Here is a 72,089-nt window from a genome sequence, read left to right on the forward strand (position 1 = left end):
TCATGGTGTGGCATCAAAACCACAAGGTTACAAAGATCATGCCAGCGCTGCCCATGAGAAATGTGCATTTGTACCAGGTATAGTTTATTTGAAAAGGCTTAGATTCATAAACATGTCATCGTAAAAAATCTCCATATATGCCTAGGATCTAAGGCACACAATGATATTTCAAATAGTGGCGGCATCATTTTGGGGTTACAATCTACCTTGATATAGCTCCATCGGTCCTTGAAGCCTGTCGGCATCTCCCATTACTGCATAGTCTCGGAGAAGATATGCTTGACAAGAAAAAATCCTCAAAGATGCCCCATTGAATCACTTCGCTCTGACTTTGCCATGAGATGTCGCTTCTATATCATAGAGAATCACTATCTATCAGGTCATGTGACAACTCAACAAGATGTCATTTTGGAGCTAGAATAGCTACAATGAGAAATGATAACGTGACAGAGCTTGTAGAATGATGGCAATTTGTTGTACCGTTTGCCCCCGAGGATCTCTATATCCGTGTCTTTGTGTTCGAAGGCGGTCCCATTAGCCTTACCTTCAATAGAATGTGTATGGGTCCCTTACCTCAACTCCTCAAACTTGTCAATGAGATCTTTCTTGAGATGGGTCTGGTCGCCACTGATTGTAATGAGACAGACTGGATCGGCTCGGTCATCTCGACTGTTGTGGCCAATGAATATTCTGCCGACCTCATTTTGGGGTTACAATCTACACAATGAGATTTCAAATAGTGGCAACATCATTTTGGGGTTACAATCTACACTGATATAGCTCCACCGGTCCTTGAAGCCTGTCGACATCTCCCATTACTACATAGTCTCGGAGAAGATATGCTTGATAAGAAAAAATCCTCAAAGACGCCCCATTGAATCACTTCGCTCTGACTTTGCCACAAGATGTTGCTTCTATATCATAGAGAATCACTGTCTATCAGGCCATGTGACAACTCAACAAGATGACCACACACAACTTCATTATGGGCATCGAAAATAATATCAAAATATGAAATACAAAACAAAACATTTATACAAAAGAAAACAAAAAATAATTTACCTGGGTCAACATAAAAATGGCAGGAAAGGAGGTGCAAAAATGGTGGACGAGCAGTTGAAGAGGGATATTTTAAAGAAGACCAACACTAGCCTTGTTGTCGCCCGCTACCGTATCTGCTTTCAGATTTTCGAAATGAAAAAAATAAAATGAAAATAGTAAGAAGGATATTTGAAATGTATTGAGTGGGAGGAATTTTAAAATGTGTTGGGTGGGAGGAAGATTTTAAAATTCAAAACAAACTGTAGCTGTGCCTATGACCATGAGAGTGACCGACAAATGTTAGCCGCGTACAAATGCTTTTCGTCAACCGCAAAACAACAACATCCCTCCTACGTCAGAGATGATGGGTCCCAAAACGTCTCTCATGGCATCATAAGAGGGCATGCGATTTTGGAGCGGGCATCATGGCAGGGCATGCCGTTTTGGAGCTAGAATAGCTACAGCCGAATCTAAAGACGTTAAAAGTTGTTAAAAAGGAATACAAAAATGTAGAAGTATAGACCGAGCATGCCAAAATGTCTCACATAAAATGGTTAGTCAAAATTAGTATTCATTATAAATCAAAACCATTTAAAACGAGATATTAACAAAGATTTGAAATGAAATCATAATGAAAGACATCAATGAATAAAGTAACTAAACTCCCTCACGACGCTCTCATTGCCGTATATCTTTCTTGTCCTCCTTGTCTCCATGAACTTTGCTAGCTCCAAAGTTGACTAATGGAGAGTGGGAGAGAGAGAGATGGAGTTGTGTGGAATGATCTCAAACTAGCATAACAACATGATGATAGATGAATGATAAGTGGATATGCAACCAAAAGAGTAGAATAAGTCTATGATATAAAGTGGATTTTAGAATCAAATTGGCATTATGATAGTGCAATGATAAGTGGATGATTTGGTGTGAGTAGAGGCTTCAATTTATAGAGTTTGAGGCTTGACAATGAACGGTTAAGATCAAAAGTGGGATGAAGGGCTTAGATTGAAAGGAAGTGTGGTCCCATATTTGGAGGTCTAGCCTTGTGATGTGTCACAAGGGGAAGAGGGGTGCAAGGGTAAGTGTTCTCACACATGTGTGAGCACATCTTGGGAAGAACAATGGTCATAGGGGAAAGGGGAAGGTGTGCTCACACATGTGTGAGCTCAACCTTTGGGAAGTCCAAAAGGTTGACAAGTGGAACACTTGTGGCAAAGGTGTAAGGGCTAAGAAAAGGGGGGATATGACATATGAGCCAAAAGAGGAAAGTGTATGGTGGCTACATTGGGAAGAGCAATTCTCACACATGTGTGAGTACCCCTTGGTCAAAGATGATGTGGATGGGTGAGATGACTTGGGTAGATGTGTAGTATTTTAAATTTGAATAAATACTATCAGGGTTTAGGAATTGGGTTAATTAGATTAATTTGGGGATTAGAAGATAGGTTTGTAGGAATCACATAATTAGCTTAATTAATTATGAATTAATTTAGCTAATTAGGATTAGGAATAAAGTTGGAATATTCATAAAGGTGAGTTTGATTTATTAAAATAAATCAACTTTAGGATAAATGAGACATGCATAATTAATTAATAAATTAATTATATACGTGGAAGAGGATAATCAATTAAATGTAATTTAATTAATTTAGGGGAATAATAGGACAAAACATTTGATTAATTAAATTAGTCAAGGGATAATTAATTAAATATTGATTTAATCAATTTTATGTGTCTACACTAACCACAAAAACTAACAAGTTATGAAAATGAGTCCTAATACACTTAACAAAGGAATGCAAGACTAAACATCAAAAGAAAGTTCAAACCAAAACGCAAATGTTTTCTCCATTGACCTCCATTGACATTCTTTCTCCTTCAAATGGATGCATGTGGATCTCACCTACAAAATGCAAGTGTATTGAAAGCAATTGGATAGCAAAATGAGATGAAATTGACAAGCATAAGGGTACTCGAATTGTGGTTCAAAACGATGAAGAAAAGGACTCAATTAATAGGACAGAAGTCTCCAAAATTGATGAGCAATTGAAAAGGGCAACAAATTCGAAAAAATGGCATGATTATGACATGATCGAATGACAAATTGCTATGTCAAAATATGACAAATTGAGAGCAAATTGTGTTCATCAATTATGACACGATTGAGAGGAAAAGATAACCATTTAGCTATGACAAATTTTCCGCAAAGTTAGCTTCATGAATGAATGACAAATCAAGCACAAAAATAGCCTTCAACTTATGACAAATTAGCCCCCAAAAGAGGAGACATAATAGATCAGAAATTAGTGGAGAATGTTAGGAGAAAATTAGGTGGAAAAGGAAAATTAGAAAATTAGGAAATTAGGTGACATCAATCAATAAATCTCATTTACTAATTAGTTCACAAAAGAGGAAACAAAATTAGCCGATTTAATGATTTATTTAATTGTGACACAAAAAGGACATTTAGGATAAATGAATAAATTCATTTAACCTAAAGGGAAGAAATGTTAATAGGATCAAATGAATTAATCATAAAACCCTAGAAGAAAAGGACTTAAAAATGAATTAGGGTCTTGACACAATTAAAGCCAATAAATGATAAGGATCGCAATTGAAAGGAAAAATGACAAAGATTTGATAATGACATGACATTGACTGATAAAGACCAATGACAAATTGGTTAAAGATGATAAAATAATTGATTTGATAGATGACAATTGACGAGGACCAATGACTAATTGATCAAAGATTGACAAAAAGGTTGATTTGATGAAAGATTGACTTGATAAAGACCGATGAGAAATTAATTGAAATTGATAGGGAGACTGATAATTGATGATTGAGAAATGATTCAAATCAATTGATAACTGATCAGAGATGATTGAAAATGATAAAGATCTAGGACAAAACCCTAATTTGACACCGACTAGGATTGGCGATGTCCAATTGACATGATAAATTGATCACTATCAATGATTGCAATTCAAAAATGATATCGACAAGAGCTAATTGAAAATGCGAGAGAATTGGAATTGAGCAAGGAAGAATGCAGAAGAAGGACACAATATCGACAAATGATAAAGTTTGAATGTGCAACATAGAAGAAATGTTAATAAGATGTGAAAACCCTAAAAGAAGGTCAAGCAGACATGCTAAAGTATGATGCCGCAAGCGTTGACCATTTTTAGATGCCTACAAAAGAAACAAGTCCAATTTATATATATGTATTTTGAATTTTAAAAGAGAAAGGATTGATTTTATATTGCAAAATTGCACCGAGTTTACTTTTGCACCTCAATTTTGATCTAAGATAGATATCAGGAAATCTAAAAGTTCTTGACATATAAGAAACTAAGATCAATCAAAACTCATGTAATTTACCAAATTTTATGTATAAATATACCACTTATATACTTAATTATGATATAAAAACTAACATATCAAAACGAATAAAATGAAAGAAAAATATATGAAATAGATAATACTCATCATTAAAAAAAGTTAATCATAGAAAACATCTCTTATGAAAGACCAACTTCTTACAGTTTTCTTAAGTAAAAGATTTAAAAAACATAAACAAGTTTTTATGCATAAGTGATATGACTTATTATTATTATTAATTAATATAATAGAAACAAAGTTAAAATTTTAAAAAAATAGAAAATAACTTAATTAATTAGGAAAAACTTTCCCTTTCCCAAAAAATAAATAAATAAAAATATATAGAGTCGATGAGTCGATACTCTGCCCGGTGCCGTGTTTTTCTTCGTACTCCCTCATTTTTTATGAGAAAAGCGCGGCCGTTGACCCGACATACCCGCGAATCGCGATTATAATTTTGCGGACTTTTTGCCCACGTTCCATTTGACATTAATTTGGATTGCATTTCGTTTGGTTTTCCATGTCATCTCATTTCCCTCTCCTCTGCTCCAAATCTCAGAGCATCCTATTGTTTGAATTCTTTGATTTGCTTCTTTTGACCCGTAACACGTAGAAAGATGCAGTTTCTTAAAGGCGAGGGCGAGGGCGAGGGCGAGGGGCAGAGCCGCAGCAGCTCTAGTAGCATGTCAAGTTGGCATCCTCGCGCAGATGGAGATGGAGATGGAGACGGACATCACTTCAATATCAATATCAATATCAATATCGATGACAATGGCAATGACACGGCAGAGGCAGAGACAAAAGCAGGATGCACTGATTTCTCCCATGTTGGAGACGATTCGGGTAAGTCCTGTGATCAAATGCTTTGTTTTCATGGGGTAAAGCAGGGAATTCCCATTAGTAGGAACGGGGAACAGGTGAGAGAAGAAATGAATGGGGGTTTTCCCAAGGAGTGGAGGAATGTCAGCCAAACGGAGGTGGGCGTTTTCTCAATGAAAAAGAGGAACAACTGTGAGGCATTTGGGGATGACTCGAACAATTATGACTTGGGTTCCCAATTAAAAACTAGTAGAGAATTAGATGGTAGAAACGTGATAGAGAAATTGGAGTTCGTTCCCGATAGGTTTAACACTTTGAAATCGGGTCATATTGTTGATCTGTTTGAAGAAACGGAAATGGTGAAAAGAGATAGCTTGAGAAGTGGGCCAAGTTCAGAGAGGAAGGAAATCGATCTAGAGTTGGCGGACGGTGATTGTCCGGAAACTGCGAAGGAGATGGGGAGCGAAGAGTTGACATTGAGTTATATGTGCGATAAGTCAAAATCCTCATTCAAGGCAAATTCACAAGCTGCACTCAGAGGTAGTTTTATTGGGCCCGAGCTCAAAGATAAAGGCAAACAATCGGCTCTTTCTATGTCCAACGGTACAGAGCCTGCAGACTACAGTGGCAGGTGGCTTGAAAGGGACTTTTTACATTTGAGGACAAGTTGGGAAGAACAGAGGTCTTGTAGAATAGAAAAGGGGTTAAGCAGCAGGCATCTTCCTAGAGGAGAGCAGGCTCCCCAACTGGAATTGTGTGCAGAAGAACAAAGACAAAAGAAGCCTAAAACCGAGTGCTTTCAACTTTCTTTGGGCTTGCCAGACGTCTCAATGACTTTAGCATCACCAGACCTAAATGTGCCTCCTGCTCTACCTACTCAGACAAGAAGTATCCAATCACTGGGTCATACAAACCACACAAGGACAAGTTCATTGGGTCATACAAACCATACAAGGACAAGCTCAGATGGATTTACTACGTCTCTTGAATATTCACAGTCACATACTTTTGTTCATAATCCCAGCTGCTCTCTCACACAAAACTCTTTGGAAAATTATGAATACTCTGTTGGTAGTCACCCAGTATCTCAAGGGAATGATCAGATATCTTATGGAAATTGGCAAACCCCAAATGTAAGTGAGCAGGTTTCTCATAGGAACCATGAATCAATAGGCCAGGCACAAGAGAGGTCAAAATCTGGAAGGGACATTTCATTGTATCAGAAAGTTTTTTTGCAGAATGGAAACACGCAAGGCCAGCAAGCCTCTCAAGGTTCTTTTGGTGGGAATGACAGGGATAGGAACTTTGTTGGAAATGAAAGGATTGGGGCCGATTCTCATTCTCAGGGCAGTTATCAAAAGGCAGTACGGCAGCAAGCAAGGACCTTGGATGGGGGTCCGGGTGAAAATGATAGCAACGAAAGGCAGTTTAGTTTCCCCAGAGAAATACCTGAACAATCTAGACGAGATGCTTGGTCTTCACCATCACGGAGTGTGAGTTCCCAAGAGACAAGGTCTACACAGCAAAAGCGAATTGAGAAAGGCATGCCAAAACCAGAAGCAAACAGAGATATTTTATTTCCAAAGAACAAGCAAGTAACAGATGGAGAACAACCTGCGATGAGAGACATTTTAACAGCTGATAGGATTATTCGTGAGATTGTTTTAGAACCAATTAATATTATGGCTCAAAAACTTCAAGAACTGCCAGACAACATCCTTGATGATGCGAGGGAGTATTTACAAGATCTCATTGGGAATAATGAAAAGAGAGAGCATTTTGCTAATTTTCAGAAAATCCTTCAGAGAAGAAGCGACTTAACTTCAGATATGCTAATAAAATCTCACAGGTTTCAGTTGGAGATCTTAGTTACCCTGAAAACAGGAATTAAAACATTTTTAAGGTGTAATCATATTCCAATCTCTGAGCTAGTTGATGTCTTCCTAGATTTCAGGTGCAGAAACTTGGCCTGTAAGAGTCAATTGCCAGTGGATGACTGTGAATGTAAAGTCTGTTCTCAGAGGAGTGGGTTTTGCAGCTCATGCATGTGTCTTATTTGCTCGGAGTTTGATTGTGCATTCAATACATGTAGCTGGGTTGGCTGTGATATGTGTTTACATTGGTGTCATACTGATTGTGGTATTCGTAAATCATATATCAAACCTAGTCCCAGCTTAAAAGGAGCACCTGGGACCACTGAGATGCAGTTTCACTGCATTGCTTGTGATCATTATTCTGAGATGTTTGGGTTTGTGAAGGACGTTTTTAAGAGGTTTGCCAAGGAATGGGTAGGTGAGACTCTTGTAAAAGAGCTTGATTTTGTAAGGAGGATATTCCAAGAAAGTGAGGACCCAAGAGGAAAACAATTGCAAAGCAAGGCTGAGGAGATGCTGGTTAAACTTCAAAGTAAAAATTATGGTTCTTCAGAGGTCTGTAATTTTCTTTTGTCATTTTTTACTGGTAAGCTTCTTAAGCCTTCTCCCAAGCTTTTGAATTGCTGCTCCGATTTTATTTCAAGGCATCTAGAAGCAGTAGGAAAAAATGACGATCAAAGTAAAAGATTGTTTTTTTTTTCTCCTTCCGGTTTATTTGATGAAAACTATGTTATGTTCTTGAACCTGCTGTTGTTGCTGGAAAAAATATGCACATAAAATCTTAAAATTTGAATTCTGAGCTTAAATTCTGAAACAAAATCTAAAATTCAGTTATTTTTATTTTTCTTTTTAGGACTGAAGTCAGAAATTTCTTAAAAAGGATCTATAGTAGATGAAGAACTCCAAAATCCAAAATGGGAACCTGAATGGCACTTCATTGTAATCTGAATAGCATTTTGATTTATTATTTCTGGACGGTACATATGATAAACAAAGAAATATTCCTACAAAGGCACGAATGGCAAGCTCATGCAGAGTATCCTATAAAGACAGCATGTGCACTGCGTTTGGCCAAGTACTGTTCATTCACCAACTATTCATGTCCAACCATTCCAAGATATCCAATAGATCCCCTTCCTCTAAGGCATAAGGACTTTTTGAATAAGTTGTTTCCTTTGCATCCAGGATAATGTATGCTTCAAACACCCTTATTATGGCAAGATCCTCTGCAATTCCTGATGATGAATGTATTGCATTGCTATTTATTAATATTTGTAACTCTATATGATACTTATGATTTTTTGTAACTCAAAACTCTTTACTCTGTGTAACTATAACAAAATAACTTAAAAACTCCTATAAGAAGATAATTTGTAACTCCTTTCTTATGATGTCTACAGCAAGATTCTTTCTTATTCCTATGACTTGCATGTTGGAATGCTCTATATAATACAAGCAAAAATTAAAGTCTATTTTCACCCTAAATATATCTAAGATGACAATAAAATGCTTTTGAAACAAAAATGGGCATATATAATAAGAATAAAATTTAAACCACCAAGTCCAAACAGTCACAATGTAATGGTAAAGAGGGGAAAACTCTTTGAGATTAATCTAGTTTCTAATTCCTATTATGCAATAAGTTAACCCATATTTTGGAGGATATTTCATAGAGGTTGCAGATAGCCATATGAATGTTTGGGGTGCTTGGAGACCGGGGTGAAACGTTCCTGTATAGTCCTCCAGAAAAGCAGAAAATGGGATGTCCAGAGGCACCCACTGAATTTGAGCAATGTTACCCTTTTTATGAAAGTCCAAGGGGACATCAGGCAGTTCAGAAAACAGAAAAAAAACAAAAAACCAATGTCATTGAGAACAAGACCTTTAGCGGGGTTTGCCTTATAGTAGAATTCCTAAATTATGTGTGTTTTTGGTTCTTTAAAATACAACAAATGGAGATCTATCTTAATTAGCTGCAAAACCATCTGTCTTGCTCTTGCATTCACACTATATTTTTATTTTTTGCTTGCCCTCCTTGCTTAAGTGTTTGTTTATAGCATGTCTTCTGTGTTGGGACTAAATCACTATTTTAAGGAAGGGTAGTAACAAGTTTCAGAAATTGGCAGTTAATGCATCTGACAAGTGGGTGATTGATAATTGAGTGTTTGATTACATTATTTTTATGTTTTAATATGTATTGTAATTTATAAATTTAAATATAAAATTTTAAATGTAAGTTTAATAGCTGCCTTTGTTCTCCCCTTGCTGTCTTTAAAATCCAGATTTTATGTGCCATCCCCAAAACTACATCCCCTTGCTCCATTGTTCTCAAAACTTGGAGAAACGTTGGTTGCATAGTTTTTAAATATCAACAACCAAGGTTGTGATGAATTGAAACTAGTGTACATTTAACCTAAGGAAAAAACCATAAAATTTAGTCCTTAAATATCTACATTTGTAGAAACATATTAATATAGACACTAGATGCATTTCAAGGGGGATATCATCTTGTTATTTGTTGTTATCAATATAGGAGACAATTATCACAGTCCGAGATTTTATTCACATTAAATTTGATGAATGCGTTCCACATATTGATATAGTAGTCAAAGTGATACAACATGCTTTATTTAAGAGTTTTCTTATTTTGTAAAGTCATTAATTTCCTCGTAAACATTATTGATTTATTCGCTATTAGTAGAAAGAGATTGAAACCCTTTTAACAAATGACACTTATCCATTGTTTACAACCTATCTCAATGTTATTTGTCATATTAGTACAAAACTCAGTTGTATTTTATTCTTCTGATATGTAATAAGGAAGAATGTTAAGGTTTGATATTTATAATAATTAGCAAAGGTTAGGTATATTTTAGTGAGTGATAGGAATTACGCAACATCTAATTTGTGTCATATTTCAAAAATAATAGTTCAAAGGTTCTATATGATAGATTCAAAGTTACACATGCAGAGCCATATTCAGTCATCAAGATATTCATTCATTGTGAATAACTCCACAAACTAGTCTGAAAATTAGAATTTCACATTCATCTTGCCAGTGGCAACAAGGCAGCTCATTTAAATAAAAAGTGTCACAGAGACAATTTTCCACATGAAAGAACGCTTAAAATCAAAATATTTCAAAACAGTATCCCTGTAAGAAACACACATAACAAAGAGGGACTCAGTGCAGGCAGGCAAAATGCAATCTCAGGATAACAGCACATGCATCTGCAGCCTCAATTTTAGACAAGTAATCACAATTTACAGCCTTCTTAAAGTTAGTTCTAAGATCATAGCCATATGTTGATTTGAAAAGTTCAAAGCAATCTCTTAGATATACTGAATAAACCACAAGAAACTTGTTCAAAATTTCTTTTATCACAGCTGACTACCATACAAAAAGTCAGTTCTACCTCTAGTTCACAGAATCATAATCCTTGATGTAAGAACATCCTAGGGGTTGAGCAATATTGCATCATTGAATAAGAATATGCACTGTTTTGGTTAGTCTGCACAGTGGATTAATAGGAGTCTTTTGGTTTGAAATGCGCATTGTGCGTTTTGGTGCACAGTTTTGGTTGTGTGTGTTTAGAAGCTTGCTGCTTGAGTAATCTACAACGTTACTGTGAAAGCCATTGGTTGCGACTTCCACACGGGGCATAAAGGCTGAAGCGGGCTTTTGCCTTTGTAAATATAGAGTGAACTCTCATGGAACTGGACAGAATGGATTGTGTCATCAAGGTGTTGTGTGTTAGTGCACAAGCTTAGGGAAGCCATATAGATCTAGTTACACATTGGAGGTTGGATATATTGAAAAGCTATTCATTGGCTGATATAGAGAAAATGACAAGCACTCTTTTCTTGATAAGTCAGATTCTCTAGAATGGTTATAAGTATTTGAATGTCATTCTGAAGTGTACAGAAACATGAAGGAATTTGAAGAATCACAGGATGGAAGCAAAATGTCAAGTTTCTTGAAGCTTTGATTACATATGTGTGGTGTGGGAAGGACCTTTCAATTCCCACATTTGTGGGAAAATTCCTTTTGTAGAGGTTACTGAAGTTGGGCTGAAGTCTTAAGCCAAGTGCAAGAAACTGAACTGCTCCGAATGCATTGTTGGAGTTGGAGCTCGGGGCGAGAATGTAGTGATTCATAGGCATGGTTAGTCGTGTAAAAGGGTTTAGATTGTATCATAGAAAGTCTTTGTGAGTAGGCTGAATATTCATTGGGATAGGTAGCATATGTTGGCTAGGTTCCTTACAATTTTGGAGTGGCCCATAAGATGTGTAAATCTTTTGCAAACAATAGAGAGTATTTTCTTGATTGTTCATTGTTCTTCCTTGTTCTTGTGCTTTCACTATGTAAGTTTGAGCAACTATTAGCCAATTGCTTATTTGACCTGCTTGCAGTCTGTGTCAAATGGCACCAGAATAGGAGTCGGTTCCTGTGAGTGAGAGTTGTGCTGGCTCCATAACATAGTGCATCTGTGCATGTTTCACATTACAAGTGGTCTAGAAGGGATAATGGTCCATAAAAGAAGAAGAGGATCAGGAAAGAATAGAGTGGGAATAGTTCTTCACATTGTAGACCTTGCCAGGATGTTGAGATCTCTTTAGTCAAGGTTTAATGTCATGAAGACTATGCAGAGTGGAGTAGTTGTGACAGAGAATGTTAATGAGGACTAGAGAGAAGATATGGTTGGCACCAAACAAATAGACCTTGACTTTGAAGAGGAAGTCACTACAAAAGATAGGCTGGCAAGAGTCATCTGAAGTCTGGATACAAACCAAGGTTTGATCTCCCAAACTTCTAAGGTAGCCTAAATTTAGAAGAATTATAGATATGACAACCCGAGTTGGAGAAATATTACGAGTTTGAATCAATCGAGGACCCCTGAAGCATCAAGTATCGAGCACAAGGTTGAAGGGACATATTGCATTATGGTACTATGTGCAAAGTGAACACATCTAAGAAATACAAGAAAGTGATTGTAGACTGGAATTGCATGGTCAGGAAACCCAAGGGTAAGTTCGTGCTGTTATACTGTACAATGGACCTTTTCAAGAAGGTCCAAAATTTTTGCTATGAACCATCATAAAAGAATATAGAGAGGAATTTAATAGACTTAGCAGACAGGTTTTTTTCATGGAAAAAATGAGAAGTTTCTAGATATGTCAATGAGTTGCACATTTCAATTCAAGATGAAATATGTTTCCTTAAAAGTTAATTTACATTTTGTAGAAGAGGCCTATCGAATAGTGTTAAGAGTAAGGAAATCTTGTAGACAACTCTGGCAAGAGCAAAGGGCAAAGGAATAAATTGGAAGACACATGTACATGTAGAAAGAAGTTTTGGAAACAAGTTTTGCACAGAGCTGAATTGGTGAGTATATTTCAAGTTGTAGAGGAAGAGGGGGCTGTAGAGGAGGTGGCTTCAAAGGGATCTACTATAGATGTGGATAGGTAGGTTATAGAGCATATGATTGTCTAAAAGTCAATCAAGAGCAACAATGTTTGGAAAAGTGAGTACATGTCTTATAGGATGCAAGCTAAAGTGTTAGATCTCTTGAATTTTTAGTTATAGATGTGTTGTGTGACAATGACCTTAAAGTTTCCACATTTGTTGTGCAAGAAGTTGAAGTGCTGTAGATAAATTGCTAGAGTTAAAGTGTGGTTCACAAGCATAGTTGGGCTTGTAAAGGGCTTAGATTGTATTGCAGAGCTTTTGCAAGTAGCCTAAATATTCATTGGGCTAGGTAGTTTAGGCTGTCATGTCCCCTTTTATGGATTGAAATAATTAATAATTTTATTTAAAGCTGGGCTGACAATTTCTAATTTTAAGGGGAACTTAATAATATTATTTTAATTAAAATAAAAGGTGTTTGTAAACATTAGTACAAAATAAAAGTCTTTTAAATACTGAAAATGAAAACAATTCGAAAAGGTCTATTGAGGAGGCACTATATTCGTTTGATTTCATTCAGGTTAAATTTTGCATCCAATATTCAGATTTGAGCAGTTTGTTCAATCTAGGGCATCCAAGGATGAAAACCTGTGGTTTGTTTGGGGTTTGAGAGGATGAAAATGCTCTTGAACTCCACATTTTGGATCAAGGATGAAGACTCTTGTTCCAATTTTGGGTGATTGTTTATGGGAATCACAATTGCGCTGATTTCTGAAGGATTTGCAGTTTGCTACAGTGCTGCTACTCTTTTTTGCAAACAAATATCATCATTTCATCATGGCATCTTTGAAGGTTGTAAATATTAAGTTTCAATTTTCTGGTGGATTTTGGACATCACTAGGAGCTGAATCTGAGTTACCTTGCCTGAGTGCCACATTGAGGAAGTAAAATTCACACATTTAGGGCACTTTATCAGTCGAACCAGCTGATGCATTCATCTCTCGGTCATCACTTAATGTGTCAAGGGTGATCACATCTGTTGAAGGAGGAAATTGAGAACTTGTCTATTGTTTGCAGCATCCATGACATGCTTGTTACACCATAATCTGCCCAGTAGGCAGGGATATGAGTACTTATGGGAGTGGTTGTACCATATTCTGTCCAGATCACAGGAATACCAGCAAATGTTGAAGTGGCTTTTTCATTTCTACCTAGATCACAGGTTAGCAGCTGCTGTAGCAATCGTCTAAGGTGCTGCCTTGGATTCCAAGCATATCAACTGTGATCCTTAGTAGCTCATCAAATAAAATGTAAGTTTCTAGATTATGCTTTATAGAAAATAAAAGGGTTGTCACCTCTGTGGCTGTCATATAACATTGTTTTTCGATATGTTAAATATGTCAATAATGAATACCATGATATGAGGATATTCCAAATGGTTATATTTACTGTAGTCATTTTTTATTTCCTATTACTCACAAGCTGGGCCGTGGAATTGAGTTTATATTGATGTTCTTGATCATTGAAACATTTCAGCTCCGAGATTATATTGCACCCCAGGGTTTATACCCAGACACACAAACATTTATAATTGTTAAAATTTGTTTCAGATTCATCATCTGAAATGATATTTCAATATTTGAAGGTTTGATCAAAGCATTTATAGCTATTTGTTTTCAACTTCAATCTGCTGTTCCACTTTATTTTGGTTGTCAAAATTCAGGAAATACAAAATAAAGTAAATAAATCAAAATCCAAAAAGGAAACATTTCATGGGCTGACTGGTGCAAATCTTTTACATATAAAATAGATTGTGTATTTTTCTGATTCTTTTTTGTTCTTCCTTTTTTGTCTGTGCTTTTGTTGTGTGACTGTAGGCAACTGTTAGCCACTTGTTCAGTTGATCTACTTGCAGCTTGTTTTAAACCCCATTTATCCTAACCATAAGAATGGCTATTGAATCTAATCATGACCCTAATGGGTTTATGATATTGACAAAGTAATCCTTTTGCTTTGCATGCGTTCTTCCTTTTCACAACTGGAGGATCAAGCATGGAACTAGGGCAGACATACAAGTTCTTGCACACACACACACACTCACACTAAACAACAAGTGTAATATTGTACCAGTTTGCATACATTATAATCAATTGTGGCTCATATCGGCGATGGTCACTGTATATTTGTAATGGATATAGTTCAGAGCTATCAGATTTCCATAATCCATTCAATTAATGTATACAATTTCTGGATTTCTGGATTTAATGGTTAAAACATTTATACACAATCCAATCCAGAAATTGTATACATTAATGGATATAGTTGCCTTTAACTATAAGTTGGTCTTTCCCAAGCCAATCCTTACCTTTGCTTAAAGGTCATTTTCATTAGTTGTAGTAATGTAGCCTTATCTTGTCTTCTTCCAGCACACATTACAACCTGTGATGTTACCTATTTATTGCAACATAATATAAGTTAAATAGTTACAAAATTCATTAATCATCACATGCTTTAGAACAACCATGTCACCTAGGTGTACACATACATGTTGTTTCTAGTATTTCTAGCTAATTGTTTGTAGTTTGATCATTTAGCTAATTACTGAAATACCCAAATAGTTGAATCCACAATTCAACATAATTACCTTACTTTAGTAGGCCTAGTAGCTACCAAGGTCAAACCATGGTTTTGATACCAATATGTAGCATTCCTCTTGAGCCACTAGAAATCTACCTAAAAACTAGACTTAATCCGTTTTGAACTAATTGCATCTGGTTTAACAACTTGTAATAATTTTATTTCTTCTTAATTCCTTGAGTATTATTTAAAGGTTCAACCCTAACTATTCTAGCCTCCCCTTTCTCAAATTATCCAAAAGTTACAATAAATTGGATCTGGTTTTTGCGATTCACAAAATTTGGTTTAAAGCACAAGATTGAGCTTGTCAACCCGCTCCTGATACATTGAGCACTTTAGGTTTTAACAACTCCATTGCTAAGTTGAGGGGTTTTTACATTAGATGGCAGGTAGGTGATCAAGCTTATTCTTAAACCCATAATACTCAACTTCGATTAATCTTGGTATCAATAACCTAGGTTGCTTTATCCAAAATAATTGAACTTTGATTGTTCTTTTTAACAGGCACTACCATTAACTTATTTTTTTGACTACTTTATTAGGTGACGGGCTTAGATTTCAAAATTTAACTCAAATTAATATGTAGGTTAATCTCATGGTTAGCTCTATCATCAATTGTTATATCTCCGAAGCCCAAATTGGATGTGAGGGATTACGTGAGCACAATATCACATTCAAATCCAATTTATAACCTAGATGTGAGGATTCCATTCATCTTGTTTACTAATGTTTATTAATTGGGTTGCTATTGCCCTTTTTAAAAATCTAGTAGATATGATCATTTCTTCAATTGGGTATATTGTAGGGTTTGGTTACCAAGTAAATGAGTTACCAAAATGTGTTTTTTGGCTGCAAGGAGTAAAATGGACCCAAGGACATTGTTAAATTTAATAATGAGTTTCAAACTTGACTTCATAGTCTAAACAAGTTACATTGGGGACACAAACCTTGAAGGCATTATAAAATCAAAAAACCCTAGTTTACACTTACCTTAGTCTACCTATCACTAGTTATTGACATGAAGAATGTTTTCAGCAATAACCAATTCTCTAGAATGAAAATCAGGTGCGAAAATCCTATTAGATGCGATAAAATCTTATAGTCCAATTAAATCTCCTAGGTCTTAACTTAAACCAAATTAACTTGTTCCGATGATGTCCACCACATTCATTGGATGTGATAATATGATAAAACTTGGTTTTATTAGAGATGGGATGCATATTGGCGACAAAAGCTTTGTTGCAAGGGAAAATATGTGCAATAAGTGTTGTGGAGCTGATAAAGATTTAAACCAATTTGAATTCTGAGCTTGGTTTTGTAAGTCTTAATAGAGCAAAGAAACGTTCTAGGAGTTCAAAGTTGTGTGGTGGAAATGTTGGCAGGAATTAATTCTTAGGCACAATTTAATTAGGTTTAAATATAATGCAAAGGGAATACTGGATTTTGATTTAAATGGAGGTTCCTAGGGAATAATGGATTTGAACTTAGTTTGGTTTGTGGTCCGTGTTGTCCTCATTTTTTGAAATTAAAAGATGAAGACAACCCTTATGAATTTTCTTCTTAAAATTCATATTTTTTATTCTCCCTAGGCACATTTTACGAGATGATTTCTTTTGTAATATGTCTGCCTAGTCTTATGTGTGAGTTTTGGTCATTTTTGTCCTGATTTCAGTTGATTTTTGTTATTATTTTTGCCCTTTTTAGTGCAATTTCGGGTTTTGAACTTGCCATTACAAGTAAGGGGAACTTTTTCAAGGTATTGCAAGTTATTTTGCTTACTTGCAATCTGGTCTCTAAGACCCGATTACAAGTATGTAAAGCTTTTGAGTGTTTGTTTTAAATGGATTCAAGGCTTGTGGTTGGGGTTCTAAAACCTGACTACGAGTAAGTGTCTCTTGCCATGCCTTTTTAAAATATATTACTTGTAGTCGGGTTTTAAATACTCTATTACAAGTGAGTTATTCAATATTGAAGAAGGCATTTTTCTTGTTCTTGTATTGGGTATCTCAAAACCCGAACTCCTCTACTTGCATCTTAATCCGCACGAAGTAAGGAGAGGTTTGTTTTTGCATTTGGAAAGGACTCTACTTCCTTTACCTATATGAACCTTGGAGGAGATTTGTTTTTGCTTTCTTTTGCTGTGTGGAAGATCTCGTTTGGGTGTGTGCATTTCTTTTCATTTTCGTTGAGGTAAGTGTTTGTTTTCGACATTTTTTGTTTCTTTCCTTTTATATTTTCATGGTGTGTTTTTGGGATTTCCTTCCCTTGGTTCGCATTTGTATGCTGATGGTCTTTGAAATCTGAAGTGTCTTTTCTTGTGCTTAGCCGTTGAATGTCCATGTCCTTGGGTTTTGTTGCTAGTGCTTTGCAAGCGTATGAAGCTTGCAATCGGGTCTTTAGAATCTTATGGCAAGTATTTCATTCACTTGCTATAATTGCTATCTTTCCCATTGTCATAAGCTTATCTTTCCATTGCAAACTTATATTTTCAAGAAGAACATTCACTTGCAATCAGGTCTTTAGAACCCAATTGCGAGCTCTTTTTACCATTGCAAATCTTATTTACTTGCAACTAGGTCCTAGAGACCCGATTAGAGGTGCCAAGTTTTATGTTTTTCCCCCATTTTGCCTTAAAGATGCATTTCAGGTTTCCATAGCATGGTTGCAAGTTTTTAATCTTCCCTTTGCAATTACAAAATACTACTTGCAACTGGGTCTCTAAGATTCGATTGCAAATCTTTTACTACCATGTGTTTATGTTTACTTGCAATCGGGTCTTGGAAACCCGATTGCAAGTAGTTTCCAAATATTCAAGAATTGCTCACTTACTACCAAATTCCCAAGTTCTGATTTCAAAGGCAAACAATGAAGACTTTTCCCATTCATTTGCAAGCGATACACACTTGCAATAAGGTCTCCAAGACTCAATTACAAGTGCGAACTATATCATTCCGTTGGTCATTCCTTCAAACTTGTTGACTTGCATTCGAGTCTCAGAGACCTGATTGCAAACAAAATTTCTATCATTGCTAGCAAAACACATATCCTAAGCTTGCTTTACTTAACTTGTAGTTCATCTCTCAAGATTTTAATTCTACCCTTGTCATTGACCAAGTCTTATCCACAAAACATCTTTTGAGTTTGCCTCTTCTCTTTCTTAATAAATATCCAAACAAGTCTAGGTTTGAGCATTGATTTTCCAAGTTTTGGTATCATAGCATCCCCAATAGCTTTTGAAGATGTTTTGACTCTTGAGCTTTCACCACAATGTTGCAGATTCCTGTTCAATGACAAAAGAATTGGCATCTCCTTCCAACAAGAAGATGAAATACAAATATGATAAATATCAAAACGAGATTGCTCCTTCTCAAGTGAGCTCTCCTATTGATGAGTTCAAGGATACAAAGATTGGACATGTTGACATGTTTGAGTTTCTTTAAAGGGCAGAGGGATCACCAACCCATGGCATGCAATTGCTCTTGAATAGTCACATCCATTTGGTTTCCACTTTCCTAGTGTCTGCCTTGGAGCCAAAATTTGTACTTGCATGCGTTGCTCATTTTGATAGAGGGTGTTGTTGGTGTGCGTTTTATTACCCACCGAACACAAAATAAAATGTCCAAAGACACTCTATCCTCTCTTGAACAAAATCATCGCATATGCTAAGATTGCGAGAAGATCATATGGCGATTCCAAGGTTTCTTTTGTCAGGTCTTGATGTGTGGATAAGCTCAATGGGCATTGTAATATGCTGGTAGTACACAAAGGGACTTATGCTTGGCTCGTTCAATTCACAATAAAGGTCTAGACAATGAAGCTCTATCATTTGGGTCTTGGATCATGGACTGAATGAAAACTGAAAAAGAGATAAAGGTTTAGAAGTTATAATCTATTCCTAAGAATTCAAGAGACTGTATTGAATAGGTGAAACCAATAACCACGCTTTGCCTCACCACGCTGGGGACAACTACACAAAGTGGGTGCAATCTTCAAAGGGGTGTGCTTATGATTTTCAGGTCTTGAATAACTACCATCAAATCGAACAATATTTATCTAGACAAAAGTTAAGCATCCACAAAGTAAGTTCAGACTAACTTTACACAATGAACAAAAATCATTTGTTCATCAAAAGTATGAGCGGAAGATTCACCACAAATCAATACTTATCAGATCTTGCATTCGTTTAATATACACGAACTAAAATCTAAACTATGATGAGGGATAAGAACCATGCAAACTCCAAAATAAGAGAAGTAATCACCATCAATTCAAACAATGCATTACTTATTACTTTGGCAGTCATAAACAACAATTTTCTTATCTCAACATGTTTTGCAACATGCTCCCATTTTTTACAAATGAGGGGTGAGCTCAATTTATAGGCTCTTCAATTACAATTCAATGGCCAAGATTGATTTTGAATCAATGACCGAGATTACAAAATGAAACCCTAATTAGGGTTTGTTACAACTAGCTACCTCTCGACCAATGAGAAAATTACATTTGGGGACACTTGTCCTTCTTGCTAAATATAAACCAATAATAAAATAGAAGGTTGTTGCATTGTGGAGTGTCCCTTCTAGAAGCCTCCGTGGATAAGTCAGGTTCAATGAACCTGGGCATGTTGACTGAAAAATAATTGAATGAATGATTCAATAATCGGATGATTACATTGAACGATATACACACGTATATAAAGAGGTTACAAGACGATGTTCTATAAATAGAAGTAGTCGTTAAAGTGAAATCAAAAAAGCTAAAAAGCTTAAAAGGCTAAATAATAAAAAGCTAACTTAACAAGCTAAATAAGTCGACAACTAAGATGACTGCTAAAAATAGAAGATGGCCATTATAGAAGATATTAATATTATTTTAACACCCTCCCTAATGGTCATCGTACTCAATACCCTACAGAAGACATTGCAGGTGTTATGATCACAAATGCAAAGACCATTTGCTGCTATGGAGACCCTCCTAGGATCTACAAAATGTAAATGACCAAGAGTACCAAAAGCCATCCAAGTTAATGTAGCCTTCACACGTGAATTAGAGATCTAGCACACACAAATTACTGAAGCCTGAAACCATGATTTTGAGGAAAAAATCAGCAAACCCTTTTGCAGAAGAGTACTGAGCACTGTTTGCTCCAGCAACTCCTAAGCAGATTGCAAGATACCACGGTTTCAGATGTTCGCCTTGACAGTGCGACCCAAAACTGATTGCAACAAAGCTCGATTTTTGAGGAGAAAAATCGATCAAAACCAGAGAACTTCACGAATCACAAATCCCAGGCGAACTTCGCGTATTACAAATGATTTTTGAGGAAAAATCGTAAAAACCAGCAAACAATTTTTGAAGAAAAAATCGTGAAAACCTAAAAATCCCACGCAAGCTTTGTGGATGACATAATAATTTTTAAGGAAAAAATTCTAAACCCTGCGAACAATTTTTGAGGAAAAAAAAAGTGAAAGCCAACCAAACATGAAATTTGCCTATCACAAAGCATAGAAGGCTGACTCCTCTCTAGAATGCTCTGCAACATGAGCCTGCTCCTGTTCTTGAGACCCTCCCAGCCTAGATTGCACGGATGCCAACAATTTCTTGCAATCTTTCTTCATATGGCCAAACTGGTGACAATAGTTACATTGTACACTTTTCTTCTTTGAAGACTGCGAATATTGACCTTGCCCCTTCTGCTGGAAGGACTGACCTTTACCCTTGTTCTTATCCAAAACTGTAGCTGTGAAGGCCTATTCAGTGGACGAACTAGCGTTGCTTCCAAACTGCTGCTTCCATCGATCCTGCTGTAGAAGCTTGTTGCAGTGATCAGAAAACTTCAGATCAACACTAGTAGATGAGATATTGAGAGTATAAATGAAATGCTCGTACGATCTGGGAAGACTTTTCAGCATGATCACTACCATATCCTCTTCCACCATGGTTCGGCCTATAGCTTCCAACTGTCACGGATCTCCTTGATCTTCGTGAGATGTGCTTGGATAGAAGACTTCTCATCCATCATGATACAAAACAACATATTCTTTAGAAAGAAAGCAAGAGACAGAAGAATCTAATTTAAAAAAAATTAGAATAGAAGCAACTGCTGAAAAAAACTGAAACCCTGGAGGAGAATTCTGGCACGAATTCCAAGGCCTGAATTTTGAGGTTTGGAAGAAACCCAAAAATTAAAATTTTCTGCAAACTTAAAAACTGAAAATTTTCCTGAAAAATAATCATAAAAAATAATCATAAAAAATAAAAATTTGCAAAAAATAAAAAAATACTTCTTGGTTTTGTTTTTTTTTTTGAAAAAAAAATAGAAAAATATAGACGATTTTTTTCCAAAAAAAATGCAAAAAAAAGGGGCAGAAACCCTAGGTCGGATGTACAGCAAAATAGCGCCCAAAAGACACCAAAAATCCCGACGTCCACAGAATTAATAGAAATGTAGACTATTTTTAAATTCCAAGGCAAATTTGTTGGCACAAAATTTTAGGCACGGAAAACGAGGCACCCCCAAAAAACTGAGACCAACCTTAGAAAAGATCTCGAAAAACCCATCAAGAATTTGAAATCAGAATGTAGATCTAATGGCTCAAAAATTGAGGCATGAAAAACGATGCACACAGAAATATGACGACGACCCAGTTGAGGTCTCGAAAAACCTACCAAGAATTTGCAACCAAAATAAAATTTTGACTTGAACTGAAGGGTCAAAACCCTAGTCGAAAATTGTAGAAACCCTAGGAAAATTTTCAACTTGCAAAAAAAAAAAATCCACCCAGGAAGAGAAAAAGAACTTGCTCTTTTTTTAAAAAAAAAAGTAGTTTTAAAAAAATCTCTTCAATAAAAAACTTCAAAAAATTTTAATAACAAAAACTTTCAAATTTTTTAATTTCCATGCTCTGATACCATGAAAAATAATTGAGTGAATGATTCAATAATTGGATGATTACATTGATGATATACACATGTATATAAAGAGGTTACAAGACGATGTTCTATAAATAGAACTAGTCGTTAAAGTGAAACCAAATAAGCTAAAAAGCTTAAAAAGCTAAATATAGCTTAAAAGACTAAATAATAAAAAACTAACTTAACAAGCTAAATAAGTCAACTTAAAAGCTAAATAGCTAAATAAGTCGACAACTAAGATGACTGCTAAAAATAGAAGATGACCATTATAGAAGATATTAATATTATTTTAACATTGACTTGGAACAATCTGATTGATTGGAAGATGATGAGGCGCCAACTCAGTGTGTTGGATGTCCTCCTGCTTGAACTGGATATGATGTTATTCCTTTGAATTTCCTCTCCGAATTCTCCAATTTGTGTCAAGAAATTGTCTAAGTATGAAAATTTGTTTGGAGTACTCTTCTTGTCACCATCTAATTCTGATTGGGAGCTAGTCTTTAATTTTTCAGGAGATGAAATCCTTCAAGAAGTTGCCTTGATTGCTTCAATAGGTTTGGGATTGTAGATGAAATCCCCCAAGAAGTCTGAATTTTTTCCTATATGTTCACGAAGTGCGAGGACTTTTCTTTCTTGATGCCTTGAAATTCCTCCTGGCATAAACTTCATTTGTGTTTTCCTTGACGATCCAACCTCCGTTGTTATCCACACCCTGCAAAATCCTTATCCACAATCTTATCCACACCCCAAAGAAAGTAAGTTAGAATTCTCATTTTTGAGCATGAATTTTGAAGTTTTAATGGCAGAGTATGCTCTGATTTTTCCAATTTCTCAACTCTTTTAGCTTTCAACAATCTGCAATCACTTAGAAATCTGAAAAATAAGAAAAACTCCGAGAAACTCAATCTGATTTGAAGGTTTTGGGACTGAATTTGGTCTAAGAATGAATAACTTAGTCCCAAAATTTGTGAAATGAATGTTAGAATCAAACTTGGATATAGGAAAATGACTGAAAAATAAACTAAGTTGTGAAAACCAAATCCATTTTCAATAAGAACTTCATCAAAACTTGAAAATCAGATTGAAAATTCAATAAATCTGCCTTGGATACCCGTCACCTTCAGAATTTAGATAAGAAAGAGGTTGAAAGAATGCTTGATCTGAAAATCTTCACTTCTTCTTCTTGTAAATGCCTTAAAAAATTCTTCAAATTGTTCTTGAAGATCTGAAAATGCCTTAGAAAACCTGAAATGATCTTCTTTTCAAATGTTTTGCCCTCCAAACTTGAACTGTTGAAATGAATGGAATGAATGGATGATTCATTATAAGTACAAACTCATAAAGAGTTTGATTTCTGTAATTAGAAATACGATTCATCCTCCCCAAATATTGAACTTATCTTGTTTCCATTTTCATTTCATTCGTTGAACTTATACATTCAGTAAATGATCTTTTATCCTCGTCAATTTCAGTTCATTGAGAAAGTTTCCATTTTTGATTTGCAGTCGAGTTTAGTCATTTGAGAAAGTTCTGATTTCAATTTTGAGTTCAAGTTTAGTCTGCTGAGAAAGTTTGCATTTTTGTTTTGAGTTCACGAATCGAACTCTATCTTTTTCCCTATTTCAAAATTTTGAAAACTTTCCAAGACTAGTTTGATGGCAACTTTATTTGAACTTTAAAACTTTCCAAGTCCAAAATCGGACTTTGCACAATCATTTCCTTATCAAAGCGTTCTTCAACAAAACCATTCTTTTCTAAGGCGGAGTTTAACATTTTCTTTCCTAGCTGCCAGCAGAGCTCACAAAACTTCTTCCTCATTCATATCGGGCTTTGTTGAAACTTTTCCTCTTCATGAGCGAACTTGGTAATAAGCATTCCTAAAGCAAATTGGACTTTGAAGATTTCATTCCTAACCAAGGGTGGAGTTGGAGAATTTCTTTCCTTACTTGCTGATCAAATTTTCCAAGGTTGGGCAGACTTCAGCAAAAGTGTTCCTCATGATGGCAGAGTTGGAGAATTTCATTCCTAACATGGGCGGACTTTAGGAAAATGTTTCCTCAAAGCTGGCGGACTTTTAAATTTTCTTTCCTCCCTTAAGGCGGACCTTAGCAAATCTTTTCCTCATTCCACATCGGACTTCAAGACTTATTTTCCTTTCTTGGGCGGAGTTTGCTGAATTCTTTCCTCATGAGGAAGGCAGACTTTATCAATTCTTTTCCTTGCTGTTTGGACTTCATAACTCTTTCTACTTCAGCCAAGACAGACTTGGAGAAAACCTTTCCTAGTTGGGGTCTTCAAGAAATATTTACCTCACCAAAACCAGATTTCATAAAAACATCCTCCATACTTTTCCAAAATTAGAATCTCATGATCTTGAATTTTGAAAATTATCCTCTCATCGTGCTCTCGAATCCACTTTATCTCCACAATTTTAGGAAGTTGATGCCCTTTCGAATCAGACTTGAATTTTAAATGAGATTTTCACCATTTTCACCAAAATTTGAGCCAACTGAGCAAACCCTAGACCCCCTTTCCAAAAATAGAAAAAGCAAGATTCCCTAAAAATAGGAAAAACTTTCTAAAAATAGCCATGCTGGGATCATGCTCAAAGTGCCAAAAACAAAACTTCCAAAAAAAAGGAAAAGAAGCAAAACTTTCCAAAAATAGAAAGTTGTCCAAATTGACCCAAATTGATTGCATTTTTCGTCCTTTGGGCTCCTTAGGCACATTGATGGCATCAAGACACTGTTTTGACCATGTTTTTCTCAACTGACTCTAACTCCTCATTGCAAAAAGATTGGTGATTCATAGTTGTGAGGCCAAGGCAAAACCCTAGAAAGCAAAAACAGGGGGGTCCCCATTTGCAAAGGGGCGATGTGTGAAAAGGTCACAACTATTCTAAGACGATCAAGGATGATGATGACAATATCATTATCAGATTGGATGCAAACACTATTGACAAGATCTTCAAAGTTCCAGCTGCCTCGGTGTATGCAAAATCTCTATGAAGAATGTTCTAGATCGCTATAATCAGAAGAGGTCGGATTGCATAAGACACATCAATTCCAAATGGCTCAAGACCCTCGAGGACTTGCTTCTCAAGATGGCCTAAGTTGTATCAATCCGATTTCATTGAAGAAGTCAGTGATATGATCACGCTTCTTAGCAGAACAATGGGATTGAAACATTCCAATGTGTTTGAGATCTGGATGTATAAGTATATTGTAGTCATGAGGAAAAGGCAATCTCATATCTTTTGGGGCGAAGTCTTCAGTGATAACCTGTGTGAGCAGTTGTCACAAGTCCGAACTACCCTCACCTTCTACATGAATTCGTACTTGGTGTACATAGCGTCATCACTTAGACAGTTGCCTAGTCTTTCTACCAAGGGTGACCGATCGTTGGTACCAATATGGAGATATTATGAACAACTCACCTTGAGGCCCAGTAGAATTCACTATAGGAGGGTGCATGATGCCTTCTTTGGTCATTTTATGTGCTTATTTGATAAAACACTCATGAACAAGAGTGTCTAAGGAAGCCTAGAAGAAGGTGAATGAGTATGGATGCTTGTTCCTGCAGCTCCCAACTTTCACTTACATGAGAGTTGGATGTTTTGAAGATCAACCATACATTCTTCCTAGATATCCTATTGACAAGATCATCCTGATGGAATTGGCTAGGCAGTTGATGGCAGTTCATGCGGTCCAGTTAGCCAATCATAAGAAAGGTATCAAGATATCCTCACACAATCCATTGTAGATTGGCCGTTATTCTTTGACAACCTCTGCAAGAGCCAAGGCAATGGAAACAAAACTTCAAAAATCAAGTTGAAGAAGTTCAAGGCAAGGAAAGATTTTGATTATCAGGGAATGAAGGACAAAATCAAGAGAGCCTTCACTCATATCCATCGCCTTGAGGATATATGGGTTGATCTTCGCACACAAGAAGATGTCAGGAGAATGGATTACAACAAGCTCACCTTGGAGCAAATTGTGGATTTGGATTTAACCAAGATCCTAGAGGGAATGGTAGATGATGGGAAAAGTCTTGACCCGGAGTATATAGAACAAAGGGTTGTTGAGGCTCCTCTCCCGTCTCCCCAATGGTCACAGAAGGAGTGTACTTCTATTTTTGACAAGATTTCAATCCATCTTTGCCAACACCAATGCTTGGCTAAAAAACAATGATATCAAAATCATTAAGATTAAGGGTGGAGCAGAAAGTGATTTGCTGGACCAGTTGGGCGTAGATCTGAAGTCAGAATCAAGTCCAAAGAGGGTACTTCTTCCTCTGGCTCTAGGATCAAGCTAAGGGTGAGTAGGGCTTTGGTTATTCCTCCACCAGGGGTATCACTAAAAGGAAAGGAAAAGCCTCAGGTGCAGATATATGTCATTGATCCTGAAGATGAAGCACATGAGGAGAATACAACAGGATCACCTCCTACTATGGATTCAGATTCTCCTCACACTGCCGTTCCCCAATTGTCGTTGGATCTACCTATGTCTCCAATTGACATGGATGCGGACTCTTTCTCTACAGTTCACATGTATCCTGTTGTGCTAAGTGCAGTTGTTTGCACTAATGTTTCATCATCATATGTAGAAGTACATGTAGAGACTTCTCATGTTGGGTTAGAGAATGTCTTTGATGTGAACCCTTCCTATGCCGCTCTATCCAGCATATTAGTTCTAGAAATTGATACTTTTGCTGTGAGTTTTGATAAGTTCATGACTGAGGCTTGCCATGATTTGCCATCTGAGCAAACACTTGTTTCTATTCAAACAAAGGCTTCTCCTAGAGTTACAAATGTGGTACAGGCGGAGCCTATTTCTTCACAAACCACAGTTGCCGTCTCAGATGCGAGCTCATTAGATCTACCTCCTTGGTTAAATTCAATCACTCCTAAGAGAAAGAAACAGGAGGTTTCTCTTGATATATTTGATTTTCGGCAGCTTAAGAAGCCTAAGCCAAGAGCTGCTAAGAAGGCAAAGACAGTCTCATGAGTGGTTGTGGACAGCAATAAAATGAAGTATGCAGAAGTGACAAAAGCCCTAGTTGAGAAGTCGCCAGAAGAAATGCAACTATCTGACTACAGGCTCACAAGGGTGGAACTAGGAAAGCAGATGCATTCTGGGATTGTGCACAATGCTCAAGAATCAGTGGCTTCACTAGTTCAGAGTTACGATGAGCTCTTGGCAAAGAAGGATGAGCTCAAGGGAAAGAATGCACAACTCATCTCAGTGATCTAAAAGATCACTAATTCTTCGGAAAAGGTTGATCCTTTAACCTCCTCCATTTCTGAAGAATCCATCAATCAATTGGAGAAAGCTGCTCGGAAGGCCAAGGTAGTTGATTCTTGGGTAGATCAATTAGTTGATTAGTGCACTCAAGTGGTGAGGAAAGCATTGCACGTGTTGAGCAATGTAAGAGCAGCAAAAATGAAGTCGAATCAAACTTTAGAGGCTTTTAGCCAGAGTCTAGAGTCAACTGAGAAAGATTTGAAGATATGGCATGAGATGGATCAGATCGAGTTGGAAATCTTGTACAGCAATAGGGTGCTACCAAGCAGGGAGAGGTACATCGAATTTGAAGAACTCATGGTTAACAAGTCATTGGTTATCAAAGACCTTATCAAGGATGTACAAGTCACTCTTGAAATGAATGTTGAGGTGAAGCAAGATGTTGTCCTTAATTTTGAGAAGATGTCTTGCAAGATCTTAAATCATGATGGAGAATTCCTTACCGAAGATTTGATACTTACCGAATTGGTATCAAAACTTTGTCAGGAACTGGAATCAGAGCAATTTATTGTGGCTTCAATCCATCGGTTTGTAGATTGCCAAGTTTTCCTTGACAAGATGCAGACTGTTCTTGAAGAACACAGGGTGGCAACAATAAGGTATTTTGATGTTATCATTAAAACTGTTGCCATTGCAAGGAACACAATAGGTCCCAATCTTGAGGAGTTGCAAAAATCAATTGACAGATTCCAATCTTTTATGGCCGGAGAAAGAAGAGAATAGGTGTAAGAACCTGTTGGTTCTAACTCTCCTGAAATGCTATTGCTGATTTGTTTTTGTGTTTTTCAAAGAGAGGGGATATTAGGAATTAGGTATTGCTGCAAATGAAACTATGGAACAATTGAATCTATATTAGGAATTAGGTAACTGCTGCAAATGAAACTAATACATAAAACATAACTGTAGGTCCTCAGCTTATTTAAAATAAAGAATTTTGGAGTTTGCCAACCACAACTGGGAAACTGACCAAAATAGGTGTACAAGTATAGGAATTTATTTCTCCAAGCCAGAAAAGTGATGGAATACTTTGTATGTGCTAGGCGTTGGAAATTGTGCACCCAAAATGCAAGAAGGAAGGCGTTTCAGCCCTCTAGGACAAAACGCCCCTTTTTTGGATCCCACGTGTTAGGTTGGAAAATGTACGGCCAGCAAGGAGAAATGAACGACTACTTATTGGAATGAAATATGCTGCTAATTGGGGCATCTAACCTAAATTGCCCTTTCTTTATTGAAAAATCTGCAATATCTAAATAAAAGAATCTTGGTTGAAGCACAATAAGACTCCTGAATGAAACTTTCATAATTGCAATAATTCAGCTGCTCTTCTACAACCTCACAATCATAGATCCACAAAGAATTTTCATTCTCCAATGGCCAAACCTCTGAAACCCTTGTCAAAGATTTCCATAGAGCAAAATAACAAGCAATGCCAAATAATCAATAATAGAGGTTGAATTGCTTGCTTTGCCTTTATAAACCCAAAAGGCACGATTCCCAAAAAGGTATGCCCAATTCACTTTTAAATACATTAAAATGTATTTAATTCACTTTGTATAGTTCATTAATCAACTTGAATGCCCAATTTCACTTAAGTGATTTAATAAAAATCACTTTATAATATTTAAGTGGTTTTTGTAAATGATGTTCAATTCTCAATTCAATATGCAAGTTATATTCTAGTGTATATTTTCTTGATCTATGTATTATCTATTTATATGATAAATCTGACTATCTTCTTTTGTATGGCAGGTGAGAGGAGCATTTATTGATTTCAATGTCCTTCTCACAAATGCCAATTGATATGTATATGCAAGCTGGGTACGATCAAGCAATGCCTTGACCGGTCATGTCTTTTAGACATGACCGATCAAGACATTACTTGATCGTGCCCCTTGGCTTATCGCAGTAATTACAAACGGTGCATGTTTAACAAACCGATACCAATCAGTGTATGCTTAACTTAACAGCCCGATACCAATCGGTGCGTATTTACCTTGCCACCCGATATCAATCGGTGCAAGCTTACATTGCCACTCGATACCAATCGGTGTTTAGTTAATCCGGTAATCATTATTGTTCATTGTTAAAGTTAACCGATATAAATCAGAATACATTGGTTAGCCCGATTTAATAATCGGTGAACACATAATATAACCTATATTAATCGGGATTCTATGCTATAGGATGATTATCGATAGTTAAGCATTTGATCGAACTAAGTAGATTGATCATATACAAATGAAGAATGGTTATCAAATGAAGGATTAATAGCTTGAAGTTTTTCATAATTTATCGATAGGATAAATGATTGAATGAGAGATAACATATCGATAAACTTAACCACTATAAGTTAATTTAATAACTTAACCACTAAAATATTAATATCTCCTTCAATATTAAGTCTTTTGACGTACCGTCAGAAGCTGGAGTCAACATTGAATAACCCCTATGTGTCCAGGTGCCCTGACTAAGAATAGCATAACTGCCAAAGTGACTTAATAAATAGTAAGTCCCTTAACTAAGCCCACACACTGACTGCAAGGCATGACACTTGATTTTTGTTTTATGTATTTTCCTTTCGACAAATTACATGCAGTGTCAGGACGTGTAATTACAAGTGGTTTTTCACTTGTAACCTTGAAAATTGTAATTACATGTAAACAAATTACAAGTTGGTTAGCAATAGAACTATAATTTGAATAAGTCATAGTTAGCTAGTTTGTTGTGGAAAAAGTCTCAGTTAGTTAGACTTCTCCCACATTTTGCTCTTAGCTCCTCTCCAATATATATGTGAGGTTGCCCTTTGTAATAGCTATCCTTTTCAGCAAGCAAGAAAATTCTACATAAATTTACAGTCATAAAGACTTAGTGCTTCATACTTGTAAATTGTTTTTCTCAAGTAATGTCAAGAAGGCTTTGACTTTCAGACTTTGTGTTGAAGTCATTCCCTTATATCCATTGTGTTCTTATGTGATGGTGGTATATTTTTCTGCAATTACTTTAGATTATAGCGAAGTTGTTGAAATGAGCTTTAACCTGATTTCTTGCAGACTTTGTGTTGCAAATAGTGAGGGTTGAATTAGTTTAGTTAAGTGTTAGAAGCTGAGAAGAGTTGCAAGACTTTGTGCTTGTGGTTGTTCCCATTTGAAGTAGTGCATCATACTTGCAAACTTTGCAGTGTTATATGCTGTATATAGTTCCTGTTTTAATTATTTTGGAAAGGTAGATAGGATAGTGGGAATTAAAGACTTTGAGCTTTGTTTCTATTTTTTTGTCTCAGGGAAGTGACGGAAGACTTTGAGCTTTCATGGAAACTTCACTTCCTTTGTATAAGCATTCTTGTTATTATTTCTTTAAGCTGTTGTATTTGTTTTCTTAACTGCTATTTTTTTTCTGGGAAAATAAAAGAATATCATTTTTTCTGAAAAAAGAGAAAAGGATGTTGTCCCACTTGAGTTAGATTAATGTTTAGTTAGTAATATTAGAAAAGGGGGAGCCTTCCCTTAAATTTGGACAGTTTTGTACTCACGCTATGGTTGAAAGTTGAAACCACAATTTTGCACATCTCCCCAGGTGTACAAAATTTTCAACCAACATTCTGAATCCTTGTCGAGGCCATTAGTGGTCTTGCCAAAACAATTGGACTAGGCAGGGTCCATTGTAGGGAAAACATGGGCAAGTCTAGGTTTGTTTTGTAGGACCTTGATGGACCTAGGGTAAACCTGTCTAGAAAAGAAGGCTTTTTTAAATATATTTTTCTATCACAGTAACATAGCATGGAAGCATTGGTGGGAAGTTTTTTTTTTGTTATATTGAATTTGGCCCAATTCATTTTTAAATTAGTAATAGTGTGGTAGGAAGGCCTTGTTAATTCAGTAATGGTGTGGTATGAAGTCCTTCCCTCCATCAATCGTGGGTGTGCCTTAATAGGTGGACATCATGGGTTTTGTTTAAGTGTTGCCTCTTCATTAGTAGATTGTGTAGTGATGGGTGGTGTGTTTTAGTGGTGTTGTTATCATTGTTAGTGCTGCTGCTGCCACTTTAAGTTGATGTGCTGCTCTTTCACTTTGTCTCTCTTTTTTTGAAGTTTTGTTGATTTGTACAATTGTTGAGGGTTTTTAAGCTTTTATGACTTGTCTTTTTTATAGCGAGTCGTGGAGTATTAGCTCTTGTATTTTGGTGATAGAAATCAAAGAACTAAGATGAGAGGAATTGGTGTATCTTAGGGAGAGATAGCAACCTTATATTATTAAAGGAGCTCTAATAATAGATGATAGCTACATAGGCCATAATGATCACATTTACAAAAGACTACAATTGACAAGTGTAATATGAATTGCACTACTACATTATTCAGTATTATTCTAATTTAATAATATTGCAATACACCCATCAATGATTTAATTGGAAGGATTTGGAGGTTTAGTCATCAAATTATGAGATGTGTAGAGATGGAGAGAAATATTTGCATGAGCAACCTTCATGATAGTAGGCACATGATAGAAATGTGCAAAAAGAACATAATGAATATGCTTTGTTGTGGAGTTATTAGTTGGCTTGCTTGTCTTTAGAGGTGTTGCATCTCATTTGGTGAAGTGGTTTATTGTGCTCACCTTCAAAGTATCACTAGGGCCTTTGAAGGAGAATAGGTCAATAGCGTGGAGACAGAGTTTTGATTAGAGACGAACTTTGTATGGGCTAAACTTAAATCAGATTGTAGACACCTTCCGTTTTGCATTGTTGATACATAGGTGGAGAAACAGCCAAAGGCTAACATAGTGGAACACCCTATGAACTTGGAGGTGCATTTATTAGTGGTACCAAAATACTATTTTTGTTGACCCCCTTATATTTATGATTGGATGGGGCCCACGATTGCTCTATTGTAACATGGAAAATAGCATCAACAAGTTTGTTCAAGCCTTTGTACGCACTACCTAGTCTAATGCCACAAGCAATTATATTATCTTGATTTACATCACAAACAATGCTGTTTTTCCCATGAATTTGAACCAGAATGTTGGAATTTTCTGTAATATGGCTAATAGAAAATAAATTTTGTTCATAAATAACATTTTGTACTAAAAGTTGCATTGAGTGCAATTCTAATATCACATACCCTTTCAACTATATGTGACTTGTTGTCACCAAGCAAAATTGAATTCTTGTGGCTATCATTAACAATAAACTTGACATACCAGTCCTTTCAACACATGAAGTGTTTGGGTGCACTTGAATTAAAGAAATAGCAATTGCTTTTAGCATCTTCGTAAAAAGCCCTCAATACAAACTCTTCATCATTGTCTTTCCGAATAGTATCCACAACACTAGCTTCGTTCTATTGCTTGTGGGACATATCATACTTTGTTTTCCTATAATCATTCTTATCATGCCCAAATTTTTGACAATATTAGCATTATACCTTACTTTATGGTTGTGAAGTGGAAGAAAGAGAACTATGGTTTGTACCCTTGAACCTTGCAACAAGCATACTTTTTGAACTCTCAAAATTCCTAAAAGAAACTTCAGTCATTTGTTCTTGTCATTGTTTCATCTAGAACAAATTTAAACTAAACTTGTCAGAGGTCAAAGTCTACCTTTTTGCCAATAGGTTTAGAGGCTCCACAAAAGTCTTATAGGAGGGTGTTAAGTTGTTGATGATTGGAGCAACCATATCCTCCTTGCCCATTGGTTTGTTGATCGTAGTGAGCTGATCCCTAAGATTTTTGACTTCAAAAGATGTTCTGATAGAGACCCAACCTCATGCAATTTAGTAGAAAACAACAAATTTTTGAAATATAAGACTGCTTTTTTGGAGATGTGAATTATATCTTTTAAGCAATTCCACATGGTATGTGTAGATGTAGCGCCTTAGACATTAGGAATTAAATCATTTGATACTACTGACAATTTGAGAATTTCTAGAGGTTCCCTACGGTGCATTTCATAATCACCTGGGTAAGTCATTTTTTTTGTGCTTAATAGAATTTTGTCACATTCTTGACACTCAACAAATCTAAGTATCTTGTCTCCATATGATATAACTATTAGAATATTTACTTATATTTTAGTCACCTATATTTAGTTCCTTGTTTAATGGTCATTTAGCTTTTTAGTTAATTAGCTTTTAAGCTTTATTTAGCATTTAGCTTTTTCTTTTTAGTTAATTAGCTTTTAAGCTTTATTTAGCGTTTAGCTTTTTAGTAGTCCACTTTAAACGACTTGTTCTTAATTTAGAACGTCGTCTTGTAATCTCTATATATACGCTTGTATATTGTTGAATAGATTATCCGATTATTGAATGGATTCTGGTATTCTTGGTCATTAACACTTTTCAAATCCACGGAGGGTCTCCACTGCAGCAGAGTGTTCTTTTCATTTGTGATCAAAAGACCTACAGTGTCTTCTGTAGGGTAGTTAGTAGATAGAATGACCATTAAGGGAGGGTATTAGAATATTTAATTATATTTTAGTCACCTATATTTAGTTCCTTGTTTAATGGTCATTTAGCTTTTTAGTTAATTAGCTTTTAACCTTTATTTAGCATTTAGCTTTTTCTTTTTAGTTAATTAGCTCTTAAGCTTTATTTAGCGTTTAGCTTTTTAGTAGTTCACTAGCTTTTTAGTAGTTCACTAGCTTTTTAGTAGTTCACTTTAAACAACTTGTTCTTAATTTAGAACGTCGTCTTGTATTCTCTATATATACGCTTGTATATTGTTGAATAGATTATCCGATTATTGAATCATTCATTCAATTTATTTTTCAATAACTGTTACCCATTGAATTCTGTGATTCAAACAACACTAAGTTTTGAATAATGACCATTTATTGAGCAACCCAAAAAATAAACTTTTCTCGAAAATTTTTCACAGCCTAATAAATTTGTAAAACCCCATTGACAAATTTTTGGACATAATTTTTTTTGAAAGCAAACTTTAAACTAAGGCCACTAGGGTTTTGCAAAACATAAATAAATACTTGAAATTACTAATCCACATGCCCAAAATTGTGACTGGTAAAAAGAATCATGAGCCCTAGTTGGTCGCATTTGCCTATTTGCTTCTTCAGATTCATTTCTTGCCCATCACAATTTTCTAACTCCTTTCCATGCAAATTGTAACAATAAATAATAATATTTTGGTGCCTACATGACTAGATCATGCCCCCTTTTCTCAAGGATCCTTTTGCCTACAAGACTGCAGAATCCTGCAATTGCAATGCTCTTGGAAAATTCCATGAAATTTGGTTCATGATTATTTATGTCCTCTGCGAATTTTCACTACAAATGCATGGACAATTCTACAGCGAGTTTTCTTCCTTGTACATTTCAACCTCCTCTCTTATCAACCTTCTTTGAATTACATACAATCGGTGTTGTACCTGATTGACTAGGCTTCCTCAACATGATCCAATTCTAATACCAACATTGGTAAAAATTGAAGAAATGAGATTGAGACGATTTGGCATGTCTATCTCAAGGAGAGATGGCAGCCTTATATTATTGAATAACATCAAATAATAGATGACAGTTACATAGGCCATAATGACGGTGGTTACAAAAGACTACAACGAACAAGAGTAATATAGTTACACTTCTACATTGTGTCATGCCCCAACCATGTCATAATGAATTTAATCAAATGAAATATAATAATAATATTCATTAACATATCAATGAAATCAGAAATAAATAAAATAATAAATGAATTCAGGAATCTATATAAATATACTACTGTTGCTCAGAAAATTGTCTTATTTTTAGGACTTCACAATTTGCTGTGATTTAAGCAAGTAATTATCTTCATAAGCAAAGATGAGAAGGCAGCAATGATACCTAAGTCTGCATCGATGCATAAACATGAGCATATACAGCTATCCCTATATCTTGAGTATACACAGCAATTCAAGTTAACAATGCACCGATAAGATTAAGGGCAGGCATGTCTATGTGTTACTAAATATTGATGGGGTGCGGTTGCAACCAAACTGAAGCAGTTTATTGGTAAAGAGGCACGGGTTTGTTAAGAAGCGATTTCATAAAAATAACAAGCAGCAACTTAGCAAATGAAGGGCAAAAGACATGTGGGAAGAGATGCCACTTCTAATAGGGTTGTGACCAAATAAAAGACACAACCCTTCACTCCCTCTTGAGGGGTATGTAAGCCAGATCAGCGTTTTAAGGAAGGATATCGAAGGATCAGATCAGAATATCAACATTCAGGCAAAACAGTAGACTTGTGAATTAACAAGTATTTGGTATGCAATATGGATAAATGTTATTAGACATCTATACTCTTTAATATATCTTTGACCAAGATATTAATAAGGTTTGTCAATCTATTATGTTTCTTTAATTAATAATTTATCAATTCCTTGTCTCCACAAGCAATCATACATGAAATGGAAGGAAATATGTTAGGGAGAGGTAGTAGACCGGTTCCCTCAAATTAAGTAGGCCACCCCAAGTGGATGGAATTGGCCTAGTTGGATGTTCCTGCCATTTGTGGGCCAAGGGGCGAGTTGTCTTAGTTGGATGCTCTATACTCTTGGGCTTAATTGGGCTGAACAGTCTCTGGGCACCTTATCATGGTTTTCCTCTCCAAATTCTACTATGGTTGGTTATGGAATAATCTAGGGTTTAGGTTCTAGTAGCAAACTTATTTATCATTTCATATGATGTTAATTGTTCATTGACTTTCAAGCTCAATAACTTTTAAATGAGTGAACTTTAGAGTTGTATTGGTAAAATGAATTATATTGTTAGAATTGTTAATTTTGGGCAAAAACAGGTCTATCCCAATTTGAGGACGAAGAACGTAATTGATTTGAACGAATTTAAAAGTTTGCTTTTTTCCTATTTTTTAGGAAGTTTCGTTTTTGGCATTTTTAGCCCGATCCCCGGTATGGCTATTTTTTAGAAAGTTTTCCCTATTTTTTAGGGATGCCTGCTTTTTGCTTTTTCAGAGTGGGGACCTAGGGTTTGCATTGGTACCACTGACCTGCTTCAATCGCGATCGAGAATTTCCAAGTTTTGACCTAAAAAGCTAAGTTCCTACATTTTTGGGGTCATGATGCTTCAGATGGTTTGCCTGAGTATGGATTTCAAATTTCAAGTCAATCTGGTTAAAATTGAAGAAATTGTGAAATTTTGAAGCGTTCCAAATATTTTCTAAGTCTGGCTAATCAATGATTGATGGTGAGTGTTATGGTAGGGGATGAAAAGTTCGCTCTCTTCATGGTTGAGTTCCGAGTCTTCAAAAGTCCGCCCAAGCATGATGATGGAGATGCCTAAAAAGTCCGCCCTGTGAAGTGAACATGAGAAACTCCGCCCTATGCAGAGGGCTAAAAGTCTGCCATGAAGATGATTTCAAAGTGAAGAAAAGTCCGCCCTCTTGGTCTCTCCAAAGTCCGCCTTGGGGCATAAGGTAGAAAGTCCGCCCAAATTACATACCTCCAAAAGTCTGCGTTTGAGGTAGTCTTGAAAGTCCGCCCTACTTGGTGATCTCTTGAAAGTCTGCCCTTGGAGGTAGTTACTCAAAAGTCCGCCCTACTTGGCGATCTCTTCAAACTCTGCCCATGAAAAAGGTCTAAGGAGGCAATAAAGTCCACCTTAGGATGGGGAGATAGCAAGTGGCATGAAGCTCACAAAGTCCGCCTTGAAGTTAAGAGCATAAAGTCCACCCTATGAAGGAGTTTTGAAGTGTATAATCTAAATAAAGTCCGCCTTGTGAGATGATGGTGAATGGTGTGCAAACCTCTCAAAAGTCCGGCTGAGGTGATGAAGGAAGATTCCTATCTCTCCAAACTCCACCTAGAAGATGGTTTCGAAGCAACACTTAAACTCTGCCCTTGGTGATACTTCAAAAGTCTGCCTTGAAAAGAATGATGTATAAAGTCCGCCCTATGCTACATGGCTCTTATCCTTCATATTGATGGAAGTTCGCCCAACATTGCAACAAGTTAGAAACATGACCAATAAAGTCCGCCTTGAGGGAAACATGATAAAGTTAAGACATGAAGTGCACATAAACATAAGGAAAGTTCCCACTCTATAAAAGTCCGACTTTGCCTTGCAACACAATGAGAAACAAACTTCATGAAGTTCGCCTAAGTCAAAGGTGAAGCCAAAAACACTTGCTAAGTATTGAGGAAAGGAGAATATTCCTTGGTGATGCCATCCAAATCTTCATGAAATTTGAACTAAGTTCCAAATTAGAAAGTTTTAAAAAGAGATATTTGAAGATCAAGTTCGAATATGAGCTGGAAAATCAAAATAGAAACTTGAGTGTGTGAGAGATTCGAACCATGAATCTAAATTAGAAAGAGGATATTTGCAGATTTAGGCAATTTTGGACTGAGTTCTAAATTAGAAACTTTTTGGAAGATGCCAATCTACAGGTCTAGTTTGAATATGAAGTGGAAAAACAAATTAGAAAGTTGTAAAGTGAAGAATTCGAACTTAAGGAAGATGACATTGCAACTCAAAATCAAATTGGAAACTTTCTCAAGGTTGAAATCGAATTAGAAACATGAATTGGAAAAGATCTGCATGTTTCTAATTGCAAATTCAAACTTCATTACAAATACCTTCTCCACTTCTTCATTCTCACACATAAGGTACAAATTCTCTGAGCAAGTTAAGAGTAATATTGAGAGTTATTTTGCAGGTTGAGGGTTATTTCGAAGAAGATTTTGCAGATTGGAGGTGTTGCAGGGTGATCTCTTGCAGATTGAGCGAACTTTTTTAAGGAGTTTTAATTTATCAACCTCATCCTTATCAAGTATCTGCAGATTTTGGAGTCCAATCAACTAATAGAAGGCAGAACTTTCAGGTTTTCTGAGTTCTGTTCCTTCTATATTCTCATTTCTGTCAAAGGTGAAGTTGATTGGTGGGGCAGACTTATCAATTTTCTCATTTTTTTTTTCCGAGTGTATTGGGGGTGATTTTTGTGGATTTATCCAAATTTTCAGTAAGAAAGATCATGTTGGATTGAATGGGATGAAAGTTTTTAAGATTATAAGACCTGGTTTTGGATTGAAATCGTAAAAGTGTGGAGTTTATCTTTTTGTGACTAAGTATCAAGAATGGAGTGAAATACCAACCGCTTAGTCATCAAGATCCTAAATTTTAAGTTAAATTTCTGGTTTCTAACTTAAGTTTTGTCTTTATTCGCAGATTTTGGGCATGATGAAGTTCCAAGTAGAAAAAGGATACTCCTCTTGAATCAAGAATGAACTCAAAATGGAAGAGTATCAGTGATACCAACCTGGAGCACATCAATTTGAGGGAATTTAAGAAGCGGATGTTCAACTTAGATAACCTTGTGCCTATCGTGACCGCACGAAAAATGATGAAGAGTGGTATCGTGCATGTTGTTGGCTTCCTCCCTACCATGCAGTGCACAGAGTTGGTAGCCGAGTGCGCTAGGCACTATAACCCTGTCAGTAGAGATATTGTGGCACCACATGAAAGAGTGTTGGCCAATATTAGTGATGAGGCCATAAGGGAAGCTTTCAGAATTCGAGAATATCATAATGTTGTATATGTGACCAAGGATGAGGCTGATCGAATGTATCAAGACCATTTGGAGGAGTATGACGCCATCATCAATCATTCCTGGTTGGACAAGCCAAGAAAGGGTGCCTCCAAACTACAGAGGAAGAGCTTGGTAAGGGCGTATTTTAAAGAGAATATTGGAGATATGATTGTCTTGTTGAACAGAATAATGGGTAATCCCCAAGGCGCTCCATTTGAGCCTTGGATGTATTATTTCATAAACGAGATAATGAGTGGAGTCAAGATGATTGACTGGGCTCAGATGATAAGCAATAACTTGGACAGCCAGCTGAGAAATCTGGAGGCAGATAGGACCTTTTACATGAGCTCATACTTGTTCTATTCCCTGGCTAGAACCTATAGATACAGAGGCCTCACCTGTAGAGGGGAAGTAGGAAATAAAGAGAATCAATTTCCTGTCTATGATTGTTATTCCCAGTTGCACGTGGAAGAAAAGTTACATTTCGAGAGGGTAAATGATACATTTTTGAAGCACATCACACGAACACTGCAAGGTGGATTACATCAGAGACTCTCTCAAGAGTCTATGGACTTCATAAGCAGATTCGGGTATTGGTATATTCAATACCCGAAATTCACCTACATCAGAATTTAGGGATTTTCCAGATCTCCCTATAAGCTCCCAGTCTACCCTACCAACCGAGTTGTGCTATTGGAAGTTGTGAGGCAACTAGAGGGCTATATGACAGTTCAAAGAGATAAACATAAGAAGGCAGGAACATCCTCTCTCACGATTGGAAATGGACTAGAGACATGCCCGTCATCACAAGCCACTGCCACTGTAGAGAAAGAACTGGCTTGGTACCCTTTCTACCAATACAAGGCAAGAAGGAACTTTGATCCATTCCATAAGATGAAAAAGGTAGAAGGAATGGTATTCGAGCACATAGCTAATTTGGAAGATTATTGGGCTAATGCAATCGATAGTTTCGAAATCAGGAGAAGATTTTGGTCAAGGATTCCCCTGAGTATGGTAAGAGCAACGAAAGTATTCAGAGTTGTTGATCAAATAGAAGACAGTTGTGAGCTTCAGCAGCCGGGCTTTGAGAAGATGAGAAATGAGCCACTGGCCTTGGTTGATTGGTCAGAAGGAGAGAAGTCAGACTTGGCAGACCTTATGAGATTAGTGGTCGAATATTCCAAGTGGTGGACATCTGAGAAGACAAAGCAACTAAAGTCCAAAGGTGTTACCTTGACTTTTGATTTAATGGGAATAGATGACTCTCTGTCCTCCAACCCTTGTATCTTTGCAGGCAATGCTCAGAATCCAAAAAGTGTTGGGTCCCGAAAAAGAAAGGAACTGGTGGGAAGCTCTGGAAAGGCCAAGGGAAAGAAAGTTATTGGGGAGAGACGCGAATCCAACGAAGGTCATTCCATTTTGAGTGCCGCATCTGCCGTGCCTGACCAGATTGCAGTTGAAGAGCAAGAGATGGACACAGATATGGGGAATAATGAAGTGAGAGTGCCTTCTCTTTCGATTGAAGAAATAATGAGAGAGGCTGTCCAAAACCCGGACAAGGAACAAGTTCTTAATAAAACGACAAAAGTTAAAGAGCCTGAGCCCCCAGTAGTTTTCCTTGATGGTATGGTTACTGGACCAGGAGGGACAAATGGCGGATTTGATCAAAATATTGTGGAGCAGTCAACCATTCTTGATTGGTTAAGAGAAAGGATAAGGGATAAGGTTCCTAATGAACCCATTCTGAAGAGAATACAACAACATTTTTGGCAAAGGTGAACGAACTAGTCGAAATTAAGCCACCTAAGCCAGCTAGAAAATTCTCTTTGATTCAGAGGGATAGTACAGGGTTTAGGACGGTTCAGATAGCTGTACCGAAAGAAGGTAAAACTCGGGACAATATTGCCTCGGAGGATTATAAGATTACTACTGTAGAGTTGGGTAAGCCTACTCAGGACCAAGAATTCCAATACTTTGACGACTCTTGCAATGCCCTCAAGGCAAGGCTAGCCAAGGAGAAGGAAAAAAGAAAGAAGGTTGAGGAAGAAAATCAGCAGTGGAGGAAATATGTTCTCCATCTAACTAGGCCACTTAACCATGAGATACCAGTCACCCCTCCGCATCCTCTTCAACAAGAGTCGATGAAAAATTACGAGGACATGAAGGGCACATTCATGCAAGCTAAGGAATGGATCTTAGATGCTTCGACACGTGCTGACATACTTGTAGAAAATTTGGTATTAGCACTTGAGTCGGCTTCTTCATTGGTCAGCAGAATTTAGGACTTAGCTACAAACTGGGAAGATGTTGAAGAAATCCAAGATGAAATACTTCCACAATTGAGGGTTATCCGAGGTCTGTCAAAGTGAAGCTTGGTAGATGCAGGTGTAATCCAGGCTGGGGATAGGTATGATTGTAACACTTGGTATTATGCTTTGGTCACTAGGATTGAAGTCCTGAAGAAATCTGAAACTAAGTGTTTTGAGACAGAGGAAAGTGTCAGAGAAATTTTAAGTAAGGTGTTTCGTGTAGCATCAGAGATCTGGAAGAAAGAGGGTATACGAGAAAAACACCTACAGGTAGAGAACCTGAGAGCCAGAATTCAGTCGAGCTTTTTCAAAGACTCGGGGATTATTGATAAGGGCGATCTCTCAAGGATTGGAAGTTTTCTCCTCATTAACGAGAACTTTCTTGTCCAGGCAGTTGAGTGGGAAGGCATCCTCGCCACATGTATAGATGATGTGGACATCGTCGACTTCCAAACTAGTAACCTGCCAAGTGTCACTATGGAAGAGGTTCGGCTCATCGTGTCCAGATACATTAAATCTGCAAAAGGGGAAACTGGACACTCACCTCAGTGACAATAGCAGCTGTGCCACTTGTCATGTTCTCTTTCATTTAAACTAATAGAGTTTTAAGAAACCCTAATTAGGGTTTATAACTTTCAATCTGGGCCCTTGATCACTGTTTGATTTCGGCTGTTCATTATTTTCTGAAAAACTATATAAGGCTACCTCCTCTCATTTGGAGAGTGTGAGGTTTTTGATATATTGTTGTGTGAAGGTCATATTTTCAAATAATATATTGCATGTGCACTTTCTCTCAAGGCTTTGTAATCTCCGTTGTTTGAGTGATTAACATGGTTTCAATTTCCTTAACACATTAGTTAAAGTTAATTTAAATTTGCTTTCATGTTGTTAGAATTGAATGAAGGATTTGATAAGTATTAATTGACGGTGTATCTTTGCTCATACTTTTCGTGAATGGATGATTTCCATTTCACTATGCAAAGTTAGTCTGAGCCTATCCTCTGTGTATGCCAACATTTCGATCATAAGCACAACCCGTTGAAGATTGCACCCGCTTTGTGTAGTTGTCCTCAGTGTGGTGAAGCAAAGTGTGGTTTTCCGAGAGCACCCAGTTAATACCGTCTCCAAAATTTGTAGGTTTAGATCAGTTTTCTTAACCTTATCGCTTTTTCCCTTTTTTGAAAGTCTAAACCTCAAAAATCCAAAAAAAGAAGTGAAAGAGCCTAAAATTGATAAATCTAAGTCCAGAAGCTTGAAAGACATTTGTAAACGTAAGCCCCCCTTGAGATTTTCAGCAAACACTACCCAAGTAGCTATCCCACTAAAGTCGCTTGTTCGCACATATAGACCTTGGAATCAACAGTGATTTTTCAGGAGAGGATAGAATACCTTTGGGTATCTTATTCTAATGTTTGGTAGATGATAAATCAGACACCAACAGGCTGGAACCCACAATATTCATATACTATGGTCAGGAGTACATAAATATTACATAGATGGGGAATGCACCTGCAAGGCTACAACCTTCAGGGAAGTCTCATTGACTTACAATTTAGTTATAATGAGAAAATACAATTAAAGAACTCTGAAATAGCATTTGACAATGCAAGTATGAGTTTCGGTTAAGCACGAGATCTCTGACTGTACTTGCTCTGCAACATGCTCTGTTTTTGTCTCAGTCAGCTACCGGATCACCTGGCAATCAAATGCGCACGTGAAACTACGCTCAATCACACCAAAATGGATCACCACAACAGTAATATACCGAAAACCAATCACCAATTCAATCTTATATATCCGGTCATATCAAAAATAATCTCCTCCAAGTCGGCTATCAAAAATGTAACGTGTAGCTTCAAGTCGGCTTCAATATCTAACAAGACATAGTACCAGACCAAAACAATTTTCCAAAATGTTTCACCAATGTCGGCCTCATCATTTACACCTCGAACTTAGTTACCAAAAACACTGCAATCACCGGAAATCTTACCGGGCCAAAACTGCACTGGGATAATCCTGATTTACCGGTTAACTCCTGCTTCCGGATAAGAGGAATCATGACCACCAGATCGAATCTCCAAGAAGAGTTGCCATCAATGACAACCTTAAATCATGAATCAAACATTGGAAATCACTGGATGAGTGTCAATTGCCAACACTTTGATGGCCTAAATCAGTAACCAAGGCATTGCCGCTACTTCCTCTACCCAACCAATGACAACACTTCCTTTGCCCTCCTAAGCTTCCGACCTGCCTCTCCTAGCACCGCCAATAGATGCCCAAGTCTGATCCTTTACCTTCATCTCCCCTTTCATTTCCATCTCCCCTTACCATTACTACCTCACCTACATCCACTATCCCTTCACCTTTTCCTATTCTTCATCCATCCTACATTTCTACTTCCCTTCACTTCCCTCCATTTCACCCATATCCTTTACCTTCCACTCATCCTCTATCTTCTATCCCTTATCCCTCCATCATCTTTTCTTCCTTCCATTACTACCTCTTAACTTTTCCATTCACTCGCATCCCCTTTCACTACCTCTCCAACTTTCATCCTTCCCATCCCTACACCCTTTCTTTCCTTTATCTCTCACCCTCCTACCTTCCATCACCCCCTCTTTCTACCTTTCTTCTACCTCTCATGTTACAAGTGCGGTTGCCGTTGCACCAAAAGATCAACTTGTTAATGCCCGATACAACCACTAGACTTGTAGAATCCACATGAGGTGGTTAAGCCATGTCACAAACCCGAGCGCTGCGCTGCACAACATAAGGAGACCAAGGGCGCACACCTTGCAACATCTCATACCTCCCATTTCTTACATTCTCTAACCTACATTTTACACCCTTTACCCCTTTATGTCACAAACCATTCCTAATCTATGTATAATAAAATATTAAAAACCTATGTTACCCTGAGTTTGCGGGATGGGGACGGCAGGGGACGAGTTTCCGGGACGACAAATATTTTTGCCGATTTTGGGGACGGCGGGGGGACGGCTATATAAAATATAGGGAAAATTTTAAATATATAGGGAAATTTTAAATGTTCATATGAAAAATAGATAAAGCATGTATATATACATTATATTCATATAAAAACATGGATAAAGCAGGTATATGTACATTATAGAACCTTAACATACCACATTTGTGTTCAAAATTCATTGTCAATACTCAATATGCATTCATAATTTAGAATTCAGTGTCAATACTCAATATGCATTCATAATTGATAATATATTATCAATACACCAACACTTGTTTGCATGTAGATTCATAATTCAGAATTCAGTGTCAATACTCAATATGCATTCATAATTGATAATATATTGTCAATACACCAACACTTGTTTGCATGTAGTTCATTGTTTCTTTCTGGTTGGAGGATAGTCTTCCATTTCTATTATGACCTATAACCGCTTCTTTATGCACTACAAAGTTTTGGGTGTTTGTGAAATTCTATACCAAGCTGTTATTCGTATTTTTGAGTACTTTTGGCTATGATTCAGACTTGTTTACCTTTCATAATTGTGAAAAGTCCAATATTACAGACGTGCAACCACTTTTTTAAGCACTACTGAGTTCTAAGTGTTTGTGAAATTTTTTACCAGGCTGCTGCTCATTATTTATGAGTGCTTTTGGAAGTGATTCAGACATGTTTACCCATCATATTAGTGAAAACTCAGTTTTGCAGACCTATAATAAAATTAAAAAAAGTTATTTTTAGCATTTGAGTCTTTTTTTTTTTCTCTGTGCTGGGAAAAGGGGGATGGCTAGCCGTCCCCGGGACGGTTAGGGGACAGGGGGACGTCCCCTTTGAGAATCACTGCCATCCCCAAGTTTCCGGGACGTTTCCCACAATTTTTGCAATTTTAGGGACTGCGGGGGACATCCCCTAGCCGTCCCCAAGTCCCCGAAACCTCCCCGGTACAGGGACGAGGGATTTTAGCCCGGGGACACGTCCCCGGGTTACGTAGAAAAACCAAATAGAATAGGAATCATAAATTGCTCAAATCCTAATCCATAATTCTTTTGTGTACATTCATACTTACGTTTGATGATCCCTATTTTATTATATCTCCTCACAATTTATTTATAACAATTATCTTGATTATATTTAATCAATATACAAATGAATATTATACCCTAAAAATGAATATTGACAAATGAATATTATATAAATGAATATTATACAAATGAATATTAACTAACAAAAGTAAATATTAACCAAAGTGAATGCTAACCAAAAATGAATCAAAAGCTAATTAAATAATGCATGCACCCGATCCACCAAGGGGCACGACATGGAAGGAAAAGTTAGTGGAGGACGTAACCTTCCTTTAAGTCACATCTCTCCCCAAAGATCGGGGCTGCTGGAGAGTTTAAAGGAAGGGACAGCGATGCTTCTTATGGGGGGAGGAAGGCAGTTATAACATAAGGAAAGTCACGGCAGTGAAGAAAGGAATAAAGGAATAAAATAAGAAGCATACGGTCAGACAGCAAGGAAGAAGGAAAGACTGAGATAGTAGTCGAATCTGTTACAAGGAAGTTAAGGATATTCAAACAGCCATCAGCGCGTAGAAGGTTAGTATAATCTGAATGATTTCTTATTTAATTTCCAGAATTCATTCCCAGCACATAATGCATAGCTATAAACTATGAAGTATGTAGGATATTTTGTGTTAAATATGTTACGATACAAGGAAGGAAGACTTAGGGAAATATTTCAGTCAACAAATAAAACATATAAACAAGCAACATGGGTAACAAAATGAATACTACAAACAATTATGCAAAACAATATGATAATGAAATAAATACTACAAATAATTAATTAATAAATTGAGTGTTAGAAATATTTAAGTAAAACAATGCTGAGTAATATAACATTTAATCACCATTTAACATTAAACTGTTATCTCTTCAGCAAAATAAATCAATACTAATTAAGCAATGCACTTACTATGATCAAATGGACTACTGTAATGATAACAATAAAGTTTGACAATTCACATAACAGATAATTAAGGACTAAGTAAATAATTGACAATGTAATTCGGATAATGCCATATCAGTTTAAATTCTTAACCCATAGGTTGCAGTGATCTGATTCTTCGTCTTTCTCTAATACTTGCGAAGATAGGGAGTGTGTGGGGGAAAGGCATAGTAAATTGTTCACATGGCGAAAATGTCCCAACACGGGTAGTAAACCTTGAGGGAGCTGCATGTAGACTGTGTCGTGTGCCCTTGGCACAGTAAATCTTCCATCTTGTAAGGTTTAGCAGAATACGGAAGAGGATCCTCGTGCAATCTATGGGAAGTAAATCATACAACAAATTAACAATCTATTTATCTTAATTGAAAATATTTTATTTCATTATTGGCAAAAGTAAATGATTGATAGGTACACATAATATTAGCTATGGTGGGATAATATGGAAAAAAGTCATTTTGTACAAGGATGAGCTCCTAAAACCTAAAATTATTGCTAATTTATGTTTTTAGGGTGAATTTAGGAAGGGGTCATTACAAGTGGTATCAGAGCATAATCCTACCATCCTGTGGGACAAAATTACAACATCGCTCTTTAATATGTGTGTACTTTTCAAATGAATATTTCATTCCTTACAAGTGTATGCCTCCTACCTTGTGAATATTTGTGATTACTAAATTTATTCTTCATTTGTGTTCCTTACCTGACAAGTATTCACCGGTGTATGGCTCATTCCATACGTATATTTGTACAGGTTTTTTACCTTGCCATATGTTCTATGGTATTTATGTACATGCTTATGCTTTAAAGTCTATTTATGTGAATTCTTATGTATGTGCTTAATGCCTTGCTCATATTTATGTGCTTTACATGTATACTTCATACTACATGTGTATTCATTTGAATGCTTCTTGCCTTAAGTATTTTCATGTGTATGCTCTATATGTGTATATACTTCATGTTTTATGTGTGCGCTTCTTGCCTTAAGAAGTGTATGCTTCATACCTTAAGTGCATCCCCATGTCTTATGTATATTTCTCTCAAATGTATGCTTCATGTACTCAGTTTGCAAATATATATGTGTTTTCTATATGTCAGTGTCTTCATTATGATAGCTCCATTGTATACGTGTAGTTTCCTCATGTATGCTTGTATTGTACATTTATGCTTTATGTCTTGAATATACTTTGTATCATGATTGATGTATTCCATGTGCATTTTATGTATGCCTTTCTCAAAAGCTTCATATCTCAAACATATTTACTTCCTGACTGATGTGTTTTCAGAGTGTTTACTCCATGTGCATATATGTTTGTAACTTATGTGTATTTACGTATTACTTATGCTTTACATATATGATTCATGTTTTGTGTGTGTTATACCTTATGCGTATTCATGTGTATGACTCACGTCTTATGTTTCATGTGCATACTTCATGCTTTATGCTCTACATGTATGCTTCATGCTTCAAGTGTATCCATTTGTATGCCTCATGACTTAAGTGAATTCAAGTGTATATTCATGCTTTATGTGCTACATATATTCACATATATGCTTTATAACTTACGTGAATACTTGTGCTATGTGACTTAAGTGAATCCTTGTGCTATGTATATGCTTTATGCCTTGAGTGTGTTCATGTGTGTACTTCATGTTTTCTGTATCACATGCATATGATCCATGCCTTACATGTATTCAATTGTTTAATTCATGCTTTGCGAGTATTCATTTGAACGATTCATGTTTTCAAGTGTGTGATTCATGCCTTATGTGTGTTAATGTGTTTAATTCATGTCTTACATGTATTCATGTGTATGATTCATTCTTTATGTATGTTCATGTGTATACTTCATGCTTCAAGTGTATTCAACTGTATACTTAATGTTTCAAGGGTATGCTCCATGCCTCAAGTGTATTCATTTCTATGCTTTATGCTTCAAATGTATTCCTTTATATGCTTTATAAGTATGGTTCATACTCTATGCTCCGTAACTTAAATGAACTCATGGGTCTTCTATGTGTACGCTTCATGACTTATGTGAGTTCATTACAAGCCGTAAGTATATTCAGGTGTATACTTTATGCTTTATGCATCACATATGTATTTATAAGTATGATTCTTGACTGATGTTTATTCAAATGCTTTTCGCCCTATGTGTATCTAGTGCTTACTTCAAATACAAATAATAATCCTCTTTTCAAATCCACCTAATTGAATCCTTGCTACCCAAGTAAAACTTAGTTTTGTCTATGACCACTAGTCTATAATCTTTCTAAATTTGGGGAGCCAAGCTAAAAGGAGAAACTCAAGATGAGTTCGGTGGTGAGGGACACATTTTTAAGATCAGGAAACAAGTTAGCGAATAGATAAGAATCATTAAAGTTCGGAAAATCTCAACTTGAAATATCTCCATAAAATACCTAAGGTGCCTTGGGCAAACATACTTATAGAATATTTCAAGGATGTCACCTTCTAGTCAACATGGAGAGACATTGAGGGCAGTGTACATACCATCTACAAAATACATACGAGGGAGGAGTAAGAGAAAGTTATGAACTTTGCAAATCCCCAACTTTAGATTACCTTGTCAAAAGTTAAAGTTCAAATGGTAAGGTAACCACAAAAAGAACTAAGGATTACTAAACTTCAAGGGGTAGTGTTGGAGCCCTCATACCAAAAAGGATTTAGTTAAAATCATTGCTTGAGGACAAGCAATTTTGGGAGGGGAGGATTGTCATGACCCCAGTTTAAAACCCTAATCATGTCAACTAAATATCTCAATTTTGTGAAGTCTTTGGAGAGACAAAATTGCAATAATGAATAAGAAGATCGTACAACAATCATATAAGCGTTGCATGGTATCTAGAGAGTTGAAGTAATAAGCCAATATTAAAGGAGTCACTAAGCAAAAGAGAACTCAATTGATCAAGAAAGTAGTACCATTGGTAACTAAAGAAGACACATGTAACATTAAGACGTAAGACATAGATAACATCCCTGATAGAGCAATTGCTGATAAGCGATCAATAATAAAACATCGACTGATGCCAACTAACAACAATCAAGTAAGAGGCATTTGATATCACTGCAACCAGATCATCGATTTGGAAATTTATTTATCTCTTATCCTTAATTAGATCGGCTCATCTAGAGAAGATGCTACATAGGAGGGGAAAGAGATTATGTCCCATCCAAATCTTAATTTGCTTGAGGACAAGCAAATTCGGGACGGGCGCCATGCCTAATCTGTGTATAATAAAAACCAAATATAATAGGAATCATAAATTACTCAAATCCTAATCCATAATTCTTTTGTGTACATACATAATTACGTTTGATGATCTCTATTTTATTATATCTCACAATTTATTTATAAGAATTATCTTGATTATATTTAATTATGCCGAGAGGCATCTACAATGACATACAAATATCTGTAAACAAAAAATTGATTTTGAATAAATTTGACGTGTAGATGACAAGTAAATGCATGCATGTTTCAGTTTCTCTATAAGTATTATTTTATTACTTTGAATAAATTAGAATCATTGCCACTTGCCTCTAAGTATATGAAACTGTTACATCTTTAATGAGAGGGAAGGAGTGCAACATTATTCAGCTCCATGTCTTTCTTGACAACTACTAAACATGCAAGACAATTATGTGATATCTCTCGTCATTATTTTACGTATATTTTTTTAGAGTAAAGTATACTAGTCAATATACAAATGAATATTTTACACTAAAAATGAATATTAACAAATGAGGCATTGCTAGTACAAAGGAGTAATCAAGGGAAAGAAGTGAAACATATCAAGACGAAAGAGTTTCCACACAAGACAAGAAGAATGCAAGTGATCAAGATAGTGAATCAAAGTTAGAAAATCATGCAATGTCATCCACCATCATTTCATTCATTGATTGAGCTTGGAAATGTTGAGTATCAAGAGATATGCCTCATTCATTTTACAATCACAACTTGTGATGAGTAACAAAGATGAGGCATCCAAATTCATTACTTATCCAATCACATCAAATCAAGATGAGGCATCCAAATTCAGTGAACTCAACTCATCCATCAAAGAAGATAACTACCACATCGATACGAAGTTCGATGCACCTACTGCCATCATCTATTGTTCAATTATTCACGGAAGGACTTGTGTTCCATCAAATGTAATTTTGTCATTGGTCAAAGTATTAAATGCTTTGCAGTGGGTGTAACAAACCCTAATTAGGGTTTTCTATCTTTCAATCTTGGCCATTGATTGTGAATCATTCTGAGCCACTCTATTGTAATGAGAGCACTATATAAGGCTCCACTCTTTCATTTGTAAAGGGTGAACGGTGAGTAGTCAATAGTAGTAGATCAATAGTTCGATAGCAAATAGCTAGAGTAGAGAAGGAAGAGAAGGCAAAGATTGTTGCCAAAACATTGTTGCAAAAGGCATGTAAACTTCATTGAAGACATGGTGAAATTCATATGTTGATTCAACAATTTGCATGGTCTCTACTTCTCATTTGATTTTCACATTGTTTAGATGAATGGAAGAACTTTGTGTATGATCAATGGTGAAATTCATACATCCATACTACTAACACTTTGCTGATTGTAAAGTGCCTTGCGTAGTCAACTAGATCCATCTTAGCCAAGCTTAACTTCAATTGTTACTTCCTCATTGATTTGCATCAACTTGATGGTGCTATGCTTGTGGTGGTGATTTGAAAATCATAAAGATATCCTTAGAAGATCGCACTAGCCTTGTGGAGATGTTCGCTGCATGTTAAGGCAAAACTTAGTTGAGTTTCATCAAAGATTGTCCATTGCTCTCACATTCCTAGAGATATATTAGCTTCCTAAACCTTATCTTTTTTTCCTTTTTTCAAATCAAGTGAAATTCTACGTTCCAGTGATATTCAAAACATTCAAGCATTAGTGTAAGTCCACCTTGTGATTCCAACAATATCACATCATATGCAATTGAGTCTATCCAAGAGCACGTCAAGACCTGACATTTGAGAACCTTGGAGTCGTCCCACTTGATCACTCAGCTTAACATTTGTGAGTCTTTGTTCAAGAGAGGATAGAATACTTAGTATTTTATTCTGTGTTGCATAGTGCGTAAAAACACCATCAATAGGTATGATGTCAAATTCTCTTGGTTTTATATATAGGACATCTTTTTCGGGTTTGCTAGATAGTACTTTTGAATTTTGTCAAGCTTCCAAGATAATTTTATCAAGTTTGCCTACATTATGTGTGATTGCTAGTAGCTTGGTTCTCAGTTTCTTTTGTGGTTAAGCTTCTGTTGGATTAATCTTTTTGGGTGGTTGTTCTTGTTGCTTGACTGCTGTATCACCTTTTTCTATTGGTTTGGTGGATTGTTTGTTTCTTTTATACTGACTCTTTTTAGTACATGCTTCCTTGTTGAATGGTTAAAGGTCTGCATTGTCACTAGAAATGTAACATACATTGAGGGTTTTAACAATCCTATGTGTCATCATAAGTCATTGAGGCCTTTGGCCTTTTCTGGTATTGTGGATGAAAAATATCGATTTGATTTTTCTGTGTTAAAACCGAGGTTCACAGAGGTTGATTATGGTTGGGAATGGGCTGTTGGTATGTTAGAAGTCTCACATTAGCTGGTTAGCTGGTGCAAGTGTTATGTTCTTGTGCCTCCCAGGTTTTCTTTTCCTATTGGTAGGTTGATTGTCTTTCATAGATAAATGCCTTTAGATCAAAAACTGCTACGATAGAAATATGACCAAGCAAAGTGTAGTAAATCTTTTTGTGCTTTATTTAAGTGCCTATAATTTTATTGGGGCTAATGGAACTGGTTTGCATCATACCATGTAGGTGGAGGTTGGGCATTATAAGTGGTGAGAGTGCTCTTATTTTGTCAAATGAGCATGCTTTCTTGAGGATAGTAATGGGGCTGTTTGATGCGTGATTTGATGTGCTTGCAGCCCGGGTATCTTCTTGGGCATAAATATATGGATTCTTCTAGTTGGTGTAGGATTAATTAAATTGTGTGGTGTGTTAGGCTTCTTGTGTGATTTGGGTTTTGTCTTTACTGCCCTTGGTAATTGTAATGTGACTCAAACTTGTCTTGCCTTTTAGCTTGCTTCATGGCCTTTTCAAGTGTATGTGGGTTGAATTCAAGTACTTATTGTAATTTGGGGTGAAGAACAATTTAATGTTTCTTTCAAGGTTGAAAAACCCTGCGCGTTTTAGGAAAACTCGCGAGTAATCGCGAGCCCTAATGGTGCGTGAGTCACTCGTAGAAATACTCGGCGACGAGTTTACATTATAAAACGCCAAAAAATGCAGAAAATCGATGCTAAACCCGGCGCGAATCACAAAAATCTCGACCCTTAAGTCCAAAAAGGCAAAAATAAAACGCATTTCATTTCCTTCATGCGACGACGGGCGACAGGAGCGCAAAAAGGCTGCGATTTTTCCACGGGCAGTTCGTCGCGACTAGGGTTTCAAACTTTCATCGGTCATCCAAGGAAAAACGACAAACTTAATTGTTCAAGACCTTCAGGTTCTTTTTAAATAATTTCTTGTTTAAAATCAAAATATGTATATCTCGATTTTTTTTAATTAATAGTATTACACTATTACTGATTAGTGATTACAGTCCGATAAATATAGTAATTTGTAGCTTCTTTCAGACTGTATTTGTAATTTGTATAGTTAACTCATAACTGTATAACTATATATATTTATTATTTATAATAGTCTGAATGTCCAAATATTTTCAACGTTCAGATATTAAATTAAATATTTGGAAACAATTAGTGGGGAATTGGATGTTGTGCCATAATGGGAAGTTTGAAATATTTCTATTTATGACTTTCCCACAAAGAGAGGAAGGGGAAGTTGAAATATTTCTAATTAATGATTTTCCCACCAAGAGCAAATTTGGAAAGCAAGAGTGGAGTGAGAAATTAAATTATTTCTAATTAATGATTTTCCCACCAAGTGCAAATTTGGAAAGTAAGAGTGGAGTGGAAATTTGTAATATTTCTAGCTATTGATTTTCCTACCAAATTGGCCAAGTACAAGATAAATACAAAGCATATTTGGGAAAATGGATTTTTACGCCATTTCTACTTCTCAATTTCTTATACTATGAACTTCATGTTCTGCAAAACTCTTCAGTGGACGGAAACCCATTGGAGATTGGAGGCTTGTGGACGGAAACCCATAAGTTTCAGGTGGATGGTGGACGAAACCCCATTGTTCACATAGAGCAACTTCATCCGAAGGTTGCATTGGAGCTTCAAGATTTCATCAGTTTTCTATTATGTGTGTTCAGGGCTTCATTAATATTGTTGCAGTAATTCTAGATGTGTTTTGAGGGCTTTGCTGCTGTTATTTATCTTGTATCAGATCATATTCTATGTATTTTCCATTTGTAAATCAAACAATATCAGCTTGTGGTATTTACAGTGACACTAGTGGTATTGGGTTAAATAGTTTTTGTGGGTTTTGCTTATAAATTGGAGTTTGAATGTATTAATGTTGCTGCTGCAATAATCAGTTTCAGACCTGATTAAAGGATACACATATCATAAAAATCATTTTCAATAATGTTCTATAAAGTTCCATTTTAACTCAGCCCTTTCTGTGCAACAGTAGCTAACTAGTTTGGGTGTTTTTGGTGAAGTTTTGTGTAATATTTGTGAATCTATTTTCCAGATCTAAGAGCAATATTAAATTTTTGGTTGGGGACATCACAGACCTACAAGGGGATCTAGGCATCCAGAGAACTCAAAAGCCAAGGGTCATCTGGAAGTGATCTTGGCATAGCCACAACCCACCCCAACCTGTGATATCTCATGTGATGGGAGGCTAAAGCACTATGCAAACAAGTCAGCAACTCCTCTGATATATATAGCCTTCACAGCTTTTACGTGTCTTCTGATAGAATCTTTTATTCCATACATATACATAAACTGTCCTTTGAGAGAATCTCCATTTGGGTAGGACAATTTTTTTAGCCAGGTGAACAACTGTAATTGCATGGACTTTTGCCATTCACTAATGGAAAGGGTATTTATAGTGTTGAACTCTATTATGCTTTCCTGGGACTCAGAGAATTCCTTGGATCAAGGGGATCATGTATAGGCCAGACGTGATCATTGTGTGAGCATATGCTAGAGATGGCAAACTGCAGTGTGAGATCAGAGAGCTACCCGACTGGTTGGAGTTGTAAGTTGGACAAATGTAAGAAACATGATGTCACGTTTGAGTCGCGAGTGTCCCTCAAACTGAAAAAAATCACTTGGTATGTTGCACCACCATTCTTTGTCACTCCATATCCTTGAGAACCAAGGAGTAGGTTTCTTGTATGTGGGCCTCATAATTATGATAAAAAGTTGTCACAGGCTACTCCATATGGTATTTTTGATTTATCACTCTCATCCTCCCCTTCTTGTTCACATTCAATCATCTACATCCAACCAAATGCAAGGCCATCATTTAGGGTGTAATTGGATTTTTTTTAAAGTATTCCTAATAATTCAAATGAAGGAATTGAAACAGCCTCACTATCAAATCCCTGGGTTTAATATTCTTGCTGACCATAGCAAACTTTGGAATATAATTTTTTTTGTGCAGCCTTTGATTCATACTTCTTTGTTCTTAGGTCTCTTGACTGCCCTAAACCCTAAGATTCTCTCTCTTTCCAACAAAGGATTTGTGATTTGCATCATAGCAGCTAGTCTCTCTTCTTGGGTTTTGTGGTCTCCTATAACATTCCTGTACTCTGCTATTCCCATCTCCTCTTTTCCACTTTTTGATGAGCCGAGTCCAAGAACATAAAGCTTGGCTTGTCTTATTGATAGTTTCTTTCATTTCTTCTAGTGGGAATTTAATTGCTTCCCTACCAGGAGGGCAATTTCAGAGCTTAAATTTTCCCCCATGGCTGGAGGAGTCACCAATGGTGATGATCCACAAGGACAAGAGGGTGGCTGAGAGTGGCTTTGCTGCTGCTTTGATCCTAGCCTGATCACTGCTGTAATTGTGTTGTAACCCCTCTGGGAGAAAATATAATTCTGCACAGGGATTCTGGTAGTGGCTTGATCAGTTGGATGGTGGTCGGACTGAACAACTGATTCCACTCAACTCATTAAAGTTCAGAACAATACATTGCAAATGTAAATAATAAGCGCAGAGAACAGAAATCAATTCTATTCATATAATAGAAAACTCATACATAAACCATTTGTAGAAAGATGTCAACAGTATAATTTTCCCCTTCATAGTTTAAAATTCTGATTAAAACATGCAAATGCACATCTAGCTTGGCTAATGGACACTCTGGAGAACATCCTTGCAATCTGCACCCATTAACTCCCTGACAAGCTTCCCTAATTTAACCAACTTTGCTCTTCCAAATTCCAGTAGGCAAGGGCTCCAAAAAGCTCCTTTACTGAGAATCCTAGTTCCCAGGGCTGCCAAATCCCCTATCTCTTAATCAGATTTTTTTTCTCTTTGTGGGTTTTGCCGCCTTCTGGTGGGAAGATGCATTGAAAACAAGATGTCAAGTTTTGAGCTGAAACCCAGCTATACAACTGCAGATGGATTAACTAAGCTACATGTTGAATTTGACAAATTGAAGTGTGTCTGAGTGTAATTTAACACATGGTTGTCTCTGGAATCAGCTTGTCAAAATTTCCACAAAATGGCCCCTATACAGGGTTGATGATGGATGATACATAGCATGATCACTACTATGACGCATGTTGATTAATGTTGTGCTAGGCATTATCATTGCATGATTAGTGGTCTGCCAGGCATCAACTCTAGATGGTCTTTCTGACGATGTGAAGTCTTCCTGGCTGGACCATAGTCTGAGGTCTGCTTTAGTATTTCTTTTCTAGTCCACAAGGTGGACTTCAACATCATTTAGCCACAGTGAGATTACAACCATATGGATCAGATTGTGTCATTGCATACTTGAAATTTCATGTGAAAAATGACGGTTCAGAGTTTACATGTCTAAGTCCAAGTCGTTATGAGGTAATCTCATGGCGCAAGGGTACAAGTTCATTTTCAACCTGATGTCTTGGCAAGAACGTAAGTCAAAGATCCCGATGTTGCCATTGCATTCATCTTGAACATCACGAGTTGTAGCTTGTTGATATGTTGTCACAGCTGCAAAGACAACAAAGATTTTTAACGTGGCCATCATAAAAATATCTCAAAAACAGCCTCTTTTCCCATGTTTCAATAAATTGGATTCCCATCTGATGTTTTGTCTGCACAAGACTACAAGGGTGGTTTTCAAGAGGCATGATCAAATTGTTTTATCATAGATGCTTGTGCATCAGTGGTCCAAGAATATTGCAACTTCATCAATGCTGCTTTCATTATCATCATTGCCTTCTTGGGACCAGCATGCTATGGCATTCCAGTCAACAAATATGACTAGGGACCAAGTGATCTTCTAACATAAAATTCAGTGCATGATAAGCGTAAAATAAATAAAGCACTAGGCAAAAAATAAATTGGATTTATACTACGTATCCATATTAACTTATTAAGTTAATGTTTGCTCATTCTTATTTTTCATCTTGACTAGCTTTATTTTTGTTGATGCCAACTGTGTACAGCACACATTTATATTCCTATTATAAATCTCCTTATATTGGTTTTCTTTTCATGAATGCAGAATGTGATTCCAAATTCTCTGAAACGGCTTATGTTACTGCAAAGGATCCTGTTTTACCAAATGAAAGAGAAGGTCCACACAATCAATTTGCTATTGCAGTTCGAGAAGCCATATATAACATAAACCCTAGATCCAGTGAAAAGGTTACCAGTAAGATTCTAAAAGCTTGTGAAACAAGTGATCGAGATTACGTAGGGAAGAAGATAGACAGTGGAGGTTCGCACTTTGACAGGGTGAGGAATAAAGCCGAAATAGATGAACTGGATAGCATTGTTCGAATTAAACAAGCTGAGGCACAGATGTTTCAAAGCCGTGCAGATGATGCTCGCAGAGAAGCACAAGGACTTCAACGAATTGCACTTGCAAAAAGCAATAAGATAGAGGAAGAGTATTCGGGCAAACTTGCAAAACTATGTTTGACTGAAACTGAGGAGAGGAGGAGATTAAAGCTTCAAGAGTTGCACAACCTAGAAATTGCTCATCGCAACTATTATACCATGAAAATAAGGATGGAAACAGACATCAAAGAGTTACTGATAAAAATGGAAACAACACGACGGCAGTTTTTATAGTTATAACATCACCTTTATAATTTGTTGTCTTCTTGTATGATTATATATATTCAACTACTCTATTTGACTGTGCACTAGCCAACTCACTTTAACTCAATGCCAGTGCCAAAGATGGAGTGGAACATTATTTGTTGCCTAATCAAATTGAAGATATTTGAATTACTGCATCTTTGTATAAAATTGTATGTGAGAATATATTCTCGGACATCTCACTAAGCCATATGTTAGAGCAATTCAAACTTGTACTTTGGCCTTTCTTGGTGTCACGCAGGACCTACGTGATGAATACATATTTTACAGGTTATTTTTAATGTATATTAGCGAGCAGCTTAACCTTCTTGGCTTAAATATGACGACATCTACACTATTTACTTTCTATTGGCTACAGGACTTCTCTATTCCTTTTTTATCATGTATATCAAATATGGGTCGTGCATATATTGTGAGCGTTATAAAAGTGCAAGTTATCCTGGGTGTGGGGGTTATGTTTTCCCAATCATCTTTAACTTATTATTAGTTAATGTAGGAAGCAGAAAATGCATTGTGTTAGTTAAAGTAGAAAGCAGAATATGCACTAACATTCACAGAGATGAACTCGCTAAATACCATTAATCCTTCCCATTCCCAGCTTTTCATCATAATAGTTTTCTTATGTTATTCATCCTTTAATCTTTATCGAACAAGAGGCAGGGAATCAAGCATGCCTACTTTCGTAAGCAGAACGCTCAAAATTTAGTATTTCTTTAGTAACTGAGAATTGTAATAAGTGAAGTAATACAACGTAATTAGATCTAAAATTGTAACCAACAAAACATACATCCACTAGAATATAATCAACAAGGTTATTAGGAGATGGGGGGTACTTCGAGATTTTGGAGGCGGGTATTGGTACGGCAAATTGTACACTTGGAGATGGCAAATTTTTAAAATATAATTTTATAATTTTCAGAAAAAATCATACATAGAACTTTGAAAACAAGAACAGTGGCAAAGTTTAACAAGTCAAATACACAAATGTTAAATGTCAATTGTGTCAAAGAGTTCAAAACTCACACTACATATTTGATATTTAACATTAGATTATAATTACATGTTAAAATCCAAAAATATTGATAGTTTGATGGTGATACACAAACGAAAAACAAAAATCAGAAATCTATCATCTACTCTGCTATGTTTGGATCATCCATGTCAAGGTCCTCAGCTAGGATGGTCTCCAGATAGTCATCACTAACTTAGATTCATTTGATGGTAGTAGAATTGGGGGCAATTCATTAGGCCATTTGGTTCAATTGCTTCATCTCCTATGGCTGCAACTTCTCAATCAAGTGCAATTTGGTCCCATTTTGTTGAAGGACCCTCCATGTCTCGAGTATCAACGTGAGAGAAGACAAAGTGAGCTATGAATGTAGATCAAGTTCTCTACTTTCTTTGACCCTAATCGGTTCCTCTTTTGTGAATGAATAAAACCACATGTACTCCAATTTCTCACAAGATGAATATCTACCTATTTGTGAGAGCAATTTGATTGCAAATGTTTGCAATTCAAGGCAAATTGCAAATGATTGCAATTCAGGGGCTTCACCTTCATGGTTCCATCACCACTCTGAAGCATTTTTCTTTGCTTGAATATCATATAAAGCTTCCACTAAAGAAAAATCACTTTGGCCACATGGAAACTTATTCCATTGACTCCTTATAATTGAGACATCCTCACCTTGACCATAAATATTTTTTATTGCAGCCCAAAATCCCTTCATCTCTATCCTCATGTGGAGACCTCTTATTGGTCTCTTTTATATTATGCCATTTAGGATTTGTTATCCTAAAATTTGCATTGAACTAACTCTAGGATTTTAGAAGTCAACTCTTTGGGGAAGGGAGAAGGGTTTGACCTAAAGAAATAATCTAAATTTAGGGCATTGCGCCTGAACTCAAAATGCTTTAAATATCAACTAAAAGCAAGGAACACAATATTTCTTAACAAGAGCACATAATACCACAATCTCTTTATAGCTAGAGAGAGAACAAAACACATTAGGTCATCCAGACACATAACACAATATTTAGGTCTCTCTGTGAGATACATCTATTAAGGCCAAAGATAATAACATATCTTTCACTATCTCAGGGTCTTCTATTGATATTTTTGAATAAGCATGATATAACATCCATTTAATCAATATAAGCAAATGGAGTGAAAAAACATATGATTCAAGAACTATATGATTAAATGGAGATCATAAGAGCTATGCAACACTCAAGCAATTATCATACTTGCACATAGAATTCTAAGCCATTCATTAAGAATGAAACACACAAAAAGGCGACTAACAACATGGCTCGATGTGCTTCCTTCTTTCATTCATGAATTAAAATTAAAGTCTAAGTAAGGCTATTACTATATTGCTAAAAGGTTAGTTTCTTCCCCTAAATCATCCAGAAGTTTTTTTAACAAAATTTCGTTGGCCCTTTTGAAAAAACCCCATCATAAAACTGATAAAAACCTTAAATAGAAAGATTGCCACATTTTTGTTGCGTGGAATTTTATCATGATGGCTAGTGCAACTGCTTTTGTAAAAATGATCCTAGTTCCATCATTCGTCTGCCACCTCTCCTAATAGAAGAACTTTTTAGCACCCTCCTCACCTTTTGGTTGTGACAAAAAAGATGTGAGGAGAACAAAACGTGAAGAGGCGGCTTTTCGATAAATATCAATATTCGATTCTTCAAGGACAACTAAACATCAGCTTGGTGTAGAATGAAAACTCCATACTTGTTTAGTAGGCTAGGAACCCACTCAAGACATGTGCCAGGATGATAGGGCTTCATTCATTCTTTTCCCTTTTGAATATCTGAAAAGTACGAGTAGGCGACTCGTGGTGGGATCCTGGAGCAACTTTTGGAAACCGTGGTATCAAGGAAACTTTTGGAAACCGTGGTATCAAGGAAAACTTAGGCCGAGGGCTCCTCAAATCTCCACTCAATCAACATGTGGCATCAACACACTCTGCAATAAAACTAAGGGAAAGAAAATGTAAAAAACATGAAGCGAAGCAAAAGGAGAAGCCCGAAGACCCTTGTAGATTAATCTATAGATGTGGTGACTCTATGGGGTTCCTCGCTTGTGGGAAAAACTAGCCCAAAACTCTAGTTGTGCATCAAAACTGCAAGCAGGAGATGAAGGAGAATTAGTTATAACTTTTACAGTATAGACTGTAAAGGCTGCCAGTTTGCATCAAATGGTGGAGCATAAAGTTGTAATGAGCCATAAGCCTTGTCCAACTCAATCATTTTTTGGAAAGACAAAATGTTTGTCACAAACATAGAAGCTTCTATGTGGAAACCCAGTCACACTAAGAGGTGAATAATTTGCTCTATTTTAGTCACATTGGGATTAGAACCAGTGATCTGTATGAAGGGATGATTTTGTTGCTTTTGCTCCAATAATTGCCTCATCTGCTCTACGTTAAGAACTAATTCGTTTGATTGAAAAGGAGAAGGGAGGCCCAATTGGATCAACTGATCCATTTCATCTTTTGCCCATGACATTGCATTTTCCAGGGCCCGAAGACACTCTTTGCTCTGCAAAGTTGCTAAGTGACATTTAATAAACTCACACGCCTTTCTAACAGCTTGCGTTCGATTACTAATGCCAACGATAATTAAAGCTGTTATCATCTTTCATGTACATCTTATCAATGAGAAGCCTTGACTCTATTGCATTTGGGATAATGGTCTATAACAATTGATCAATTGTGGATCCCACATTTGTTCTCAAATTTTGAGCTTCAACAATATATTGCAAATTAGGTTGCAGTGATTCTATTACAAGTGCGGTTGTCGAGTGTTGCGTTGCACAACACAAGGAGACCAAGGGCACACACCTTGCAATCCTCCCCCCAGCACAAGCGAGGGGTTTGAACCTGTGACCAAGCTCTGATACCACTTGTTACAAGTGCGGTTGCCGTTGCACCAAAAGATGACCTGTTAATGCCCGATACAACCACTAGACTTATTAGAATCCACAGGAGGCAGTTAAGCCATGTCACAAACCCGAGTGCTGTGCTGCATAACACAAGAAGACCAAGGGCACACACCTTGCAACATATTCAACAACAATTTTGATATTTTCCCAATACGAAGTATACAATTGTTGGAGCATTGGGATGAAACATGGTTGTTGAGTAGGAACTACTAGTTCTTTTTGTAGATTTTGAATCTTCAAATCCTTATCCTTGATGTTATTCCTTAACCTAATTGCCTCCATAGAGAGTGAGGTCTTTTCCTGGATGGCTTCAACTAATTCTTTGCTTCTTGCTTCGAGAGCAACCTCCACAATTTGTCTACCCCATTCTGCCTCATCCATCTTCCATTGGCTAGTTTGCAACTCTTGTTTCAACATCAACAATTGCCAGCTTAATTCTTCTTTTTCTTTTTGCTCGATGACATTTAAACAACTTTTACATTGACTAATTTAGTGTTTAGCCTATCCCTTTCTGCTCCCATCTCTCGTATAGATGCGATGGTTTTCTTCAATTCACCACTTTCTAAATCTTTGGCCTTGAGCTCGACCTCTTTCACTTTTACAATCTGCTCAATATTCTTCCAATTTGGCATGATCTCTACTCAACTTGAGATAGTCAGAGGTGACTACCTTTTGGGTTTCCTTCATAAATTCAACTCTATCTTGTGGGCGAGTTGAATGCATGCTTTTTCCAACTACTTGGATTGTATAATCTCCTGGGCGCATCTGTGCCTCAACCTTGATTACTTTGGGCATCTTAGATGTGATCAGGATTGCACACTGGTCTTCATCAAACATAGTTTCCATTATTGAAGTGGTGAGCTTATCAATTTCTTGGTTCCTTCTTATTGCTGCTCTCGACAATCATGCCCTTTTGATAATGTGGAAATGATTATCCACATTAGTTGGTGAGCTTATCAATTGTCCTACAAAAGGAGATCCATGGGGCAAGGCAAATAGAGCTTGGACTGTTAGCACTTGAGATTGAGTCTTAGAGGATATAGGTATTGGAAAGCTTAGAGCTCATAGGGAGAAAGTCAGGATATATGGTGATGTGGATATCAACATGGAAGAACTTGCTACAACTGATGGGGCAAATGGGAGCTTGTTAAGACAGGTAGCTTAGACATTATGGGCAGTGTAACCGCATGGATTATTGCAGGGGATGAGAGTTCAAAACTAGGGGCTTGTGGGAAAATTTGGATCTTGACCCCAGTTGAAACAAATACTAGATAAACATCGGAAATTATAATAGCCTGTTTCTTGGGTTTTTAAATCAAGAACGATTGCGTTCTTGCACTGACCAAAGGAATAGAAGAATTGGACATTGGAAACCTATTTGGAGTGGCTGGGATGACAATTGTGGGCACAAAGGACAAATAAAGGATTGATGAGGAGAACACATACTGTGATGAAAAAAGAAGAGGGGGAGAGAAACATAAATATGTCACAGAAGATAAGGAGGCTTATGAGGTCCTTGCTGCTTGCTTTTGATTTTTAGGATGTCTAGGATTTTCACTCCTCTTTATTTTCTTTATCCTGGAGAGTATTTCTATGAAGGGACACACAGATCGAAAACTTCCCTTCTTAGCGCTTGAAGGGTTTTGAATTAGAATTGGAGGACTACTCTAGGACTACTCTATGTTGTTGCGAGTGCTGCCGCTATTCATGCTTGTTGCTCTCTAGTGTCTTGCCTTGGTGCAATTGCCTCTTGTCTGACCCTCTGTTGGTATTGAAGAGCAATCTCTTTTATCTCTTGGTCCTTAGATTAATCAAGGTGCTCCTCATTCCACTTCTTGTCAAATACATCATCTTCATCAATGCCATCTACCTGAAAAAGTTTATCCCCTATCTCTTGATGATAGATCCAAAAGTCTACAATTTTCTTATCATTCCATCCATTATCTTTAATCTCCTTTATGCTTGGAGAGATTTTATAGGAAGCCCCGACACTGTCTATAATAGTATAAAATCTATGCCAGGAGGGCCTTTATTGGCTACTTAAGAAGGACAAGTTTACAAGTGTTCACTCATTCAGCTCCATGGGATTTCTTCTCTCCTTCCAATATTGCCTTTGGCAATGATGTAGGGCATATTGTTTTTCTCTTAAACAACCGTCAAGATCATATTCCCACATATCACATATAATATCCAACCCAAGAAAGGTTAAACTTGGCGATTAGTAGGGACTCTTTTCTTTTGTCTAGAGTAACTCCCCCAAATGTGTCCGGGGTTTTGTAAAGCATAGTCTTATGTGTACCTACTCCAATTTGGGTATGAACTATAGAAAGCTGCCTAAATAACTCAAGGGCAAGGGTTCTATCTGTTACACACATGGGTAACCTAAAGGTTTCATCAGAGAACCCATACATACAAATCATTGTAAAATTTGTTCCACTAAACCAATCATAGGGCGGGGATATTCAGGTCATCCAATGCTTTTGCTGCTTTGAAAGTCTAGTAGGGAGTTGTTGAAATTCTCATAGAACAAGGGACAAGAAATAGTATGAGAAAGTATAATAATCTTGTGTAATTGACATCATTGGGATCAATACGTTCACAAGGTTTCTTTCTCCCAAAGAGTTTGTAGTATTGAATTGGATGAGACCATATCTTCGAAAGAAAGCAACATCTTTATAAAGTATCATATGGGCTAAGAAAGAGGAGTACCCGAATATAGACTCAATTCCCAATCCTTGTAACTGTTCAATCATGTTATGTGCAATAATGTCTGGAAAGTCCATCCAAAATTTAGCTCTGTAAGTTCGGAGCTTGTACCCCAAGGCTATGTGGGATTCCTCCACTTGTTCATCAGTCTCCTTGTCATAGATGAACACCATCATAGAAAAGGCATCTTGTAGGTCTTGTAGGAAAGAATCTCTCGACATAGGAAATTCAGGAATCTCCATCACATTGTTGCCCTTACAAACTCCTTGTTAAAGAAATCGAGCTTTTCATTTCTATCCTAAAACTAGTACTCCATATCATTTGGGTCTTTTTTTTATCGACTTTGACTATATTAGAGGGAATGCACAACATTTCCTTGATAGCTTCCACATTAATGATGATGCAAAGCTCTCCTACTTGAATAGTCTTCGTTTGTGGGACAAAAATTGCTGCACAAACTCGTACCAATTTTGAGCAAGGAAGAACGAAGTGAACCATAAACTACGGAAGACCTAAAAACCATATTTGTATCCCTGTCAAATCAGAATTCTATTCTCTTTCCCTCTTAAACCTTCTTTGTAGGGTGCTTTCATGGAGATTCTTGGGATTACTTTCCAACTTTGGATATGCGAAGTAATAGTAATCTACATAATCCTTGACTAGAGATGGATTAACTATGTCTTTATGCTTCACATGACCTAAGGACTTAGTTCTCTCCAACTGGACCTTTGCAGGCATGGGAGATGAAGCGTATGAGGAGTCTGCAAAACCATTCACAAAAGGAGGCGAAGCCATTTTGAAACTTAGGGATGAAGACCGTGATAACAGGGAAATGAGAAATCCCAAGGTGGGTATCATTCAATTGAAATACTTTGATGCACTCCGCTTTCTTCAATTTGCAATTTAGGATACTAGTTTATTTCTCAGCTTTGTGCATGCAAGAGATAAAAGGCAAGAAAGAATATTGCCTCTTGCATGAATATTTCTAAGTAACCATCACCTTTCTAGACAAAAAAAGATTCAATTAAATGTGTTTGTACGACCAACCCACTACATCGCCAAATAGGAAAGGGAAATGCCTTGGGAAATGGTATGACAACCCAAAAAGAACGAGCAACTAAAACTTGAATTAAAGACAACTAATAATGGTCACTTCACTTAATCATTTGAATAAAGGGGAAGAGTGCTGACAAAATTCTGGATAGGCACCTAGCAAGATGTACCGCACGATACTTATTGAAAAGGGAAACACACACAACCCAAAACAACCCTAACTAATATTTACAATCCCGATGGGACAACGCCTTTAATGAAATTCTTGAGGTGGATTCCGTTGACATGAATCTTGAGGGAGTTACCCTCCATGTCTTCTAATTCAAAATAATTACTTTTTTTGCATTTAATGATGTGGAAAAGACCCCCCCACAACACATCAAACTTAGAGTGTTGACCTGGCTTGGCGACACACTCATCATATTTTAATATTAGGTCTCCCTCGTGGTAACCCGGGTCTGATGCTTTTTTATCAAACCAACATTTGATAACTTGGTGATTTACGGTCATCAAAAGCTTTTTCTCTTTTCTCTTGAACATTCATCAACTCAGCGAGTCTAACACCCATACCATCATCTTCCTCTATCTCCAAATATTTTAGCAATTGTAATGCAGGGACCTCGATTGAAATGGGCATTACTACTTCCTTTCCGTATACAAGCTCATATGGAGATGTTTTCAATACTTGATTGGGAATAATTCGATCGACTCACAAGGCTGTTCTTAGATGCTTGTGCTAATCCTTCTGATGTTTTGAGCACATCCTCTTGATCAACTTGATCAAATTATTGTTTGCTGATTCAGTTAATCCATTTCCCAATGGGTTTGAGGAATTTTTGAGAAAGATCCCATGTGACAATGCAAAATTGTCACCTTAGAGCTCACAAATGCTTTTCCATTATCTGAAATAACTATTTTGGGTGCGCTAAATCTTGTCACCAATTCTTCAACGAAGTTAGTAATCTCATATTCACTAGCATTCTTTAGAGGGAGAACCTCTGACCATCTGGTGAAATAACCTGCCGCGATCAATATCCATTTGTGTCCTGAGGTGGATGCATGATTGATCATTCCAATGAAATCCAATTCCCATTGGGTGAAAGGTTCATCCATCACAATTGGATCTAGAGACATAATAGAATTCTTTCTTTTTCCAACAAAATACTGACATTTGTGACAAGTCCTAACTAGCTGGTGACAATCAACGTACATGATAGACCAAAAGTAACCAACTTGCATGATTTTCAAGACTGTGATCTTTGTAGAATAATGCCCTCGAATAGGACCATTATGCATTTCATTTAGAATTTTCTCGGCTTGATCATTTCCAACACAATGAAACAACACTCCCTCAATGAGGACATAACCAGATCCTTGCAACTTGTAGAATTTTCTTTTAAAAACAAAGAGTGCAGAGGGATATTTAGCTATTTGCATGAAAACTATCCAATTAGTTACCCACTCATCTATTGACTGCTTGGTTAACTAGTACCACCTCCTTAGATTCATCTTCAACTTAGTTTTCTTCACTTTCTATAGCCAAATATTCACAAAGCCCTTTCCCATGGATGACCTTTATCGACTATACCTCCACGTCATAGTTCATTACCTTTGTGATGTAATTAGTTATTTTTTTTGTGATTTCTCCTTCCATGATATATTCTCAAACACTTGGATGTGCACATATATCAATATTTTATTCCCAACAACTAGGTGTTGGAAATTTTTAAGCCCTTTGACAATAGCAAAAGCTTGCTTCTCCACAAAATTATACTTCATATCATAAGCCTTTACATTTCTTAAATAGAAGGCGATTGGTTGTTCACCTTTCTTATCTTCATCCTTCCAAGTTAGCATTGCAACAATGTTGTGCACACTACCATAAACATACACGATGAATTCCTTTGAAAAATTGGGGTTAGCCAACAATTGAGCTGAGGCAATGGCTTCTTTTAATTTTATCAAAAGAAAACCAAGCTTCTCGAGTCCATTTGAATGCTTGGTCCTTCTTTAACATTAGGGTGATTGGTCTAACCAATCTAACAAAATCAGAGATGAATCTTCTCACAAAAGTTAATTTCCCGAGGAAAGATTGTAACCCCTTTTTGTTAATAAGAAAAGAGAGTTCTTTAATACCCTTTACTCTTTCAATATCAATGTAAATTCCTTCTTTTGACACAACATAACCCAATAGTTTCCCTTGTGGGACTTTGAAGATAAATTTCTTAGAGTTCAAAGACACCCCAAATTCTTGACAACTTTTGAAAATTTCCTGCAAGTGATTGAAATGATCCTCCTTTTTTTTGAAAATATAGTGAGATCATCTTATCAAATTAGAAGCATCACATTAATAAGACCTTCGAAAGCAATATCCATTGTGTGTTGAAAAGTAGCACCAACATTCAAGAGACCAAAAGGCATTTTTCCATGAGCGAAGGCTACCCACTTAGTGGTAAACATTATTTTATGTTGGTGTTCTTCTCTGACGACAACTTGATTGTACCCTAAAAACCATCTAATAATGAGAATGTTTCCAACCCTAGGACTATCTATATAATTTGTTCCATGGAGGCCAAGGGATAATGATCTTTAAGAGAGGCCTTATTCAGATCTCAAAAATCTACACACAAGTGAATATCCCTAATTTTCGTTTGGACTAGCACCAGGTTTGATACCCATGTGTTGTGTTTGATCAGATGGATAATTTGAGAATCAATGATTTTCTTCAATTCTTGTACCATTAGGGACTCAATCTTCAGGTTAACAGGTCTCTATTTTTTGTTATTTGTTTTAGCTTCTTCAACCAATTCTATGGTGTGTTGTATGACATCACAATTGTATCCCCTAAGCTTATCATAATTCCATGCTATTACCCCTTTGTATTTATCACATCATGATATCAACCTCTCTTTATCCTTTTGAGATATTTCCTTCATGACTTTCAACCTTTTGCCATCTCTAATCTCCAAATCATATTCTCCCTTATTGTTGTCAAAGGGGGAGAGATGCATGTGAAAAAATGTCTTATCTACCTATTGCAGACATGAGCTATGTGTGTATGATATCAGGGGGAGATCGCTGGAGTTGTTTTCTTTATTTCTATTTGATGTAGGAGCATCCCCGGTTCGTAGCAATCTTGCATCAACCAAAATTTTTTTCCTTTCTATTTGCTTTCTGTTTGCAGTTTCAACTTTCCTTTCTGTGTGTCTCGGTTTTGGCTCAGTGGATCATGTGGAGTTGGATTCTACTTGAAGACTTGATCTTCTTTCTTGTTTCTAGACCACATCGCATTTGGATCATTTTCCGACAAGATATCGCTATCGATTTCCTTGATAGTTTCCTGTTATCGGTTGACAGTTCTTGTTATCGGTTGCCTGGACGTATTTTGGTGATCTACCAGAACCCCCTTCCGAAGATTACAGAGCCTTGGGCGTTGATTCCGATGTTCCTTTGAGTGTGGTCGACCTTTTCCCGCAATCTACGTTTTCATCCTTTGGATTTTCTGGAGGAATCTCTTGGCGGAGGCCGACCTTGTTATTTTACACGTAGGTCTTGTTCTTTGGGTTTTGATCCCTTTTGGGCCGACTAGATCCTTTGGATTGATATATATATATATATATATATTATTGTAATTGTGCATTAGAATGGAATCAATAAGAGGATCAAGTAGCTAGATTGTGTGTAGAAGATAGATCTCAAGATTCAAGGTCCCGGTTGTGACCTATTCCGTATGTTCTACCAGGCCTGTGAGTCGGTATGCTGTAACCCGGTTGTTACTGGTTGGTTGTAATCAATTTTAATGAAATAAAACAATCTGTTTTGCATTGCCTCCATCATATCTTTGTGTTTCCGTTGTGTTTACTCTTGTTGACTGGTCCAGATTGATCTCCTTGAGGTTCCTCTTGACCGATGACTGCTTCAAGTGGTATCAGAGCGAAGTTTCATTCCGAAGGTTGCATGTCCTAAAATTTTGGTTGTAGGGTGGCGGATTGCGGATCCAACCTGCAGTTGCATAGGAATAGCGTGAACAATGGCCCGAAGAGGAGCTAGGAATGGTGGAGCGCGTGGGAATGCAGACCCTACTGTGATGGAGATGTTGTGAGGTATAGCAGCCGAGTTGGAAGTCGTGGAGACAGACTAGAGAAGAGGCCGACATATTGAAGATGTAAGTGAAGATGTAGGAGAAGAAGCTCCGACAGAACAAGAAAACCTACCGACGGTTGATCCGGATGAGGAAAGGTTTTTCAAAGTTTTGAGTAGGGCGAATAATAAACCTCATTTTACCCCTTCATAATATGAAGGGAAGTTAGATTCAGATGAACTGATGGATTGGATCTCGGAGATGGAGAAATACTTTGATTTTGAAAACACTATAGAAGAGATGAAGGTAAAATATGCCTGTACGCGGTTGAAAGGTCATGCATCTCTTTGGTGGGAGCATTTGCAAGTTGATAGACAAAGAAGAGGTAAAGAGAAGATTAAGACATGGGATCAAATGATTGCTAAGTTGAAATCGAAGTTTATGCCAGCTGATTATCAAGTGAATCTGTTCCAGAAGTTGTAGAATTTGAGACAAAAGGAATCTAGTGTGAAGGAGTACATCGAAGCATTTTACAAGTTGAACATCAGATCCAGACATGTTGATGATGAAGTTGAACAAGTTGCAAGATATTTGAATGGATTGCAGATGTCTATACAAGATGAACTTAGGTTGATCAAATTGGAGAGTGCTGAAGAAGCTTACCAGTATGCCCTTAAGGCAGAAGAGAAGTTGAACAAAATACATGAGTAGAGGCAGAGAGGCAGAGGTGGAAGGTTTACTGGAGGAAGATTTCAAGGAGGATGAGGATATACCAAAGGTAGAGGAACCAGTACAAATTAGAACAAGGACAAGGAAGTGAACAAAGAAGGTAATTCATACCGGAAGGATGATTGAAATTTCTACTAGAGGAGAGAACCAGATGGTTACCAGAATGAGAATTTTGGGATACAAGACAAGAGAACATTTAGAGGAACCTTTTTCAAGTGTGGAGGAGAAGGACATCGTGCATTCGAGTGTAAGAAGACCAAAAATACTAGAAGAGAAGCAGTGGTGAAAGAACACCCCACCATAGCAGACAATAAACCAGAAGATGGAGAACTGTTGGTGATGAGGAGAGCTTTGTGTCATGCCAGAGGAGATGAAGAGCCCTTGCAGAGGAAGAATCTATTCAAGACCAGATGTAAGGTATCCGGTAAGTATTGTAAAGTTGTTATTGATAGTGGTAGTTCAGATAACCTTGTTTTAGAAGAGATGGTGAATAAGTTGAAATTGGAGAGATTGAAACACCCTAAGCCTTATCAGATAGCATGGATTCAGGATGAACATAAGTTGTTAGTAAGTGAACAATGTTTGGTGAAATTGAAAATTGGAAATTATCATGATGAAGTCTTGTGTGATATTATGCCTATGGATATTTTTCATCTTTTGTTGGGTAGACCTTGGTAGTTTGATAGACAGGCAGTACATGATGGGAGGAAGAATACATACACTATTGTGGCCAATGGGATGAAGCAAATCTTGTTGCCTTTCGAGGAACCTTTGAAGAATGAAGTCTGTACGAATGCTAGAATCTATTTAATAGATGGAAGGAAATTCCTAGATGGACTGAGACACGATAATGTGTGTTTTTCCTTAATTCCTAAGAAGACTGAGAAGCCGAAACCGAAAGGAGAACAACCAGAAGAGATAAAAGATTTGCCGACAGAATATGAAGACATCATTTCAGATAATGTACTTGATGGATTGCCAACTGTGAGAAGTATTAGTCATTGCATGGACTTGGTTCTTGGAGCTAGTTTGCCTAACAAAGCTGCACACTAGTTGACACCGACAAAGAATGAAGAACTGAATAGACAAGTGCAGGAGCTGTTGAAGAAAGGTTTGATCAGGGAGATTCTAAGCCCTTGTGCAGTACCAACAATATTAGCACCTAAGAAGAATGGAGAGTGGAGAATGTGTACCAATTCCAGAAAAATAAATAAGATCATAGTGAAATACCGGTTTCCTTTGCCTAGGATGGATGACATAATGGACTGTTTGAGTGGAGCAAAATACTTTACAAAGATAGATTTGAATAGTGGATATCATCAGATTAGGATCAAAGAAGGAGATGAGTGGAAGACAACATTCAAGACAAATGAAGGACTATATGAATGGTTGGTGATGCCTTTTGGATTGATTAATGCATCAAGTACTTTCATGAGGCTGATGAATGAGGTATTGAAGAAATTCTTGGGTAAGTTTGTTATTGTGTATTTGGATGACATTCCGATTTTCATTAAGATAAAAGAGGAGCATTTGTTGTTGTAGACACCTAAAATTGTCATGTCTAATTAAATAAATATTTTATTTATTTAATTATCTAAGCCTAATTCTTCTATTAATTAAATAAATCCTTATTTATTCAATTAATTCTTTTATCCTCTTCTAGCCTTATTTCTCATTTAAATAAATACATTTATTTATTTAAATTGTCCTTTTCCTAAATTAAATAAATACTTTTATTTATTTAATTGATCCCACTTCCTCTATTAATTAAATAAATCTTTATTTATTTAATTAATTCATTAGCCTTTTCTACCCATGACACATGTCATTCATCTCTTAATTCCTACACTACCTACCCTCTCATTATTTTCTTATTTTCTTTACCTACCCTCTAATCATAGCCGACTTCTTTTACACCTCTCAATCTTATCCCTCCATTTCATATAGTGTCTTCTATATAAGGAGATGCTTCCTTCATTATCAAACCCTGGAAAAAACTCACTATGCATTTAGCTCCGACTATGTTTTCGAACTTGCATATGCAATCAA

General features: G+C 36.7%; 1 protein-coding gene across 3 annotated transcripts; it reads left to right on the forward strand.

Moving 5' to 3' along the window:
* Nucleotides 1-4,874: 4,874 nt before the first annotated feature.
* Nucleotides 4,875-57,831, forward strand: LOC131069485 (protein OBERON 4). Of its 3 annotated transcripts, none has more exons than XM_058004936.2 (2): nt 4,875-7,704; nt 7,972-8,412. In XM_058004936.2, the coding sequence occupies exons 1-2, from the start codon at nt 5,043-5,045 to the stop codon at nt 7,992-7,994; spliced, it is 2,685 nt and encodes an 894-aa protein (XP_057860919.2). In that variant the 5' UTR covers nt 4,875-5,042; the 3' UTR covers nt 7,995-8,412. The 3 variants fall into 3 exon arrangements, with proteins under 3 accessions (XP_057860919.2, XP_057860918.2, XP_057860917.2); XM_058004935.2 differs by lacking the exon at nt 7,972-8,412 and adding an exon at nt 56,912-57,296 and having other exon boundaries at nt 4,876-7,673; XM_058004934.2 differs by lacking the exon at nt 7,972-8,412 and adding an exon at nt 56,912-57,831 and having other exon boundaries at nt 4,883-7,704.
* Nucleotides 57,832-72,089: the final 14,258 nt, after the last annotated feature.

Source organism: Cryptomeria japonica, chromosome 11 (assembly GCF_030272615.1).
Source record: "Cryptomeria japonica chromosome 11, Sugi_1.0, whole genome shotgun sequence".
NCBI lineage: Eukaryota > Viridiplantae > Streptophyta > Pinopsida > Cupressales > Cupressaceae > Cryptomeria > Cryptomeria japonica.

Bases quoted from the DNA above. Each gene is read 5' to 3' on its own strand.
- LOC131069485 (XM_058004934.2), top strand. From the start codon at position 5,043: ATGCAGTTTCTTAAAGGCGAGGGCGAGGGCGAGGGCGAGGGGCAGAGC. The intron at 7,705-56,911 runs GTAAGCTTCTTA...TCATGAATGCAG, and splicing joins TCTTTTGTCATTTTTTACTG to AATGTGATTCCAAATTCTCT.